This window comes from Hyla sarda, chromosome 1 (genome assembly GCF_029499605.1).
Source record: "Hyla sarda isolate aHylSar1 chromosome 1, aHylSar1.hap1, whole genome shotgun sequence".
NCBI lineage: Eukaryota > Metazoa > Chordata > Amphibia > Anura > Hylidae > Hyla > Hyla sarda.
In genome coordinates, this window is record NC_079189.1 from 197,042,017 (window position 1) to 197,114,105 (window position 72,089).

The following is a 72,089-nucleotide window of genomic DNA, read 5'->3' on the forward strand; positions in this document are numbered from 1 at the left end:
GGGCCTCAGTGTCTCCTCCTGTGCCTGGCCTCCCCAAGGCCTATCTGGACTGTGCCGTGCCTCCTCATAGCCCCCGTCCTGGTGACACTCTGCCCCGTGACATGCTTCACCCTCTGCCCCCCCTCCCCATTCCCACTTCTTCTGAACTACCTTCCGCTGGTAGAGCTACCCAGGACTTCTTTTTTCAGAAGGAGACTCAAGAGGCGTCCTCTATGTTGTCGTCTCTTTTGAAGGGACAAGGAGACAAAAGAGGGGGAGACCTAAGGGGGGGGTACTATTACGCAGAGCGCTCCGGGTCCCTGCTCCTCCCCGGCGCGCTCACGGCATCTCTCTCTCTGCAGTGCCCCGGTCAAACCCGCTGACCGGGAGCGCTGCACTGACATTGCCGGCGGGGATGCGATTCGCATAGCGGGACGCGCCCGCTCGCGAATCGCATCCCAAGTCACTTACCCGTCCCGGTCCCCGGCTGTCATGTGCTGGCGCGCGCGGCTCCACTCTCTAGGGCGCGCGCGCGCCAGCTCTCTGAGATTTAAAGGGCCAGTGCACCAATGATTGGTGCCTGGCCCAATCAGCCTAATTAGCTTCCACCTGCTCCCTGGCTATATTACCTCACTTCCCCTACACTTCCTTGCCGGATCTTGTTGCCTTGTGCCAGTGAAAGCGTTTAGTGTTGTTCAAAGCCTGTGTTTCCAGATCTTCTGCTATCCACATTGACTACGAACCTTGCCGCCCGCCCCGACCTTCTGCTACGTCTGACCTTGCCTCTGCCTCGTCCTTCTGTCCCACGCCTTCTCAGCAGTCAGCGAGGTTGAGCCATTGCCGGTGGATACGACCTAGTTGCTACCGCCGCAGAAAGACCATCCCGCTTTGCGGCGGGCTCTGGTGAATACCAGTAGCATCTTAGAACCGGTCCACCGACACGGTCCACGCCAATCCCTCGCTGACACAGAGGATCCACATCCAGCTAGCCGAATCGTGACACAAACTTTTAGTGTCCAGGACCCCGGTGTGTGGGTACAAAGGACCTAATCTAACAAGGCCCCACAGGGCTCATGTGGCCGTGAGATGTAGGTGCAACGTCTCTATTGCCCTGACCGGCCATTGTTTTTTTTTGTACCTTTGTTTAAGAACAAGCGCATATCCAAGGGTCCAGAAGACTCTATAATGCAGGATGGTGGACCACAAAAAGACATTCTTCTCTAAAGTAATGTTTTCTGAAATAAAGAAGCAGAGTTCATCCCTCTCCGTATTATTTTAGAAAATTTTATTTAAAAAATCACATACAACAAGCGTTCAATGATGTAATGGTTATTAATTATTCTGGAAAATTCAAGTTTATTACTGAGAAAATTATCAGAAAATTGGGAAAAAAACAGTACCCAAGAGGGTTTAATAACCCCATAATGAAGAAAGAAAACAAAATGATCCAGCACTTGACGAAATCCACAGCTTTATTAGATCCTCTATAAAAATAGCATGGCAACAAACTATTCACAAAGTATGTGCAATCTTGACGCGTTTCGAGCACATGCGCTCTTTATCAAAAGATACGTTCTAAGGTAACCAGTATAGCTAAATAGGTGGTACTCCAGGTGTATTGCATCAATTAAAATTATTCCAACATGGGAGTTCCAATAGTTACAACAAAGGGTTGAAACCAAAGATAGAACTTTGGATCCAATTTCATGCAACCTATTCGTGAAGAAAATATTGAGCAACAAAATAACCATGATGGGAAACAATAGGTGATGGAATCAGTGATATGTAAAAAATAATGAGGTGCAGCATGTGTATAAATATTTGTTAACAGAAATAATATGAAGTATGAATGTTGTTGCAAAGAAACACAAGGTGTAACGCACCGTGTGAACTGCAACAAATGCATGTGAGGATGAATATTGAAAATGATGTGTAATGAGTTAGTGGATGTCGGGAACAATACAATTACAAAGTATAGTATATGTCTATAGGGAAAATATATATAAAAGCTTTTAAACATGGATAACTATTGAAATGATATTGAATATATGTGATAAATATTCACTATTTATTTTGTCCATGTGTAAGAGTTAGTGTATGTCAGGGAATATTAATTCCAACATATGATTTACCGTATGTATATGGAAAAAAGAGATGTGAAAATGTATGCATATGGACAAATATTATAACAATATTAAACATATGTAGTAAGTATTTACTATTATTATGTCCATATCTGAAATTATTACTAACTTGTCCTATTCAAACAGATGAAGTTAATAATGAAAAAGAAATTCCTTTCTTAGGTTCAAACCATGGGGCATTCTAGAGTTTAATGTAAACTGCCAGAATGCCTCCTGATCCATGAGTTTGTGCTGTGTGTCTCCACCTCTCCTCTCATGTTCATGCCCACCTTCTCTATGGCAAATACTCGGATTGACTGTATGTTCCTATTGTGTTCCTGTATGAAGTGTAATGAAGCACTAGATCGAGTTCTGATGCTGGTGTTAGTAATGTCATTGACATGTTCCAAGAACCGAATTTTCAATTTACGTGTGGTGCAACCAACATATTGCTTGGAACTTGTTTGACATTCGATGACATAAATGCAGTTGGTTGTATTGCAGTTAAGATATGATTTGATGGTATAGGATTTTGTCTCATCAGCATTATGAAAATTCTTGCACACTTTGACAAATTTACATGTACGACACACATTACATGTAAATGTGTAAAAGCCTGTGGTGCATAACCAATTCGAAGTTCCCTGTGATTGGGAAGTGATCATACAAGGAGATAATAAATCGCCCAAAGTGGGGGCTCTTTTTGATACTATGCGACATCCTTTCTTAAGTATATCTGATAAACAGTGGTCATCTTTCAAGAGATGTAAATTGTTGTGAATGATACGTTTGACATCTTTGAATTGTGGTGTTTTAGTAACACTTAAGACCGGGATCGACATGTGACCAGGAGTACAAGTATTGGTATGATTGGAATTGTAATGTCTACATAATAGATTTTGTCTATCTTTTTTGATGACCCGTTGGTATGCAGTATGTAAATGTTTATTTGTATAGCCACGCAATCGTAGTCTGCATGCCAGTTGTGTGGACTCTTGTTTAAATTCATTAATATCAGAACAATTACATCTAAGTCTGGTTAATTCCCCTGCGGGGATGGCTTTTACTGTATGTGGAGGATGATTAGAATCTGCACTTAGTATGGTGTTACCTGAAAGAGGTTTGCGAAAGGTGAAAGAGACAATGGGGAAACCAACATTGCCCGTCAAACACAAGTCCAAGAATGCCGCACTGTCAGAATGGAGCTCAAAAGTAAATTTGAGATTGAAAGAATTGGAGTTGAGCTAGTCCACAAAAAGTGGTACAGGAGAGATGTCCCCCCTCCAAATAAGGAGGAGGTCATCTATGTATCTCCCGTACCACTTTAAGTGGCTGGAAAATGGATTGGACACCGTGTAAATACACAACTCCCCCTAGTGCGACATTGTTAGATTCGTGAGTGAAGGGGAATGCCGGGCCCCCATTGAAACTCCACTGCACTGTAAAAAAAAAATTGAATCAAACGTGAAAAAATGATGTGTGATCAAAAACCAGGTTACTTTCAGGATAAAACCAATCAAGTCTGGGGTATAGTGGCTATATTTTGATGGAATTTAAGGGCATCCATGGCAATTCCCCATGGGATACTCGTGTATAACAAAGTGACGTCACAAGTTAGCCAATGACAATCATCTTGCCACACGAGTATGTGGAGATTGCCTAGGATGTCCTTAGAGTCCTGGAGATATCCTGGTACTCTTTTGACCAAAGGTTGAAGTAAGAGATCAAGCCATGAGGATATACATTCAGACATCGATCCAATGCTGGAGACGATTGGTCTCATACTCAGAGGATCCAGGCCCTTGTGAGTTTTCGGTAATGCATGCATAAAAGGAGTTTTGGCGTATTCAACAGATAAGTATTCAACCTCCTTTTCTTTGAGAATTCCATATACCACTACCTCTGTAAGTAGGGCCTTTAGTTCATGTTGGAAAGATTTGGTGGGGTCACACTTTAGCTTACAATAAACAGTGGTGTCTGACAATGGTTTTTGAATGGCAAGTATGTCATCATCTTTATTCATGACAGTTACCAGACCCCCCTTGTCAGACATTTTAATAATTATATTGTTTTAGGATTGCAATTCCTTTAGAGCAATGCGCTCCTGAACATTTAAATTATGTCTGTGCAAGGGTTGTGAATTTAATGTATTTTTTAGATCCACCAAATCTTTCTCAACCTGTTTTTGAAATGTATCCATACCCTCAGTTCTGGATTGTAAAGGATATGGGTTTTTGGTGATGAACTTGTTGTTATGGGATACTGAAGGAGGTGTGTGATCCAACTCTGTCAGATCGCGCAATGCCACCAGAGCTTGCTGCTCGTGAAAATCCTTACCCCTATGTTCATTGGATTCCTCCTGAAGGAATTCCACAACAGCAGATTCTGAATAAAATTTTTTTTATTTAACAGTAAGTATGCACACAAATCTATTTATGTCACACAAGGTAGAATAAACATCAAGAGTGTTGGTAGGAGAAAAATTTAAACCACGTTCTAATAAAGAAATCTGATGTTCAGTAAGATTCTTAGAGGACAAATTTAAAACACCCCTTGTTTTCAAGACTGGAGGATTGTCCTGTGAGTCAATATTAGACTGTCCTATATAACGAATAGATTTGCGATGTTTGCGACCACCTCTTCTTATTTTCTATTTGGTTTGGATTTGACATAGGGTTTCATGGCCTTCCGAAAATAAGCCATCCTACTGTCCTGATGTGGGGTGGGTTTTTCAGATACCGAACTTGCTCCTGCATCAGATTCATGTTCAGATGAACTGAATGTCACATGCGGTTTTTCAGTAAGTGGTGTTTTTGTTTGTTGATTTCTCTTTTTGGTTTTAAGGGTGGATCTCGGAGTTGTGTCCGGTTTTTCCCAGCGTCCCCATTCGTACACTTGATTCAATGCATAGTCGTTTAAGTCACGTTTGTATTTAATCTTTTTAGTTTGCATGATGTATTCTTCTAGTTTATCAATGTTGTCATTTGTTTTTTGCATCAGGTCCTCATATTAATTTAGATCCTTGAATAATGAAGCTTCCTCTTGTAGTTTTGCAATTGCTATTTCTATTTTTTGTAATTTATTCATTTTGTATTTCTGTATGATGTTCATTAATTTAAAAGAACATGTAGTGAGTGCTTCGTTCCATTCATCAATCATCTCTTGGCAAAAAACAGTGGTGGGTATTTTTTTGATTCTTAGCCCTCGTGGGATCATACGTTTTTCAAGATAATTTTTAATTGTTTCCTGGTCCCTCCAAATACCAGTCTCCTGGTTGAGCAATTTTTCTAGGTCATGCAGCAATACTTTAAAGTCCACTATAGTGTTAGCTCCATTTCCAGAGCCAGAAAATAGCTGAGCTGCTTTATGAGACCTGTTCCGCCCAGATTGAGACATGTTGGTGGGAGGTATGGCTGCTTGAATTAAACCAAACCGAGTGATGTGAGTGCCAGCTGAAATAAGGTGCGTGAGAGGAGATGCTGTGTTATAGGGGAGCTCAGTAGAGCCTATATCATGCTAAAATTCAAGAAAGTAAAGGAAAATCCAGCTCACCCTCTTGATGTCGTGCGCGGATCCTCATCCAGGCTCCGTGTGTCCAACAATGAAGAAAGAAAACAAAATGATCCAGCACTTGACGAAATCCACAGCTTTATTAGATCCTCTATAAAGATAGCATGGCAAAACACAATTCACAAGGTATGTGCAATCTTGACGCGTTTCGAGGGCATGCGCTCTTTGTCAAAAGATACGTTCTATGGTAACCAGTATAGCTAAAAAGATGACACTCCAGGTGTGTTGCATTAATAAAAATGACTCCAACATGGGAGTTCCAATAGTTACAACAAAGGGTTAAAACCAAAGATAGAACTTTGCATCCGATTTCAAGCAACCTGGTTTTGTTGATCAAATATGCAACATATTTGTGAAGAAAATATTGAGCGACAAAATAACCATGATGGGAAACAATAGGTGATGGAATCAGAGATCTGTAAAAAAAATCCTCATTGATAACATTTGTTTGAATGGACTAAGCTCCTAGCTGCTAAGTCAGTGTAGCTATGTGATAGAGCCACAGGTAACGTGGTAGCCTGAGATGATGATATTTAGTGTGTGGCAGACTTCAAATTGAGTCCTGTAGTTATGATAAAACATATAGGCATGCGTTTAATATTAAGAACAGTTGAAGGTCTGTGCTTCCAGATTCCAATGGATATGGTATTGCTGAATACTAGTGTTCCTGTATGTAAGGGTTAGAAAGAAAGAAAAATGTACAGTGCTCAGCTGAATATGATGGATGATGATCATACACCACTGATTTCCAGAAGGCCTAAGAAACACACTCATGGTTGTTAACCCACATTGAATAATGAAGAGTCCTAGCATTAGCCAGAGAAATATACAAAAGCGGACCTAAGTACAGAGGAGTGGACTAAAAGGAAACTGTGGACTTGTAATTAAAGGGGTACTCCTGTTTTGAAAAACTTATCCCCTATCCAAAGTGTAATTGCAGGAAGTCCCCCTGCAATCTCTTGGATGGAGCTCGACTTTTGCAGCTCAACTTACCAGTCAACTTCTTCTCCCCTGAGAGCTGTAGCCTCCACCTTCCGAGACGCACTGGTGCTGGACAGCACTAACTGCCAGATGAGCAAATCACTGGGACAGAAATGTCCAAGCTGCTTATTGGCTGAATCATGGCTGAATCTGAATCACCTGAATCTTTGCTATTGTAGCAGGGTGCCACTCCCTCGCTACACCCAGAAGAGCGGCACCTGCGCTCTGCTATAATAGCAGAGAGCTTACTTGAGGGCAGTGAAGAAAATTGAATATTCGTATCAGGGGTGGGCATTACGTGGAATAGAAAGGAGGCAGGAAAGCTCATCAAGCCGTCTGCCCACCTCCATTGCACAGAAAAGAGCTGTAGCAATACAGAAACAGGGGCCATATCTTGTAAATGCCATCACCAATTTCTGTAAGACATCATTTTACTAAGGTTCACCCGCACTATAAGCCAACGTATTCGGTCAGTTTCTCTTTAAAAATATCCTTGACATATCCTTGAAATAATGGAAGCTGGAACTTTGACTGAGACGTTTGGGAGAAATCATTTGCTTTCTTTAGATTATTGGACAAAATATAGGTTTTTATGAAGAAAATTACTGGTGGCTTTTGTTTCACGCCACTGTGGTGAAAAATTTGTTTTAGTAGAGTTTACAAAATGGCAGGATTTTGTAAAATGGAAAAGGGAAGGTAAAAAATAGAGTTAAACAAACAGTCCACAATAGAGTAGTATTAAGTTGGTCTGAAATGAAGGCACAGTTTGGAGTAGGAGAGGAATTAAGGTTTGCATATATACAAATTAAAGATGCTTTTCTGAAAGAAAAGGACAATGACAGATGGGAGGTAGTATTTCCCCCTATATTTAGGGGGAATACAGAAGACAAAGGGGTGAGAAAATGTATATTTGATTAAAAGCACTAGTGTATACAATCTACCTAGGAGTAGGGAAAAATGGATAGAGGCGATGGGAGATGTTAATAAGGCTTCAGTGAATTTAAACCACAGAATTTTTTTTATTGAAAATTGCACATAGATTACACTTTACACCAGTAGCACTGTTTAAGATGGGTTATAGGTTAGAGTTTAAATGTCCAAAATGTGCTGAGGAAGGGGCAGAGATACAGCATATGTTATAGGAATGCCGAGTAGTACAAACATTTTGGCAGAATGTGTTTGAAAAAAGTAGGGAAGATTTTGGAGTGTTGCTCCCTGTCTAGGGTAAAGTGGGAATTATAAGTATTGGGATTGTATGTAGAGAATATAGAGATGTTATCTTAAAATGATCTATGGCAAGAATTATTGTATTGAATGTATGGATTTCAAAAGTGCCTCCGAGTAACAAAGTATGGCGGAAATTGGTTAAAATTGGTTAAAAACTATGGGTTAATCTAGTATAAAAGGAAAAAAAACTATCGAAAAAGTAGAGAATGAATGTGGAAAATGGAGTTAGAACAAAATTTATGAACCCCCCCCTGCTGAGAGGTTGGGGAGGGGTGATATTTATAATATGTAATGTCCATTATTAATGGTTGTAATATGGAATGTTCTGTTGTAATATGGAAAATTATTTCAATAAACAAAAAAAAACTAAAGAAAAAAAAGGATAATCGTCAAAAACCAACATCATCATTGGGTCGTCATAACCTGGGATTATCTGACCTTTATAGATAAATATGTGTAATGAGAAATGATGAGTAGTGATGTGCAATTAAAATGATATGGTTTAATAAAAGGGGTATTCCAAAAAACAAAAAAAACATTTATCCGCTATGAACAGGATATAGGATACATGACAGATCACTGTGGTCTGACTGCTGGGACCCACTTTCCTTTTGAGATTGGGGGACACCAACCTTACCTTTTTAATGGAGTTGTGAGTCACATGGCTAAGGCTCCTTTCACATTATCCATTTTCTTCCAGTAGGTGACGTCCGTTAGGAAGATAGCGTAAGAAAATGTTGTGCATGTCACGTCTTTTTCTCCCGCTATCTTCGGCGCAATAACAGAAGTTCTAACAGATGTTAGAGGAATCCCATTCAAGTGAATGGGATCCTCTTTGCCCGTTATAACTCCCGTTATGCTCCGTTACAATAACGGACATTAATGGCAGCCAAAGGTGAAAAAAAAAAAATTGAAAGGAAAAATAAATAAAAAAAGCCATTAACGTCCGTTTGTAATGGAGCACAGTCATAGTGTGAAAGGAGCCTTACTCTATCAGCTCCATTAATAATGAATAAAGCAGCAACATGCATGCGCAACTCACTGCTCCATTCTGAGGTGTTGAGTCCCCATTCTAGGTCTCGCGAGGGGTCCTGTGCATAGCAATCAAGTGTTTAAGTAACTAACTACCCCCCCCCCGCAGCGAGATCACGGGGGGGGGGGTGGGGATTGATGATCTACTGCTGAGGTAGCTGGAGGGCTTACCTCTCCTTCTGTGCTGGTCCCGACATTCGGATTGATAAAGCCTGGCTGAACCAGGTTTTAGCAATCAAGTGCAGAGTTTTATGGAACTATATTGATCTGTATGAGGAATATAATGATTCCTCCTAAAAGTTCCCGAAGGGGACTAATAAAGTGTAAAAAAAAAACGTTTATTATGGCTTATTTTTTGCGCCACCAATTCTACTTTGCAGTGACATTAGTCATTTTTCCAAAAAAAATCCACAGCACAACGGAAAAAAAAATTCATTGTGCGACAAAATTTAAGAAAAAATTTCTTTTTTGAACTTTTGGGGGCTCCCGTTTCTACGCAGTGCATTTTTCGGTAGAAATGACACCTTATATTTATTCTGTAGATCCATATAGTTAAAATGATACCCTACTTATATAGGTTTGATTTTGCCGTACTTCTGTAAAAAAATCCTAACTACATGCCGGAAAATGTATACGTTAAAAATTCTCATTTTCTGACCCCTATAACATTTTTACTTTTCCGCGTACAGGCCGGTATGATAGCTCATTTTTTGCGCTGTGTTCTGAAGTTTTAATCGGTACCATTTTTGTATTGATCTGACTTTTTGATCGCTTTTATTATTTTTTCATGATATAAAAAGTGACCAAAAATACGCTATTTTGGACTTTTGAATTTTTTTGCGTGTACGCCATTTACCGTGCGGTTTAATTAATTATATATTTTTATAGTTCGGACATTTACGCACGCAGCAATACCACATATGTTTATTTATTTTTATTTACACAGTTTTTTTTTATGGGAACTTTTATTAGGGACCTTTTAAATGACCTTTATTAACTTTTTTTTTTCACTTCTTTTGCAGTGTTATAGCTCCCATAGGTGGCTATAACACTACACACACTGAACTTTTACACTAACCCCTGCAAAGCAATAGCTTTGCATGGATCAGCGTTATAGGGGGTTGATTGCTCAAGCCTGTAGCTGAGGCTTGGAGCAATCAAACGCCGATTCGACGTGGCAAGGTAAGGGGACCTCCGCTCACGTCCTAGCTGATCGGGACATCGCAATTTTATCGCGATAGTCCCGATCAGCCCGACTGAGCTGCAGTTAGTTAACCGACCAATCGCAGGGGGGGGGGGTGGGTGGTTACTTCCTCCCACCCTGCCCGGCCCCTGCCCGGCGGGGGACGGGGGAGTGCTGGGGACAGGCCCCGGTACTTACCTCGTCCCTGAAGACCCGAATCCCGGCGAGGAAGATGGCAGCGGCGGCGACAGGTGAGTTGATCTTCAGCCGCGGTCGGGCCCTTTACAGCAATGCACGTCGCTGTAGAGCGACATGCATTGCTGTAATGGGACCCTGTAAACTACAACTCCCAGCATGCCCAGACAGCCCTTGGCGTCTGGGCATGCTGGGAGTTGCAGTTTTGCAACATCTGGAGGTCCACAGTTTGGTGACCACTGTGCCCTTCCACAGTGGCGTTGCTAGGGTTGGTGTCACCCGGTGCGGTAGAAAATGGTGTCACCCCCATACCTCCCCCCCCCCAGTAAGTTTTTAGCCTGTTGTGACAGACACCACTGTTGTAGCGCATTGTGAGAAATCCCAGTATAATAATCAGATATACCAGTTGCCACAGAATGGGAAAGTGTTAAAGAAGTTTTCACCATTGAAATATACAGCTCCCAGAATTACTTAAAGGGGTACTCCACTGGAAAACATTTACTTTTATATCAACTGGTGCCAGAAAGTTAAACAGATTTTTAAATTACTTCTATTTAAAATCTTAATACTTACAGTACTTATAAGCTGGTGTATGCTCCACAGGAAGTTGTGTAGTTCTTTCCAGTCTGACCACAGTGCTATTTGCTGACACTTCTGTCCATGTCAGGAACTGTCCAGAGCAGGATAGGTTTGCTATGGGGATTTGCTCCTACTATGGACAGTTCTTGACATGGACAGAGGTTTCAGCACAGAGCACTGTGGTCAGACAGAAAATAAATTAAAAAGGAAAATAACTTCCTGTGAATCGCTTATACAGCAGCTAATAAGTACTGGAAGGATTAAGATTTTTAAATAGAAGTAATTTACAAATCTGTTTAACTTTGTAGCACCAGCTGATTAAAAAAAATGTTTTCCAATAGAGTACCCCTTTGAGCAGTGGTGAGGTTATGCTGGGAGTTGTAGTTTCACTGACCTAACTGTAGAACTGACAAGTGACTACAGCTCTGATGTAGAGAGGAGAATGTACAATGGTATCAGTGACTACAGGTGACGTCTTCTCTATAGTGAGGAGAATACACAATGATATCTGTGATTACAGGTGACGTCTTCTCTATAGTGAGGAGAATACACAATGATATCAGTAACTACAGGTGACGTCTTCTCTATAGTGAAGAGAATACACAATAATATCAGTGACTACAGGTGACGTCTTCTCTATAGTGAGGGGAATACACAATGATATCAGTGACTACAGGTGACGTCTTCCCTATAGTGAGGAGAATACACAATGATATCAGTGATTACAGGTGACATCTTCTCTATAGTGAGGAGAATACACAATGATATCTGACTACAGGGGACGTCTTCTCTATAGTGAGGAGAATACACAATGACATCAGTGACTACAGGTGACGTCTTCTCTATCGTGAGGAGAATGTACAATGATATCAGTGACTACAAGTGACGTCTTCTCTATAGTCTTCCCTTATCTAATTCAGATGGTACATACCGCCAGGACTTGATCCAGCTAAAACTTCTCTCTGCAGAATGTGACGCCCAGACGTCTCCTCACTATGTCAGCGCATTCTCATCCTCTATATGAAAACAATTATTATTATAAACCTGCCAGACACTGTATCCTCTAAATATAATACTACTATACACTATACTCTTTGATTATAAACCTTCCATACACCATACCCACTGAATATAATACTACCACACACTGTACATTCTGAATATAATACCAACACATACTGTACCTTCTGAATATAAATCTGCCACATACTGTACCCCTGAATATAATACCGCCACACACTGTACCCACTGAATATAATACTACCACATACTGTACCCTCTGAATATAATACTACCACAAACTGCGCCCTCTGAATATAAATCTGCCACATACTGTACCCTCTGAATATAAATCTGCCACATACTGTACCCTCTGAATATAAATCTGCCACATAATGTACCCCTGAATATAAATCTGCCACATACTGTACCCGTGAATATAAATCTGCCACATACTGTACCCCTGAATATAAATCTGCCACATACTGTACCCCTGAATATAATACCGCCACATACTGTACCCTCTGAATATAATACTACCACCCACTGCGCCCTCTGAATATAATACTTAGAGATGAGCAAACTACAGTAAATTCAACTCGTCACAAACTTCTCTGCTCGGCAGTTGATAATTTTCCTGCATAAATTAGTTCAGCTTTCAGGTGCTCCCGTGGGCTGGAAAAGGTGGATACAGTCCTAGGAGACTCTTTCCTAGGATTGTATCCACCTTTTCCAGCCCACCGGAGCACCTGAAGGCTGAACTAATTTACGCAGAATAAGTCATCAACTGCCGAGCCGAGAAGTTTGTGACGAATCGAATTTACTGTAAGTTCGCTCATCTCTAATAATACTACCACAAACTGCGCCCTCTGAATATAATATTACAACAAACTGTGCCCTCTGAATATAACGTTGCCATATAGTGCACCCTCTGAATATAATACCACAACCGCAGTAACACCCCTCAACATCCGTTAGCTGATGCTATTACGACGGGAGGGGGGTATTGGTGGTGTTGCTAGTGGATGATGGGGGTGCTACTACTCGGGGGGTGTTGCTGGAGGATGATGAGTGTGCTACTGGCCATCCCCCCTGGCAGTATCATCCCCATCATCCATCCGCAGGATCATCCTCCTGGCAGGAGCACCGCCATCATCCACCATCAGGATCTGCTGATGGAGGTGCTGCTGGGGGGGGGTGTTGCTGGTGGATGATGAGGGTGCTACTGCCAGGGGGGAGCATTAGGTAGGCAGCAGTTACCCCGCATTAGGTAGGTCGCAGTTTCCCCACATTAGGTAGCATCTATTCCCCACATTAGGCAGCATAGATTCCCCACATTTGGTACCAGTTCCCCCACATTAGGTAGGTACCAGTTACCCCACATTAGGTAGCAATTTCCCCAAATTAGGTAGCACAGATTCCCCACATTAGGTATCAATTTCCCCACATTAGGTAGCACAGATTCCCCACATAAGGTAGCATAGACTCCCCACATAAGGTAGCATAGACTCCCCACATAAGGTAGCATAGACTCCCCACACTTGTTAGTAGTTTCCCCACATTAGGCCGCAGGTTCCCTTGCAGGTTCCCCACAATGGGTCAAAGTCTCCCCACAATAGATTGCTGGTTATACCACCACCCCCCCCCCCCCCACACACACACACACACAAAAAAGACATACAACACAGAGAGAGAGACACACACAAACACACACAGTCAGAGAGACACACACACTCACAGACACACACACACAGTCACACACACACACACAGAGTCACACAGTCACACACACACAGAGTCTCATACACACACACAGTCACATACACAAACATAGATAGAGACAAACACACACACTCACCCATCCAGCGCAGCGCTCCTTCTCACCGGGCGCCGTGCGAGTGACGTAACTGACGTCCTCCTGCGCGGCCATGCGGTGTGACGTCAGGCCGGCGCAGACGTGGGAGCGGAGGCCGGGCACAATGCTGGTGAAGGTGAGGGGGGGTGTGATGATGGACGGGCGCACAGTGCAGGAGAAAGAGGGGGGTTGCTGACGGACGGGCGCACCGCACACACAGCGCGGGGTGGGGGTGTGTGCTGACGGATGGGAGGCCGGTTGGGCACAGATGGGGGGGGTCTGTGTAGCTGGGGGGGGGTGGGGCTACGGAGCGTCTTGGTGTCACCCCATTAGGTTGGTGTCACCCGGTGCGGGCCGCACCCCCCGCACCCGGGTCGCAACGCCACTGCCCTTCCAGATGTTGCAAAACTACACATCCTCAGCATGCCCTTACTGTCCAGGCATGCTGGGAGTTGTAGTTCTGTAACATCTGGAAGGGCACAGATTGAGAACCACTGTATTAGTGGTCTGCAAACTGTAGTCCTCCAGATGTTGCAAAACTACAACTCTAAGCATGCTGGGAGTTGTAGTTTGGCAACATCTGGCTCTAAAGATGTTGACGAACTACTACTCCCAGCATGCCTGAGAATGTTTGGGAGTTGTGGTTTTGCAACAGCTGGAGGCACACAGGTTGGGAAACATTGTCTGTTTCCTAACTCAGTGTTTCCCAACCCGTGTGCCTCCAGCTGTTGCAAAACTATAACTACCAGCATGCACTGATAGACTGTGCATGCTGGGAGTTGTAGTTTTGCAACAGCTGGAGGTCCCCCCCTGTGAATGTACAGGATACATTCACATGGGCAGGGGGCTTACAGTGAGTATCAGGCTGCAAGTGTGCGATGCAGCAAATTTTGCGCGGCAGCTCAAACTCGCAGCGGGAAACTCGCTTTAACCCCCCGCCCATGTGACTGTACCCTAAAAACACTACACTACACTAACACAAAAGAAAATAAAAAGTAAAAAACACTACATATACACATACCCCTACACAGCCCCCCTCCCCTCCCCAATAAAAATGAAAAACGTCTGGTACGCCATTGTTTCCAAAATGGAGCCTCCAGCTGTTGCAAAACAACAACTCCCAGTATTGCTGGACAGCCGTTAACTGTCCAAGAATGCTGGGAGTTTTGCAACAGCTGGAGGCACCCTGTTTGGGAATCACTGGCGTAGAATACCCCTATGTCCACCCCTATGCAAATCCCTAATTTAGGCCTCAAATGCGCATGGCGCTCTCACTTTGGAGCCCTGTCGTATTTCAAGGCAACAGTTTAGGGTCACATATGGGGTATCGCCGTACTCGGGAGAAATTGCCTAATAATTTTTGGGGGGCTTTTTCTCCTTTCACCCCTTATAAAAAAAAGTGAAGTTGTGGTCTACACCAGCATGTTAGTGTAAAAAAATAAATTTTTTACACTAACATGCTGGTGTTGCCCTATATTTTTCATTTTGACAAGAGGTAAAAGGGAAAAAAGCCCCCCAAAATTTGTAATGCAATTTCTCCCGACTATGGAGATGCCCCATATGTGGGCACAATGTGCTCTGGGGGCGCACAACAAGGCCCAGAAGAGAGAGTGCACCATGTACATTTGAGGTGATTTGCACAGGGGTGGCTGATTGTTACAGCGGTTTTGACAAACGCAAAAAAAAACTACACCCCACATGTGACCCCATTTCGGAAACTACACCCCTCACGGAATGTAATGAGGGGTGCAGTGAGAATTTACACCCCACAGGTGTCTGACAGATCTTTGGAACAGTGGGCTGTGCAAATTAAAAATGTTGTACAGACCACTGTTCCAAAGGTCTGACAGACACCAGTGGGGGTAAATGCTCACTGTACCCCTTGTAACATTCCTCAAGGGGTCTAGTTTCCAAAATGGTATGCCATGTGGGGGTTATTTTGCTGTCCTGGCACCATAGGGGCTTCCTAAATGTGACATGGCCCCCGAGCAAAATTTGCTCTCAAAAAGCCAAATATGACTCCTTCTCTTCTGAGCATTGTAGTTCGCCCGTAGTGCACTTCAGGTCAACTTATGGGGTACCTCCATACTCAGAAGAGATGGGGTTTCAAATTTTGGGGGGTATTTTTTGCTATTAACCCTTGCAAAAATGTGAAATTTGGGGGGAAACACCCATTTTAGTGCCATTTTTTTTTTTTTTTTACGTATGCAAAAGTCGTGAAACCCCTGTGGGGTATTAAGGCTCACATTCCTTGTTACGTTCCTCAAGGGGTCTAGTTTCCAAAAATGGTATGCCATGTGGGGTTTTTTGCTGTCCTGGCACCATAGGGGCTTCCAAAATGTGACATGCCCCCCGAGCAAAATTTGCTCTCAAAAAGCCAAATATGACTCCTTCTCTTCTGAGCATTGTAGTTCGCCCGTAGTGCACTTCAGGTCAACTTATGGGGTACCTCCATACTCAGAAGAGATGGGGTTTCAAATTTTGGGGGGTATTTTTTGCTATTAACCCTTGCAAAAATGTGAAATTTGGGGGGAAACACCCATTTTAGTGAAATTATTTTTTTTTTTTTACGTATGCAAAAGTCGTGAAACCCCTGTGGGGTATTAAGGCTCACATTCCTTGTTACGTTCCTCAAGGGGTCTAGTTTCCAAAATGGTATGCCATGTGGGGTTTTTTGCTCTCCTGGCACCATAGGGGCTTCCTAAATGGGACATGCCCCCGAGCAAAATTTGCTCTCAAAAAGCCAAATATGACTCCTTCTCTTCTGAGCATTGTAGTTCGCCCGTAGTGCACTTCAGGACAACTTATGGGGTACCTCCATACTCTGAAGAGATGGGGTTACAAATTTTGGGGGGTATTTTCTGCTATTAACCCTTGCAAACATGTGAAATTTGGGGGGAAACACACATTTTAGTGAAATTTTATTTTATTTTTTTACAAATGCAAAAGTCGTGAAACACATGTGGGGTATTAAGGCTCACTTAATTCCTTGTTACGTTCCTCAAGGGGTCTTGTTTCCAAAATGGTATGGCATGTGTTTTTGTTTTGCTGTTCTGGCACCATAGGGGCTTCCTAAATGCAACATGCCCCCCAAAAACCATTTCAGAAAAATGTACTCTCCAAAATCCCCTTGTCCCTCCTTCGGTTCTGAGCCCTCTACTGCGCCCGCTGAACAATTTACATAGACATATGAGGTATGTGCTTACTCGAGAGAAATTGGGCTACAAATATAAGTATACATTTTCTCCTTTTACCCCTTGCAAAAATTCAAAAATTGGGTCTACAAGAACATGCGAGTGTAAAAAATGAAGATTGTGAATTTTCTCCTTCACTTTCCTGCTATTCCTGTGAAACACCTAAAGGGTTAAAAGGCTGACAGAATATCATTTTGTATACTTTGGGGGGTGCAGTTTTTATAATGGGGTCATTTGTGGGGTATTTCTAAGATGAAGACCCTTCAAATCCACTTCAAACCTGAACTGGTCCCTGAAAAATAGTGAGTTTTGAAATTTTGTGAAAAATTGGAAAATTGCTGCTGAACGTTGAGGCCCTCTGGTGTCTTCCAAAAGTAAAAACTTGTCAATTTTATGATGCAAACATAAAGTAGACATATTGTATATGTGAAAAAAAATTAAAATATTTTGAATATCCATTTTCCTTACAAGCAGAGAGCTTCAAAGTTAGAAAAATGCTAAATTTTCAAATTTTTCATAAAATTTTCACATTTTTCACCAAGAAGGGATGCAAGTTACAAATTTTTTTTACCACTATGTTAAAGTAGAATATGTCACGAAAAAACAATCTCGGAATCAGAATGATAACTAAAAGCATTCCAGAGTTATTAATGTTTAAAGTGACAGTGGTCAGATGTTCAAAAAATGGCTCAGGTCCTAAGGTGTAAAATGGCTGGGTCCTTAAGAGGTTAACTATGTCATAGGTCCTGAAATATGTCCCCCAGAAGATCCTCTGCTGAATTCAGTGAATCGTGCACAGGGGGCGCACCTATGGCGATTCACTGAATTCAGCAGAGGATCTACTGGGGACATATCTCAGGACCTACTGGACATATTTAAGTAAGTGACCCCTCGTTGGACTCCTGTTCACTCCCACTATAACCCAGTGTGGGTGAACTGGCTGATAGTTTTTCTTTAATACCTTTCTATTAGGAATGTGACACATTACCTCAACAGTATGATATCATACTAAAAAGCAAATATATATAATGGTATTTGATGAAGCACTGATACACTCAATAATTTATTTTACCACAGTGAGTTTATAACGTTTATTATATTAATTGGATAAAAACAACATTACTAATTTATGGAATGAATTAAACAGAAATATTCCAGTTTTCTTCTAATGTGCAGAAAGGATAATTCCAGACATATGCAAGACCTTCAGTTCAAAACATCAAGATTGTACGAATGCTAAAAAAAGAAATAAAGAAAATTAAAATAGATCATAATAATTAAAATGTGAAAATCTATTTATCTATCTGTCTGTCTCTATGTGAGTTTCTATATGTCTGTGTGTGTAACATTTATCTTTTTTTTCAATAGTTCCGTGTCTAAATATGCTATATACTAGGGCTGGGGGGGACGCCACTATACATTGAATGACAGACTGACCATATTCGGTACAGTCAGTCAGTCAATCACAATGTCACGCCGTGCTGTTGTACATACCTCTGGTGCAGTGGCCGCCGAGAAGCACGAGTGTAACGAACGTGCTGTGCGCAGGCACGTCGGCTGCGCTATCATCCAGCGTGCCAGCCCTGACGTCATCTCAACAGCGCTGTGGCTATGCTGAGAAGAGGAGAGTGGAACAGTCTTCCGACTAGTTACTGTCGCTGACAAGGTTTCTGTCTGTCTATTTAAAACAAATATATATATGACTGGGGGCCTATGGGGGAACTGTGTGGGCATTAGTGTATGGGTATATGGCAGTGGAAGACAGTTGGGGTCTGCTGCTTGGGGCAATTTTTCTTGAGGCTGAGACCTTCAACAATATGGGGTAACTATTAGCACCACAGAGTGGCCTACAACAACTGTATGGGGGCAAGTTGCCCCTATCTTGTTGTTGTAGGCTCCTCTTTGCTAACAGTTGCCCTCATATAGTTTTATGGCACCCCCCCCCCCCACATATAATTTTGGTTGGCCCCTCTGTTTATATTTGCCGCCATATAGTTTGAATAGGCCCTCTATTAATAGTTGCCCCCATTATGGAGCAACTGTTAAGAGAGGGCCCTACCCAAACTATATGAAACCACACATATTCCCGACCCTTCTACTGACTAAAATATTACTTTTTTTGCATAACCCCTTGAATAAGCACCTTCTCTAATAAAACTTGATATCACCCCCTTATCGCCTTTTTTAAATAAAATAATATAAACAAAAATAAACAGACATGTGGTGTCACCGCTTGTGTAAATGCCTAAACTATTAAAAGATAATGTTTATTAAACCGTATAGTTAATGGTGCAAATGTAAAAGTCCAGAATTACGTATTTTTGGTAACTTCACACATCATAAAAAATTTATAAAAAGCGATCAAAAAGTCCCATCAAAGCAAAAATGGTATCGATAAAAAATACAGATTATGGCGCAAAAAAAGTTAACCTCATACAGCCTTGTTTTTGGAAAATTCAATAATATATTTTGAACATACTTATTTTCGTACAAAAAAAAAAAAAAGTAGAACAAATTAAACCTATATAAGTTGGGTATCATTTTATTCATATGTACCTAGAGAAGGTGTAATTTTGAAAAATGCACTGCTTAGAAACGAAATTTTTTATTTTTTTTTTCAGTTTTGCAGCAAACATTTTTTTTGGGGGGTGGGGTCTAAGGGTCGGGGTGGGGGGGTGTCTAAGGGGTCACAATATACCATTTTTCTTTCATTGTGCAGCCCTACTGTATATAGCATATGACTACTGCCAACTTCGTATGTGAAACTCGATTTGTCCTTATAATGTCAGCTAATCACAAAATAGGTATTTCATTTTGAATTTTTGGATTCTCATTATTTGCCATTGGTATGCAGAATAACACTGATAAAAAGGGCAAAAGACAAATACCATGGCAGTTTAACCCCTTAAGGACTTAGGGTTTTTCAGTTTTTGCACTTTCGTTTTTTCCTCCTTACCTTTTAAAAATCATAACCCTTTCAATTTTCCACCTAAAAATCCATATTATGGCTTATTTTTTGCGTCACCAATTCTACTTTGCAGTGACATTAGTCATTTTACCAAAAAATGCACGGCGAAACGGAAAAAAAAAATCATTTTGCGACAAAATCGAAAAAAAAACAACGCCATTTTGTAAATTTCGGGGGCTTCCGTTTCTACGCAGTGCATATTTCGGTAAAAGTTACACCTTATCATTATTATGTAGGTCCATACGGTTAAAATGATACCCTACTTATATAGGTTTGATTTTGTCGCACTTCTGGAAAAAATCATAACTACATGCAGGAAAATTTATATGTTTAAAAATGTCAACTTCTGACCCCTATAACTTTTTTATTTTTCCACGTACAGGGCGGTATGAGGACTCATTTTTTGCGCCGTGATCTGAAGTTTTTATCGGTATGATTTTTGTTTTGATCGGACTTTTTGATCACTTTTTATTCATTTTTTAATGGTATAAAAAGTGACCAAAAATTTGCTTTTTTTGACTTTGGAATTTTTTTTGCGCGTACGCCATTGACCGTGCGGTTTAATTAATTATATATTTTTATAGTTCGGACATTTACACACGCGGCGATACCACATATGTTTATTTTTATTTTTTTTACACTGTTTTATTTTTTTTATGGGAAAAGGGGGGTGATTCAAACTTTTATTAGGGAAGGGGTTAAATAACCTTTATTAACACTTTTTTTTTTGCAGTGTTATAGGTCCCATAGGGACCTATAACACTGCACACACTGATCTTTTACACAGATCACAGGCGTGTATTAACACGCCTGTGATCAGTGTTATCGGCGCTTGACTGCTCCTGCCTGGATCTCAGACACGGAGCAGTCATTCGCCAATCGGACACCGAGGAGGCAGGTAAGGGCCTTCCCGGTGTCCTGCAAGCTGTTCGGGATGCCGCGATTTCACTGAGCAGCCGGGTCACTTTCACTTTCACTTTAGAAGCGGCGGTCAGCTTTGACCGCCGCTTCTAAAGGGTTAATACCACACATCGCCGATGCGATCGGCGATGTGTGGTATTAGCCGCGGGTCCCGGCCGTTGATGAACGCCAGGACCGACACGATATGATGTGGGATCGCGGCGCGATCCCGCTTCATATCGCGGGCGCAGGACGTAAATATACGTCCTGCGTCGTTAAGGGGTTAATAAACTTCACATAGGGCAAGCAAGGTGAAAACATTGGAAGTTTGGTATATGCCTGAGAAAATAAAAACATCTGGTAGAGAATATGTAAATAGAAATGTGATAAATTGATAAAAAATGTATACAATTTAAATGATTGTTTATACCTCTGCCCAGATTGCAAAAGGTGAAACCCCTCATTGATGCGGTGAAATGGCAAGGTGTGGCTCACCAATCCATCCAGATTAAATTTATGTGACAGGTAATCAGAAACCAATCTGGGAATATGGTCTTTGCTTTTCCAACCTGGAAATTGAACATAATGTCATCATAACTTATGTATTTATTCATTCATTCAATGATCATTAAACTTAAAAATTTTAGATAAAGGTTGGTTTCACATGACTTAACAAGACAAGATCTGATACTGTCCAGTCAGCTTGTCAAAGCTATTTTTAAAGTCCGCCTTCAGAACTGCTTTTCTAGAACTTTCTTTCTATTGTATCAAACTTTCTTTCATTTCATGTTGGACAAGACAAAAAATTAGAAGATCCACATCTACAGCTGTTATGGGAAGACCATAAGACATAGCTTGAGTGGGATCTTATCACATAAGTAACACACAATAATGTGGTAATTATGACAATAACATCTAAACAAATCCTATAATTTATTTTTGTCCTTACCTAGAAAACCCCATGTATCAGTGTGATCCTATGTAATACAGCTTCAGTCTGTCTCCTTGTGGTAGGTTTCTCCTTGTCAGCTCTTATTTGTTTGGTGTTGTTTGGAAGCTGTAGTGCAGGCTAGATGACAGTGGTAGTCCAGTAGGGAACAGATGTTAGTGTCACATGACAGGGTAGTGTAAGGTGGTCCCCTGTGACCCCAACAAAGCTTCTATGAAATAAGTTATGCTTGTAGTGCAAAGTATAGGAATGAGACTTCTAGACAATAGGATAATGTGAAAACAACGTGAACACTTTACTGAATCTTCTGTGCAAATCCAGATATCACACTGTCTCTTGAGCACAGTCAGGAATGTTACACCTTTAGTTGGTCACTGTCTCCTTAAGAATCTCTAACATCACTAACAGTAGAGATCACTTTTTGGATTGTAGTCAGGTTAGAAAATGCTAGCCCAGAATAATCTAACCATAGCCCGTATTGATCTAAACAAAGCCAATATTTTTCAATTTTTTTTTGAGCTCCGTACGACAGGTAAATGTTTTTCTCCATCACTATAATCCAACTTACCCATTCAACAAGATTTTACATGGAAGGAGGCGATTAGTCAAGGCAATAATGTGCTATGAGCTTTCTGGCAATATAAAGCATTCTCGCAACAGCTAACTTAGATTCATCTGTTGTGGCAAGGTTATCCTCATAACTAAGAATACATATGGAGCTGTAGCTAGCAACACTGCAGCCAGAAAGCACAGAGCCTGAGGTCCTGCTCCTTAGGAACTTTTGACTCCTACATGTATAAGAATGTTGGATCCCTAATACTTTATAATCACCATTCCTCATTTCTGTTACTATAGTGACACCTAGTGACTGAATGTAACATAACTATACTTTTCCTTATTTCACTGTGTTGAAAAATATTGTAAAGGGACACGGCAGGTGGTGGATCCTCTGGGCCTGTGTGGATAATGATGTGAGCTTTGCCAGGGAGCGGAGTCTAAGGTGCTGCTAGTTTTCATCAGAGCCCGACGCAAAGCCAGATGTTTTTTTTTTTGCGGCAGGCGGCAACCAGGTCGCTACCCCTGGCACAACTTGTCCACACAGGTAGCTGGGAGGTGGCATGGCAGAGAAAGAGACTGGCAGGATGTGGCAAGATGGCAGTAGGTCAGGGCAGGTAACACAGGTGGAGGAGGTAAGGTAGAAAGGAACAGACACACAGTAACAGGGACACAGACTTTCACTATGGCACAAGGTAACCAAAGATCTGGCAGGGAACCAAGGGAGGAGCTGATATTTAAATGGGCACTGTCATGAAGTAAAAAAATTGATATGTTGTAGTACTTAAGTACTACAACATATCTCTAATATACTTTAATTAAAAAAAGTGATTTTAAACAAGTTTAAAATCACTTTTAAATTCGGCCACTAGGGGTCGCCCTCCTAGTGGCCGAATGCATTCAGCAGTGACGTCACTACTGGATTTCGACTCATTTCAGCCTGGCAATGAGTCGAAATCCAGGCACTGCTGTGCTCGCTCCCGCCTATCAATCAAACAGGCGAGAGCAAGCACACTGATAACTGGGGCTACGCGCATTGGCCAGCTCCACTGGCCTCGCGCGCGGCCCCGCCCGCCACGTTACCCTGTCCGGAGGCAGCGCTCGCACTCATTGCTGCGCTGATCCTCCGGATGGGTAAGTTATTTAGAATAGCTACCATTATTGTAATCGGTCCCGGGTCTCGGCAGTATTATCGTGCACGGCAGGCCGGCGATGCTCCTCTACTCCTCCTCCCTGGATAGCACATGCACAGGTAAACAGGGAGGAGGAGACCCCGGAGCTGCCTGCCGTGCTACTGGCAGATCATCTATGCGCGCTCCCGACAGAAGCGCTGCATAGACGATCTGAGGGCGGAAGCAAGCGCCCAGCAAGGCATCAGTGACGTTGCGCTTGCTGGGACGCGCTGCTTCCTGCCCTGCTTTATAGAGCAGATTTAGAAGCACTAAATCTGCTCTATTAAAGCGATTTAATTTTTTTTAAAGCCAGGTAGGGGGTTAGGGCTAGATTACTAATAGGTAGGGACAGATTATATTATATATTACTTGGTGGGAGCTACACTTTAAGGACAGGGTGCAGGTGTAGACACTTGGTTAAAGGAGAACTCCAGACCATAAAAATTGTCCCCCATAGTGCCGGCCGTAAAAAATAAAGATGTACATACCTTCCTCCGCTCCCCCGGGGCCTCAGGTAACCGGCTCTGGACTCCGCCGCAATCCACTTCCTGATTGCCGGTGGTCGGATGAATCAGCCAATCACCAGCCGCAGCGCAGTCCGACTCGGCCGGCGATAGGCTGAGTGGCAGTGTGACGTTTTCAGCCCCGGCCGCAGGTGCCGGTGTAGTGAAGAATTTTGTGTCCTGAAGTGTTTTCACACTCAGCCTATCGCCGGCCCAGTTGGACGGCGCTGCGGGTGGTGATTGGCTGATTCATCCGACCACCAGCAACCAGGAAGTGGATTGCGGCGGAGACCATAGCTGGTCACCGGAGGCCCCGGGGGAGCGGAGGAAGGTATGTACATCTTTATTTTTTTACTGCCGGCACTATGGGGGACAATTTTTATGGTCTGGAGTTCTCCTTTAAATGAGCACTGGCCCTTTAAGTGTAAGAGCTCCGGCCCACGCTTGCCCCCGCCTAGGCTGCGAGGAAACAGAGAGGCAGAAGGTTAGGGAGGTGAGTGACGGGCTGGGACTCACATACGGGCGCATTCGAATCCCAGCCCCACCAGCAGCGGGGACATAAGCAGAGAGCGCTCACGGTCGGTGTGTCCGGTCGGAGCACAGGTGTTGCACATATACAGAGCTTAACATAATGCTGGCAACCGCAAAAATGTTCTATTTTTACCCCTTGTGATAAGGTGGCAAGGAAAGGGTGTATTTCCTTGGCTCACCCTGAAGTATCTCTCACCTGCTTCTTAAGTAATGAGGCAGCAGGGAAGGGAGGTGTATATAAGATGGAGACGCAGTCTAATCTGTGCTCTCCCTTGGAAACAGTATGCTGGCTGTTAGAGGGGGGGACACACGGGCCCTGTTTAGGTAACACGCAGAAGGCGCTGCGAGTGGTCCAAGTTCAGGTGTGAACTGGTAGCAAAACAGGTTGCAGGTGGCACAGGTTTTTAACTGGATGAGGGAAGCTCACCAGTTGATAGACAGGGCATGCTTACATGTATAGTCAGTGACCAGACAGTCTAGGGCTTTATTTTTGTTCCTGTTTATGTTTTGTTTTACCTGAAACCTGTGGAAATAAAGCTGGCGAGGAGCCAGACTTGTATGCGAAACTGTGGTCTGTGGTGTTATTGTGAGGAACGTGTCCCGTGGCTAGTGACCAGGACGATCCGAGAGCTAATCCCCAAGACAGTTCGTCACATTTTGGTGGAGGATGCGGGCACGCTGTTGCTAAGGGCAACCCACTGCCAAGGCAACCCACAGGCAAGTTGGAGAGGAGCCGTTGCTAGGAGCAACCCCCTGCAAGACTGCAAGTCTGAGGAGCCCAGCAGAGGAGTTCAAGCACAGGATGGTGTCTGTGGAGGAGCGTTGCTAGGGGCAACGGATCAAGATATTTTTTTCTGAAAAAAGACATTGGCAGGCCATTGCTGGGGGCAACCAACTTGGGCCACAACCGGTGGTCGCCAGGATGAAGCCAAGGTCCCGTGAGTTGTTGATGGGCGGAATCCCACTGTGGGTGGACTTGGATTGTTGCCAGACTGTATCTCGGATTATGCCAGAAATAATTCCCTTTGTGAAGTCCCACCCGGAGCCCGGTAAGACTGTTCAAATTACCTTTGATACATGTTTTTGGGGCAGTAAGCCATATGATGGAGGTATGTGCGGAACTTACAGTGGAAATTGTACTGGGCAGAGACTTTCCGTATTTCTGGCAGCTGTGGGATGCCGAGAGTGCACCTGAGAGTTCGCAACCAAAGGTTCCGGAAGTAGTGAGGACTGGGGTGTCTCTACTGGATTGTGTCAATGGTGCTGTATATTATGAACCCATGCAGGCTGATAATGTTTTTCTTGAAACACTTATGTTAATGTGTTCTGATGTAAAGAGTACTGTTGCCACCTCTCGCAGGACAAAAGAAAACCTGTGTAAGCTGGAAATAGAAGGTAAAAAGATGATGGTTTTGTTAGATCCAAAATGTGTAATAAGTCTGGTAAAAACCAGCTGCAGAAAGCCGGACCCTGCTGTAATGTCTATACAAGCTGGCATTTGGGGTTACAAAACAGTTAATGTGTGTATTTTTACTCCCTATGGTACCATAAGTCACAAGGTAGCAATAGAGCCTACCTTAGAGTATGAAGTAGTGCTGGGGAAGGATTTTCCGTTTTTTCAGCAGTTGTGGGAAGATAGTCAGGTGACTAGAGCAGGAACACCTGATAAGCTCACAACACTTGGTTTTCACCACATGGCAGGGGACAGTAACTCAGCAGAGGCTGAGGATGGGGAGTGTCAGCAGACCCTAGGTATATGGCAGGTGGGAGTGTGCCAGACCACTAGGGGAGCTGAAGAACAGTCCACGAGTCAAGTTAAAGAGGTGACTGGAAAAGAAGCTACGGAGATGGCTGCGGAAAAACCAAAGAAAGTACCAGTGGAGCTGGGGGCTGCGCTTACAGTCACAGACAGAGTCCTAAGTGAAGGAGATGTGGAGTCTGGACCAGAGAGGGGTTGTAACCAGGAAGGTCGAACCACTGGACCAGATATTGTTGCAGACCCAGGAGCCCTAGTCGTTTTTGCCAGGCCGTGGAGAGACTGTGATAAGACAAAAGAAAAGTCTGCCAAGGAGCCGAGAGACAGTTCAGAGGAACTGTTCGGGAATCGCCCTGACTCGCTGGTGCCAAGAGCCATTGAAGTTGTTGCTAGGGGCAACGTACTTACCGCCAAGGGATTGCCGGTCCGACGGGAGTGTTCAGCAAGAGTCTCCAGAGTTGCCAACATGGTGCGAGAGGAAGAGTGCCAGGTGTCGTTGGCACCTGTTGTTGATGATAATAACGAGGCACAAGTGGCCGCAACCCCGAAAAAGGGGGAGACTTCATCTAGAGATGGAGAATTGCTGGGTCGAGTGTCTGACAGAGGACCAGAGGATGTCTCAAGGTCTAACAGCGATAGCGAAGAGACCGTTGTCAGTAAAAGGTCTCGGAAAAGACGAGCTGGCCTTGGGAAAAACTGGAGCAGATCCAGAATCTGGAAGAATCCCAGCAGATGGTTTCTGTGAAGTTGACGGAGAAAGAAAAAGATGTACATCGCTTGACAGAGGAGAGGGACAAATCGCTTGCTGATTTTAAGAAAGAGCAAGAAGCGAGGCTTCAGCTGGAAAAAGTCATGGAGCACCACAGAAGTGAGTTTGTGGCTCTGCAGGATGAACTGTCCCGCTCCCAGGGTCTTGTGACCAGCAAGGAGAGTGAAGTGGAGAGTCTGGCCAAGCGGATGTCAATCCAGGAAGAAGTGAGTCTTCTACATGGTGCATATCAGGCTCTGCGGAGTGATCACAAGGCTAGGCTGGTAGCCATGGAAAAAATTGAAAAAGAGAAGAATGAAATGAAGATGGAAGTTGATGCTCTTGCCAGCAATCTGGAGAGTGTCTCTAAAGCTAAGAGACAACTTGAGGAGGAAGTCAAGGTGAATAGTGTTGAGCGGCATAGGCCATATTCGAATTCGCGAATATTCGCGAATATATGGACGAATATTCGTCATATATTCGCGAATATTCGCATATTCGAACTATTCTCATTTTATTTTCGCATATGCGAAGATTCGCGTGTGTGAAAATTAATATGTACGAAAATTCGCATATACCAGTAGTATTAGAGCCTTCTTTACACCACACAAGCTGGAAGCAGAGAGGGATGATCACTGTGATGTGTACTGTAAAAAATAAAAAAAAATAAAAAAAACGAATATTCGTAATTACGAATATATAGTGCTATATTCGCGAATATTCACGAATTCGCGAATATGCGATATTCGCGAATAAAATTCGCATTGCAACACTAAAGGTGAAGAATGCCCTTGCACATGCTCTTCAATCTGCTCGTCATGACAATGACTTGCTCCGTGAGCAGTATGAGGAGGCCCTGGAACAAGTTGAGACTCTGCAACATGAAAACAAGAATTTGCAACAGGAGATCTCAGATCTATCTTAACAGATTGGTGAGAGTGGAAAATCTATCAATGAGTTAGAGAAGACCAAGAAACAGTTGCTGGACAGTGAGAAGATGATCTCTGCAAAGCTCAAGAGTGAGCAGCTGAAATATATAAAGCTGGAAGATGACATGAAGATCTTAAAAGAGAGCTTGGAAGCGCAGAATGAAACGTGCAGAAGGTCCCACGTAGCTGCCTTGGTTTTGCTGGGAGCACCACTCTACGAGCAGGTGGCTGTGCTTGCGGACAATGAACAGTTGAGGAAACAATTGCTGTCTTCGGAAGATACTGTCAGGGACTTGACAGAGTTACTTCACAGTGAGAGGATGAAGTCCGCTAAGCTCCAGTGTAAGCAGCGAAAATGTGAGAAAAAGGAAGAGGACTGGAAAGTTCTAAAAGAGAGCAGAGACCAAGCTATGATGGAATTGGCTAAAGAAAGGCTTCTGGGGCAGAAGTTACGGGATACAGGGATGCTTTCTCTGAAGCCCTGTAAAAAGTCCTCTAATGCTAAGATTGAGGTGAAGCCCTGTAAGAAGTCCTCTGAAGCTAGGACTGAGCTGAAACCTGGTGTGAAATCCTCTGAAGTGGAGACTAAGGAGAAGTCAGGCGGGAAATCCTCTGAACCTGAGCAGACCAAAAATTCTGAAGGTAATGATGAGGCAGAGAAATCCTCTGAAGCAGAAGCTAAACCAGAGTCAACCTCAAAAGCTATGGGTAAAGAGAATGGCACAACTGAAGCTACAGGTGAAGAGAAGAGTAAGCCTGAAGAAGCTGCAGAGAAGAGCCAAACAGTAGTAGAAGCTGATTCTACACAAGAATCTGAAGGAGCCAAAGACTCTGAAGCCAAAACTGAGGAAGCTGGTGCCCCTGAAGAGAAAGCTGTAAGGGATGAGGTGAAACCATGTGAGAAATCCCCTGAAGTGAAAACTGTGGTGAAACCAGGTGGGAAGTCCTCTAAAGTTGAAACTGAGATGGACCCGTGTCGGAGGTCCTCTGAAGCTACAGAGAACAAGACAGTGGTTGGTGAAGCCACTGAGGCCGAAAGATTCTCTGAAGCAGAGGCAGAGGTCCGGCAAGCCAGAAGAAGACAAAGGTTAGAAGCATTGGTCCTCTCTGTCCTTAATTTCAACAACCCTGCCCACACCAGGGTGAAGAACCTGGTAATGGAGAGGTGTGACCGAGAGACTTGCAATTGGTGGCTGGTAAAAGTCCGGAAGAAAAAAGTCAAGGACTTCAGAGACTGTGGGACAAAAGTTGTCCAAGAGAAAGGAAAGGCAGATGGTTTCTGTCTTTCATATACATGTGCTCTTTCTCGGTGGTCTGAGCAAAGGGGGGGGGGGGTATGTGATAAGGTGGCAAGGAAAGGGTGTATTTCCTTTGCTCACCCTGAAGTATCTCTCACCTGCTTCTTAAGTAATGAGGCAGCAGGGAAGGGACGTGTATATAAGATGGAGACGCAATCTAATCTGTGCTCTCCCTGGGAAACAGTATGCTGGCTGGTAGAGGGGGAGACACATGGGCCCTGTTTAGGTAACACGGAGAAGGCGCTGTGAGTGGTCTAAGTTCAGGTGTGAACTGGTAGCAAAACAGGTTGCAGGTGGCACAGGTTTTTAACTGGATGGGGGAAGCTCACCAGTTGATAAACAGGGCATGCTTACATGTATAGTCAGTGACCAGACGGTCTAGGGCTTTATTTTTGTTCCTGTTTATGTTTTGTTTTACCTGCAACCTGTGGAAATAAAGCTGGCAAGGAGCCAGACTTGTATGCAGAACTGTGGTCTGTAGTGTTTTTGTGAGGAACGTGTCCCGTAGCAAGTGACCAGAATGATCCAAGAGCTAATCCCCAAGACGGTTCGTCACATCCTAGAAGTTTAAAGTGGCTCAAATGGTAACATTAGATCTGTGAGCATATGGGGCTTCAACCCTTTTCCAGGTGAATAGTGGTGCTTAGTGATCAAGGATATGTTTAACTATTTAGAATTGTCACACTCTAGTCACTCAACAGGAAGGTATATCATCTCTGTGTGTTATTGACAATGACCCTTATACTACTGTCAATAGAATTTTACTCTGATCCTATAGCTACAGTAAACTCTTCTGGATTTTTGTCTTCCTATTTCAAAATATAAAATGGTACCCATCAAGGCCGCCCATTACCCCCTGTTATTTTTGCCCTTTAGAAGCTCTTGTGGAATCGTTTAGATAAAATACACGTTTTCTTATATTCTGTTTTCACTTTAACATTATGGGATATTAAGTGCAGAATGATAGGGGAATGCATGATAATTTTTTTACTTTGGAACAATGCCGAAACCTAACAAACTGTGGAAAAAGTTGAAGGGCCTGACAACTTTCCAAATGCACTGTAAAAGGAATAAAAACACAATTCTAGTGTAAACTCAGCCTTAATGAAAAAAGTAGGGCTCCACAATAATACAGTACCAGCAACCAAAGGAGATTTTGTGCAAGTGTGCATAGTCTGCAAGAATGCCTCCATCCAAAAATTCTCATTTACCAACTTGAATACCATGAACTGTGTCAGTGATCATGTCATTTAAATCTCCTAATACATAGATTGCAAATTAATGTAGGAAGCTTAAAGCCTAAATAGCGGAACATGTTGCTGACAGTTTAAAATATTCATGTTTAAACCCTTTAAGCGCAGCCAAACATTTGTCTTAGCAAACACTTTTGAATTCTTTATAGAAAAGGCTAAATGGGCACTGTCAAAATCAAAAAATAAATTATGTGTTGTACATCTTGGCAAAACCTTTCTAATATATTCATAAACTTATTGTATCTCCTTTTTATAGAAATCATGGCTAATAAAAAAAGACCAATAGGGGTCGCTGTACCATCCAGAACATAATCCTGTCTGACTGAAGCATTATCTTTGTCCCAGCTGAAGCACAAGCTTGGACAAAGTCCAGTAAGTGAGGGCGGCACAAGCACTCCTCTGTGCTCACTCCAGTCCTGTCTATTAGACTCCTGTCTGAAAACAAGGAGGATGGGGTTTCAGAGCATTCTGCAGTGATTGGATAGATGAACCTAGTACAGCACAGCAGACTCGGAGGAAGTGAATGCATGGTGAGTGAGGGTGGTCTCAGTGCTTGCCTGGTACATGCCCATTCCTGAGCAGTGGATGTAAGAATGAGTGAGCAGCAGAACAGAGGGAACTGTGAGCCAGAAGCCAAACATATAAAAAGACCTGTAAAGAATCTGCATGAACTAGTGAGTACCTCCAAATATGCTTCCTTTCCATGTACGACCTGTGAACAGTAGATATGGATCAAAAGTTATGTGTGCATCTGGGGGTGCATCGCCTATGATCACGCTGGTTCCATATCCCATGTGAGTACACTCCAATGCAGCTCTCTAAAAATAAAACAAATCAGAAAAGAATCATGCTTATTTAGATGAGAGCAGTTTATCTCGTCACTTTATTAACTTAATAGGTTATAAATCCTTTATTCTAACGGAGCTATAGTGGCCAATAAATATCTAAGAGCAATTCTATTAATAGTTAAAGTTCCGGACAGCAGTAGTATAAGTTTCTAGAAAAGAAGCCCAGTCACATATTGCAGTATATATATGTATCATGAGATACTAGAATGCCCACTACAAAGACATATAAAACAGCATTGAAGGTGTCAGAAACTTTTTAAGAGGACCTGTTAAAAAATTGAAGTTGCCTGGAACCATGTGTATCAGTCGTTTCGCTGATTCAACTCCTTAACAATCGCTGCTTTTAGTTTGAGCACCAAATATTCTAAAGACGGCCTAAACTATCAACAATGCAGTCACCAAAGCTCATTTCTCAATGGGGAGAAATTTCATGTCTCTATGAAAACTAAGTAGTGGCAACCACCCCTATGACAGTCCGTAGGCTTACTGTACAATCTGTAAATACCACTCACTGGGAAATCTGAGGGTTCTTCTAGAAAGAGGGAGGTTACTCGGAAAAATGGCAGCATTGTTTTAAGACAACAGTTCTGCTCCTCATGGTTTGGATTGACGGATTAAGGAGTATCCTATTGTACAGTAGACAAGAAGCAATTGCATAAGCTGTGTTGTGTGCAATACTTTCTGTTTTGACCAGTCATTAAAGTGTATCTGTCATTAACAAAAACATTTTTTATAATGTAGATAATAACACTATATTTTTATTTATAATATACATTGGTTAACACATTTGTATATTTTTGTTCCTGCAGCTATTGAATGTGTGTCTCTGTGAGAAGACCAAATACAGGAAGTGAGGGTGGACAAGCAGGGTTCTGTGCAGTGAGGACAAGCAGGGCTCTGTACACTGAGGACAAGCAGGGCTCTGTGCAGTGAGGACAAGCAGGGCTCTGTACATTGAGGACAAGCAGGGCTCTGTTCACCGAGGACAAGCAGGGCTCTGTACACAGAGGAGAAGCAGGGCTCTGTACACTGTGGACAAGCAGGGCTCTGCGCACTGAGGACAGGCAGGGCTCTGTACACTGAGGACAGGCAGAGCTCTGTACACTGAGGACAAGTAGGGCTCTGTACACAGAGGACAAGCAGGGCTCTGTACACTGAGGACAAGCAGGGCTCTGCGCACTGAGGACAGGCCGGGCTCTGTACACTTAGAAGACAAGCAGGGCTCTGTGCACTGAGGACAGGCAGGACTCTGTACACTGAGGACAAGGAGGGCTCTGTGCAGTGAGGACAAGCAGGGCTCTGTACACTGAGGACAAGCAGGGCTCTGTACACTGAGGACAAGCAGGGCTCTGTACACAGAGGAGAAGCAGGGCTCTGTACACTGAGGACAAGCAGGGCTCTGTGCAGTGAGGACAAGCAGGGCTCTGTGCAGTGAGGACAAGCAGGGCTCTGTACACTGAGGACAAGCAGGGTTCTGTTCACTGAGGACAAGCAGGGCTCTGTACACAGAGGAGAAGCAGGGCTCTGTACACTGTGGACAAGCAGGGCTCTGCGCACTGAGGACAGGCAGGGCTCTGTACACTGAGGACAGGCAGAGCTCTGTACACTGAGGACAAGTAGGGCTCTGTACACAGAGGACAAGCAGGGCTCTGTACACTGAGGACAAGCAGGGCTCTGCGCACTGAGGACAGGCCGGGCTCTGTACACTGAGAAGACAAGCAGGGCTCTGTGCACTGAGGACAGGCAGGACTCTGTACACTGAGGACAAGGAGGGCTCTGTGCAGTGAGGACAAGCAGGGCTCTGTACACTGAGGACAAGCAGGGCTCTGTACACTGAAGACAAGCAGGGCTCTGTACACAGAGGAGAAGCAGGGCTCTGTACACTGTGGACAAGCAGGGCTCTGCGCACTGAGGACAGGCAGGGCTCTGTACACTGAGGACAGGCAGAGCTCTGTACACTGAGGACAAGTAGGGCTCTGTACACAGAGGACAAGCAGGGCTCTGTACACTGAGGACAAGCAGGGCTCTGCGCACTGAGGACAGGCCGGGCTCTGTACACTGAGAAGACAAGCAGGGCTCTGTGCACTGAGGACAGGCAGGACTCTGTACACTGAGGACAAGGAGGGCTCTGTACACTGAGGACAAGCAGGACTCTGTACACTGAGGACAAGCAGGGCTCTGTACACTGAGGACAAACAGGACTCTGTACACTGAGGACAGGCAGGGCTCTGTACACTGAGGACAAGTAGGGCTTTGTACACTGAGGACAAGCAGGGCTCTATGCAGTGAAGACAAGCAGGGCTCTGTGCACTGAGGACAGGCAGGGCTCTGTACACTGAGGACAAGCCGGGCTCTGTACACTGAGGACAAGCAGGGCTCAGTACACTGAGGACAAGTAGGGCTCTGCACACAGGACAAAGAGGGCTCTGTACTCTGAGGACAAGGAGGGAGCAGAGCTCTGTACACTGAAGACAAGCAGGGCTCTGTACACTGAGGACATGCAGAGCTCTGTGCAATGATGCTCTGTGACACACTTCTGGCTCACACATCAGGATAATTGACTTGCCAGGAGCCTGCACAGAGCTCTGTGCAATGATGCCCTCACTTACTGTATTTGGACTCCTCATAGAGATACACATACAGTAGCTGCAGGGACAGCTTTTATTAACCAATGTATATGACAAATATTTAAATAATGGTATTATCTACATTATATCAAAAGTTTTTGTTGACCCCTAGGTTATCAAATTGCAGAGCAGACACCATGTTTATTAGACCTCTAAGTTATCAGGCCCCAGAGCAGGCCCTAAAGTTATCAGAACCCAGAGCAGGTCCAAAGGTTACCAGAACCCCGACCATATTACTAAATTATCAGACATAAGATCTATAATTTTTTTTCTAGGGAAATATAGATGTGTAGTAAATACCTCCCCTTGAACAGTAGCAATGTCATCTCAGTGTCCCCCCTGACAATACTGATGCCCCTATAGTGACCATTAAAATATTGAAAGGATTACTTAGGAATATTTAATCTGGATCCCAAAATAAACAAAACAGGTAAGTCTGCAGGCCTCTTCTGGTTGTCAGTGGCCCAGTACAGGCAGGTGAAATTATGTCTCTGCATTGCGATAACTTCTGCTAACATCCTGTCTTGGTAAAGTGTTTTTAGGCCTGCTGCTAATAAAACTCTAGAGCGAAAAGTAGAGCAGAATGCTGATGGCTCCATGTTCCACCATTGTATTAAACTATGTTTGTGTCCTGAGCATTCAGATTCAGTTGACAATAATTCTGAAAGACCTGGGCCCTGCAGCCGCTGCTATGGTAGAAGTTAGACCACTCATTATAAGTACACTTTAATTCCCTAAACCACAAATAACTCTTCACCCCAAAAATATAATAACCATATTATGTACTTATGTTATATTACATGGAGTTATCGAGTAAGCCACCCAAGATTCCCAGAGATAATAGATATTATAGGAGCACTCTGGGATATAGCCCAGAAAACCGGCATTTAAAAATAAATAAATAAATTGACTTACTTCCCTCCAATCCCCAATGCCTCTGGTATCTCGCTTCTGACCACAGCTATCCTCTTTCTTCTTCATGTGGTTGACGCATCAACAACGGTTGCAGTACATTGATGTCCTGCCTCAGCCAGTGAGTTGCTGAGTGACAGTGTGATTGTATTAAGTACTAGCCCTGGTCTCCTTCCTGGTGCCGAGGACCAATATGTCCCACTGCCACTCAGCCACTGAGCGGCTGAGGCAAGATATTGCTGTGGCTGGTGATTAGATGAGCCGCAGTGTGATGCATCCACTACAAAAAGAAGGAAGAGGATCGCTGTGAAGGCTGGGAGTAGGATACCTGAGGCACCGGAGGAGTGGCTGGAGATAAGTTGAGTACCTTAAATATCCGAACCTTAAATATTTCTAAGACCACATGAATAAACAAAGCACTTAAGTGTTAGTATACATACCATGACGTCTGTTTTTCCTATACACTCGAAAGAATAATGGACTCCAAGCCCTGTCATTTCCATTATCACCTCCTCTATCGGTTTGCTGTAATCCTTAGGGTTTATGCATTCAGTGGCGCCAAAGGCCATTGCCTTTTCAAACTTGCTACTGTTGATATCTATGGCTATTATTCTTAAAGCTCCAGATAATTTGCAGCCTATAATGGCTGACAGCCCAATGGCTCCTAAACCAAATATGGCACAAGTAGAACTAGGTGTTACCTGCAGAACCAAAACAACATTTATAGAATTTTACTATCATTTACTACTTACTTCTTTAAATCAACTCATGGCATTTATATACAAAAAATATATTAAAAGGGTATTCCGGTGAAAAATTTTTTTTTTTTTAAATCAACTGGTGCCAGAACGTTAACCCCTTAAGGACTCAGGGTTTTTCCGTTTTTGCACTTTCGTTTTTTCCTCCTTACCTTTTAAAAATCATAACCCTCTAAATTTTCAACCTAAAAATCCATATTATGGCTTATTTTTTGCATCACCAATTCTACTTTTCAGTGACATTAGTCATTTTACCTAAATATTCACGGCGAAACGGGACAAAAAATGATTGTCCGACAAAATCAAAGAAAAAACGCCATTTTGTAACTTTTGGGGGCTTCCTTTTCTACGCAGTGCATATTTCAGTAAAAATGACGCCTTATCATTATTCTGTAGGTCCATACGGTTAAAATGATACCTTACTTATATAGGTTGGATATTGTCGTACTTCTGGAAAAAATCATAACTACATGCAGGAAAATTTATACGTTTAAAAATGTCATCTTCTGACCCCTATAACATTTTTATTTTTCAATATACAGGGCGATATGAGGGCTTATTCTTTGCGCTGTGATCTGAAGTTTTTAACGATATGATTTTTGTTTTGATCAGACTTTTTGATCACTTTTTATTCATTTTTTAATGGTATAAAAAGTGACCAAAATAAGCTTTTTTGGACTTTGGAATTTTTTTGCGCGTACGCCATTGACCGTGCGGTTTAATTAATTATATATTTTTATAGTTCAGACATTTATGCACGCGGCAATACTACATACGTTTATTTTTTTTTATTTACACTGTTTTCTTTTTTTTATGGGAAAAGGGGGGTAATTCAAACTTTTATTACGGAAGGGGTTAAATGACCTTTATTAACACTTTTTTTTAAACTTTTTTTTTGCAGTGTTATAGGTCCCATAGGGACCTATAACACTGCACACACTGATCTCCTATGCTAATCACTGGCGTGTATTAACACGCCTGTGATCAGTGTTATCGGCGCTTGACTGCTCCTGCCTGGATCTCAGTAAATATACGTCCTGCGTCGTTAAGGGGTTAAACAGATTTGTAAATTACTTCTATTGAGTATTGTAGTTTGCCCGCAGAGCACTTTACATCCACATATGGGGTATGTTCTTACTTAGAAGAAATGGGGTTACAAATTTTGGGGGGCTTTTTTCCTATTTTCCCTTGTGAAAATGAAAAATTTAGGGTAACACCAGCATTTTAGGAACTGTCAAGAGCAGGAAAGGTTTGCTATGTGGATTTGCTCATGCTCTTAGCAGTTCCTGGTCAGACAAAAAAGAAATGTAAAAAGAAAAGAGCATTTTATTGTCACGATTCGGCTGGCTGGAGGTGGATCCTCTGTGCCAGAGAGGGATTGGCGTGGACCGTGTTGGTGGACCGGTTCTAAGTTGCTACTGGTATTCACCAGAGCCCGCCGCAAGGCGGGATGGTCTTGCAGTGGCGGTAGCAACCAGGTCGTATCCACCAGCAACGGCTCAACCTCTCTGACTGCTGAAGATAGGCGCGGTACAAGGGAGTAGACAGGAGCAAGGTCGGACGTAGCAAAAGGTCAGGGCAGGCAGCAAGGATCGTAGTCAGGGGCAACGGCAGGAGGTCTGGAACACAGGCTAGGAACACACAAGGGAACGCTTTCACTGGCACAATGGCAACAAGATCCGGCGAGGGAGTGCAGGGGAAGTGAGGTATAAGTAGGGAGTGCACAGGTGATAACACTGATTAGACCAGCTGCGCCAATCAGTGGCGCAGTGGCCCTTTAAATTGCAGAGACCCGGCGCGCGCCCTAAGGAGCGGGGCCGCGCGCGCCGGGACAAGACAGAGGGGGAACGTGTCAGGTACGGGAGCCGGGACGCGCATCGCGAGCAGGCGCCTCCCGCGTCGCGAATCGCATCCCGGCTGGGAGAGATATTGCAGCGCACCCGGTGCTGCGAGCGCTCCGGGGAGGAGCGGGGATCCGGAGCGCTCGGCGTAACATTTATCCAAAAATCCACGGCAAAACAGAAAAAAATAATAATTGTAAGACAAAATGTAAGAAAAAATTTCATTTTGTAAATTTTGGGGGGCTCCCGTTTCTACACAGTGCATTTTTTTGGTAGAAATAACACCTTATCTTTATAGGTTTGATTTTGTCGTACTTCTGAAAAAAATCATAACCACATGCAGGAAAATGTATACGTTTAAAACTGTCATCTTCTGACCCCTATAACTTTTTTATTTTTCTTCGTACGGGCTGGTATGAGGGCTAATTTTTTGCGCCGTGTTCTGAAGTTTTTATTGGTTCCATTTTTACATTGATCTGACTTTTTGACCGCTTTTTATAAATTTTATGATATAAAAAGTGACCAAAAATACGCTATTTTGTATTTGGATTTTTTTTGCGCATACGCCATTGACCGTGCGGTTTAATTAATGATATATTTTTATAGTTTTGACATTTACGCATGTGACGATACTTTATTTTTATTTCTATTTACACAGTTTTTTTTTATGGGAAAAGGGGGGTGATTCAAACTTATTAGGGCAGGGGTTAAATGACCTTTGTTAACATTGTTTTTTCCACTTTTTTTTTGCAGTGTTATAGCTCCCATAGGGGGCTATAACACTGCGCACACTGATCTTTTACCCTGATCCCTGCAAAGCCATAGCTTTGCATGGATCGGCGAGTTAGGGGCTCAATTGCTCAAGCCTGTAGCTCAGGCTTGGAGCAATGAAACGCTGATCCGACGCAACAGAGCAAGGTAAGGGGACCTCCGCTCCTGTCCTAGCTGATTTGGACATTGAGATTTTATCGCGATAGTCCCGATCAGCCCGACTGAGCTGCCGGGAAACGTTTACTTTCATTTTCAGCACGTGGCGATCAACTTTGATCGCCACTTCTGAAGGGTTAATAGCACACGGCACAACGATCGGTGCCGCGCACTGTTAGCCGGGACCGACCCAGTGTGATGCGGGGAGACAGCGTGACCCCGTTTTAAGCACAAGGAACCGGGCGCAGGGCGTACAGGTACGCCCTGCGTCCTTAAGAGGTTAATTACATAGAATTCCATAGGTACAATAGAAAAGATTTATCAAAGAATGTCTACGGTAGAGCTATTTTCCCACGTTTATTTGGGAGGTGGATTTGACTAGCGTGCATCTTATTTATCAAGAAGGTGCAGCAGGATGATGAATCTTGCGCAGCACTGCTGTGGTGGGAAAAGCTCTACCACATACACTTTTTCTAGACGCTTGTGAGGGAGGGAAGTAGACACTTTCCCAGGTCCTGAATTTGGCAGGTTAGGTGTTTTTAATTTCACAGAGCTGCCGGGACATTTTTACTTGCATTTTAGACGCTACTATCAAATTTGATTGCGGTGTCTAAGGGGTTAAAGCCGGGGATCACCATGATCGGGAATATCTAGCATTAGAGATGGGTCCTGGTGGCAGATAGCCGCCAGGTCCACCCAGCTATGACCTGCGCTCAGCTCCTGAGCGTCTCATAGAAAGGGAGTGGGACACTGTCGTCTACAAGAGGTTAAAGGTTGAATTGTGGAAGGTAGAAGTGATTCTCATGCCTACTGGTAGGTGGTGTAGCTTTGCACCTAAAAAAGTACTTTGCGCACAAAATAGCGACTTTTGACAAAAGTTGCAAATGCTAAATACATGACCACTGCATTGTCAAAAAGAAAAAGTTCTACGGGTAGGCAAAAAGAGTAAAACTTTCTACATCAAAAGACGCATAAAAGTCGCTAAATATGCTGCTTGCGCCTGAACTGCGCCAAAGCATAGACAAAAAAATGCTCTAAAAGCAATGATAAATCTCCCCCAATATATATATATATATATATATATATATATATATATCTATATATATATATATATATATATAGATATATATATATATATATATATATATATATATATAAGTACACTAATAATGCCTCACCTTGGCTGTATTTACAGCTGCTCCATATCCAGTTGGAAATCCACAACCAAACAGACATGCCTTGTCTAGTGGTGCTCTGTCGTCAATCTTTGCAACAGCGTCAATGGGTACTACAGTATATTCTGAAAAAGTACTTGTCCATAAAAAATGATACACAACCTTCCCCTTGCATGAGAACCTTGTTGTTTTATCAGGCATAACATTTTGGGCTACACTAATGCTGCATTGGGGGGAAAAAAGGAAAAAAAATCAAATGCTTATGATTCTGCAAGTTATTGTCCTACTCTATTAACATGAAGCAATTTAAGTTAGAGAATATTTTGCATAATTAAAAAGAAACCACTATACTATACCTTTTTTTATGTTGTTTCAATGGTGAAAGCATATACCGTATATACTCGAGTATAAGCCGAGTTTTTCAGCACGATTTTTCGTGCTGAAAACACCCCCCTCGGCTTATACTCGAGTGAACTCTCCACCCGCAGTGGTCTTCAACCTGCGGACCTCCAGAGGTTTCAAAACTACAACTCCCAGCAAGCCCGGGCAGCCATCGGCTGTCCGGGCTTGCTGGGAGTTGTAGTTTTGAAACCTCCGGAGGTCCGCAGGTTGAAGACCACTGCGGCCGTCGACATCATCCAGCCCCCTCTCACCCCCCTTTAGTTCTGTACAGTACTCGCCTCCGCTCGGCGCTGGTCCGGTGCTGCAGGACTGTCCGGAGAGGAGGTCGTCCGGTGGGATAGTGGTTCCGGGCTGCTATCTTCACCGGGGAGGCCTCTTCTAAGCGCTTCGGGCCCGGCCCCAGAATAGTCATGTTGCCTTGACAACTACGCAGAGGTACGTTCATTGCCAACGTACTTCTGCGTCATCGTCAAGGCAATGCCTCTATTCTGGGCCCGAAGCGCGGAGAAGAGGCGCCCCCAGTGAAGATAGCAGCCCGGAACCACTATCCCACCGGACGACCTACTCACCACTATCCCACCGGACGGACCAGCGCCGAGCGGAGGCGAGTACTGTACAGAACTAAAGGGGGTGAGAGGGGGCTGGATGATGTCGACGGCCGCAGTGGTCTTCAACCTGCGGACCTCCGGAGGTTTCAAAACTACAACTCCCAGCAAGCCCGGACAGCCGATGGCTGCCCCGGCTTGCTGGGAGTTGTAGTTTTGAAACCTCTGGAGGTCCGCAGGTTGAAGACCACTGAGGGCGGATGATGACAAGAGGATGATGAAGGGGGGGGTGTGGGATGATGACAAGAGGATGATGAAGGGGGGGTGTGGGATGATGAAGGGGGGTGGGGATGATGACAAAGGGATGATGAAGGGGAGGGGTGTGGGATGATTACAAGGGGATGATGAAGGGGGGTGGGGATGATGACAAGGGGATGATGAAGGGGGGTGGGGATGATGACAAGGGGATGATGAAGGGGGTGGGGATGATGACAAGGGGATGATGAAGGGGGTGGGGATGATGACAAGGGGATGATGAAGGGGGGATGTGTGGGATGATGACACGGGGATGATGACAGGTGATGATGATGAGGGTCTGGATGATGACAGGCGGTGATGATGATGAGGATGTTAATGACGGGTCTGGATGATGACAAGGGGGGGATGATGTATTTCCCACCCTAGGCTTATACTCGAGTCAGTAACTTTTCCTGGGATTTTGGGTTGAAAGTAGGGGTCTCGGCTTATACTCGGGTCGGCTTATACTCGAGTATATACGGTACTAAAAAAGGATCCTTTTTTTTTTTTTTTGCTGTATACATATAACACTGCCACAATGCTCTAACCCTCTCCTCACTCACTAATTAGTCTTTGTACATCTAACTTAAAAGTTCCTGCCAATGGTAAGCTCATAGAACTATTATTGAGATGGTCCACTGTGAGAAGTCATGCTTAGAAACCAATCGTGCCACTGGATGCTCACGTCTTGGATCAATCTCATGTGGTCTGCCACTGTCTTATCTTCTGTACCATGTCTATCCATGGTTCATCCAACCTTGATGCAATTTGGATACCTTGGTCGGGAAAAGTGAAGAAGTGTGGCTGTATCAGAAATACTGTCAGCCCACCTCAAGGAACCAACAACCAGGCCGCAGTCGAAGACAATCAAGTCAACATGTTTACCCATGACTGGCAAATGTTACCTTTTCCTGTGTAGGGGAGAGGTCAACATGGCCCAGATTAAAGGGGTACTCCGCTGCTAAGTGTTTGGAACAAACTGTTCCGAACGCTGGAGCTGGTGCCGTGAGCTCGTGATGTCACTGCCCTGCCCCCTCATGACGTCACGGCCCGCCCCATCACTGCAAGTCTATGGGAGGGGCGTGAAAACTGCCACGCCCCCTTCCATAGATTTACATTGAGGGGGTGAGACATGATGTCATGAGGGGACAGGGCTATGACGTCACGAGCTTACAGAGCCAGCTCCAGCGTTTGGAACAGTTTGTTCCAAACGCTGAGCAGCGGAATACCCCTTTAAAAAGAATTCAGATTTGTCCACAGCAACCAATCAATGTCTCACTTTTATATCTTAATAGGCTTAGTTAAAATGAAAGCCGAGCTGTGATTGGTTGCTGTGGGCAAATTATATCAATTATTCTCTCACACAGTTTGATAAATATGGGCCATCATCTGAGAGACCATGATGATGCAGCCACCACATGGTATCACATTATTAACACAATGTCAGGCGGTAGATCTTCCTAAGGCAGTGATCATTCAGTGTATTGAACATTGTATTGTAGTAAAATGAACCCATGAGTACCCTAACCCTAGTTTATATCCTGACTGACAGCTTCCCATTCATACACATTCATCAGCTTGTGTTGGACAATGAGGGTTTGGACTCTTGATCAGAATTTTCATTTTTTTACACTATGATATCAATATAGCCTACTGTATACTGTAAAAACTATGTTCCAACCCCATGCAGTTATCTCATCATAAGTAATGCATAACATGTTCCAAATATTCTGCAATCAACTAAACAAATGAACTGGCTGCAGAGGTGCCAACTGTGTAAGGATGGGCAGAATTAATATGAACACTATAAAATCCAAGTCTATTTGCAAAGAATACTCACTGTGTTTTTAGACAGCAGTTGGTGTTTGGGTTAATGCAAGAACTGCATTTTCCACACTGAGGCATACATAGTGGGATTACCTTGTCCCCTTGGAGAGAAAAAAATATATTTAAAAAATTACCTTTCAAAAGCAGTTTTTTTAAAATGCATCATGTTGCTCGGTGATGAACTGTATATGGTCAGTCCCATAGAGCATGCTTGACTGCCATTCAATTCAATTCCTTGCATCAAGATGGTAATGGTGGGGGTAAAATATACATCTATAGGACATTTCTGGAAAATCCTGTGGATATGTCCTAAATATCCAGATGGGATTACCCCTTTAACCCCTTAAGGACACAGCCCATTTTGACCTTAAGGACCAGGCCAATTTTATTTTTGCATTTCCGTTATTTCCTCCTTGTCTTCTAAAAATCGTAACTCTTTTATATTTTCATCCACAGACTAGTATGAGGGCTTGTTTTTTGCGTGACCAGTTTTCCTGCATAATGAAATCACTCATTTTACCATTAAATGTATGGTGCAATCAAAAAAATACAATTTGTGTGGGGAAATTAAAAAGAAAACCGCAATTTTGCAAATTTTGGAAGGTTTCGTTTCCGCGCCGTACAATTTACGGTAAAAATTACATGTTCTTTATTCTGTGGGTCAATACGATTAAAATGATGCCCATAATTATTTACTTTTCTATTACTGTTGCGCTTAAAAAAAATCCCAAACTTTTTAACCAAATTAGTATGTTTAAAATCCTTCTATTTTGACGACCTATAACTTTTTCATTTTTCCGTATAAGCGGCGATATGGGGCTAATTTTTTGTGTACTCATGATGTGTACTTTTTTATTGATACCCCATTTGTGGTTATGAAACTGTTATAAAAATGTTTATTATTATATTTTTTTATAAAATGTAACAAAAAAGTAGCAATTTGCGCTTTTTTTATTTTTACATTCACGCCATTCATCATATGGGATCAATAACAATACCAAATACCAAATATGTGTATTCATGTTTTGTTTTTTTTACACTTTATGGGGGTAAAATGGGAAAAAAGGACATTTTTATCGGGGAGGGGATTTTTCACAATTTTTTTTTACTGTTTTTACTTTCATTTTTACACTTTAAGGGACAAAAAAAATAGGGGACTATCTATAGCAATCGTTTGATTGCTAATACTGTTCAGTGCTATGTATAGGGCACAGCACTGATCAGTATTATCGGTCATCTTGCTTGATCTGAGACCAGAGCAGAAGACCCCAGGAGACGGCCAGAACAAGGTGAAGGGACCACCAGCCGCCATGCTGGATGATCATATCGCCGCGGCAGTGCTGTGGGTGATCCGATCATCCATTGAAAGTACCGAACTGCCGCAGATGCCGTGATCTGTATTGATCACGGCATCTGAGGGGTTAATGGCGGACATCCGCACGATTTCAGATGTCCGCCATATCCAGCGGGTCCCTGGCTGATGATTGCTGTGGCGACCTGCTGCGTATGACGCATGCACCGGTCCATTGTTGTTAAGGGGTTAAAGGGGTACTCCGGTGGAAAACTTTTTTTTTTTATCAACTGGTGCCAGAAAGTTTAACAGATTTGTAAATGACTTCTATTAAAAATTATTAATCCTTCCAGTACTTATAAGCTGCTGAATACTACAGAGGAAATTATTTTCTTTTTGGAACACAGAGCTCTCTGCTGACATCATGACCACAGTGTTCACTGCTGACATCTCTGTCCATTTTGAGAACTGTCCAGAGTAGGAGAAAATCCCCATAGAAAACATATGCTGCTCTGGACAGTGCCTAAAATGGACAGAGATGTCAGCAGAGAGCACTGTCGTCATGATGTCAGCAGAGAGCACTGTGTTCCAAAAAGAAAATAATTTCCTCTGTAGTATTCAGCAGCTAATAAGTACTGGAAGGATTAAGATTTTTTTAATATAAGTCATTTACAAATCTGTTTAACTTTCTGGCACCAGTTGATATTAAGAAAAAAAAAAAAGTTTTCCACCGGAATACCCTTTTAAAGTGCAAAAATTAAAATTGGCTGGGTCTGTAGTTTTTTCCTCCTCTCCTTCTAAAAATCATAACGCACTCAATTTTGCACCTACAGACTCATATAAGGGCTTGTTTATTGTGTCATCAATTGTTATTTGTAATGACATCATTTATTTTGTTTATTTTCGCAATTTTGTTAATTTTGGGGGCTTTGGTATCTCGGTACGCCCTTGGTCCTTAACGTGTTAAAGCATACCTGTCGTTTCAGGTGATTTCTCAAGATAAGCTACCATTAGAGGCATCAGCAATAGGGAAAGCATGGCAAAGCAGTGGTGAGCAGTCAGTGAATACAGCATTGTGTGAGAACTGATAGAATGCATTCACACCACGTTTTGCAGTTATGGTCACCAGATCTGGCTGGGAAATGTGAAAGCCGGGTGCTCCTGTATCCCAGCAGGACCGGCCCATAGATCATTCATTTGAATGAGTCTACTGGAGTCAGAAAACCGGATACGGGGCAAAAATGAGCCAATCGGAGTCACTATTTGACTCTGGTCATTTGAATGAGATATGGGCCGGGTCTGGTCGGGATATGGGAGCGCTCGGTTTTCACATTTCCCAGGCGGATCCGGTGACCATAACTGCAAAACGTGATAAGAATGCAGCCTTACACAGTAGTCTGCTGTCTCTCTATACTGTCTGCAGTGTCCCCCTCCCATGTCCCCCTCACCTCCTCCATAGACTTGTATTTACAGCTTATAATTTGATCTCAGACTGACCTGCAGGACTATTTTTTCTGTTTTTATGTTTGAGAACAGAAGATTGAAGCATTTTTGTCTGATAAGATCCATGACAAAGTTTCTTTTATATTTACTTTTGATTGATCTTTGTACTATTGATCTGTGCAAAGTTTTTTTTTAAATGGCAGTGCCTATTTATTCACTTAAAATAAAATAAAAAAAAACCTTGTGGTTATGGGTGATAGTGTGCATGCAGTTTATATTTAATTGCAATAGAAACCATTGGGGAGATTTATTAACCCCTTAAGGACTCAGCGTTTTTCCGTTTTTGCATTTTAATTTTTCCTCATCACGTTCTAAATATCATAACGTTTTCAATTTTGCACCTTAAAATCCATATGATGGCTTATTTTTTGCACCACCAATTCTACTTTTCAGTGACATTACCAAAAAATCCACAGCGAAACGGAAAAATAAATCATTGTGCGACAAAATTGAAGAAAAAGTTTCATTTTGTAACTTTTGGGGGCTTCCGTTTCTTTGCAGTGCATTTTTTTGGTCAAAATTACACCTTATCATTATTCTGTAGGTCCATACGGTTAAAATGATACCCTACTTATATAGGTTTGATTTTGTCGCACTTCTGAAAAAAATCATGAATACATGAAGGAAAATTCATACGTTTAAAATTGTCATTTTCTGGCCCCTATAACTTATTTATTTTTCAGCATACGGGCCGGTATGAGGGCTCATATTTTGCGTTGTGTTCTGAAGTTTTTATCGGTACGATTTTTGTGTTGATCGGACTTTTTGATCGCTTTTTATTCATTTTTTTATGATATAAAAAGTGACCAAAAATACGCTATTTTCGACTTGGGAATTTTTTTGTGCGTACGCCATTGAACGTGCGGTTTAAAAAATGGTATATTTTTATAATTCGGACATTTCCGCACGCGGCGATACCACATATGTTTATTTTTATTTATACTGTTTTTTTTTATTCTTGGAAATGTCGGTTGATTCAAACTTTTATTGGGGAAGGGATCATTCAAAGGGTTAATGATTTTTTTACACTTTCCTTATGCAATATTATAGCTCCTATAGGGGGCTATAACATTGCATTAACTGATCTTTAACACTGATTGATGCATCTCCATAGGAATGGATCAATCAGTGTTTTCGGCGATTGATTGCTCAAGCCTGGATCTCAGGCTTGAAGCATTCATTCGCCGATCGGACAGCGCAGGAGAAGGTAAGAAGACCTCCTCCTGTGCTACAGCTGTTGGGGATGCCATGATTATGCCGCGGCGATCCCGAACAGCTCCCTGAGCTAGCCGGGCACTTTCGTTTTTAGCCATGCGGCTCAGCTTTGAGCGTGCGACTAAAGGGTTAATAGCGCGCTTGGTGCCGCGCGCTATTAGCGGCGGGTCCCGGCTTCACTATGATGCGGGGTCGCCGTGTGACCCCGCGTTATATCGCAGGACCAGGACTCATGACGTACGCGTACGTCATGGGTCCTTAAGGGGTTAAACATTGTACAGAGAAACGGTGGTGCAGTTGCCCATAACAACCAATCAGACTTCAGCTTTCATTTTTTAAAAAGCCTCTGAAGAATGAACAAAGCGTTCTGATTGGTTGCTGACTGTACCAGTTTTCCTCTTAGCAAGGTTTGATACATTCCCCCATGTGCTTTACAGGTACTTGAGAAGAAAACAAGTACTTGTTACAATAAGCTGTAAACTATTAGTTTTGCAGCACAGTTTTGGCCCCATTAAGACAGACACTAACAACCAGCAGCCACATCCATTAAAACCTGTTTTAGTGCCCATTCTTCTATTTTGAGGTTCAGGTTGAGCATTTCGATTGTTAAGTGATGCCTAAATTAGTCTTCTTTTATAAACCTTATTTTGGTTCTGTTTACAAGGCTTATATTTAGAGACAAGGACACAGGGGTGGACATATCGCCTGTGCAGCCGGTTCAGTTACACAGGGGCCCAGCATGTGAGGGAGCCATTCAAAGGGCGGTGGTCCCCCTCACACGCTGGGCCAGCCCTACCATGGGACCCGTTGAGCCATGTGGAATTTGTATTGCCCGACGCCCAGGACATGCAGTTCCAGTCGCTTGGCAGGTGAATTCTTCAGGCATTTAGCCCTGCTTTGGGCAAGCAGCGCTAAATGCTGGAAGAAATTCACATATGATGGGGCAATGAGTCTTGCCCCGTCACTAAACTGATAGTAAGAAACTGCTACTTACATCTGCCTGCGGGGACTTCCTGGCGGAGGTGCACGTGGGGAGTGACGTCATCGCAAGCGCCGCGATGCTGATGTTCTGCACGGCGCATGTGATGACGTCACTTACAGCGTGCACCTCCGCCAGGAAGTCCTCGCAGGCAGATGTAAGTAGCGCAGGGGGGGGGGGGGGGGCTATGCAACCTAATGTTGGGAATCTATACTACCTAATGTAGGGAAACTGCTACCTAATGTGGGGAATCTAAATCTATGCTTACTAATGTGGGGAAACTATGCTACCAAATGTGGATAAACTGCTACCTAATGTGGGGAAACTATGTTACCTAATGTGGAGAAACTATGCTACCTAATGTGAGGAATCTATGCTACCTAATGTGGAGAAACTATGCTACCTAATGTGAGGAATCTATGCTACCTAATGTGGGGTAACTGCCACTTAATGTGGGGAAACTATGCTACCTAATGTGGGGGAACTGCTGCCTACCTAATGCAGATTAATGTGAGTTGCAGTACAATTTTAAGGCATAGTACTTTTTTCTTCTTTTTTCTTTCTGCAAAACTAGAAACAACTCTGAGATAGATTGAAAATTAGTAAACCCATATGCATGCAAGATGCTATACAAAACTATCTTATACAAAACCACAGTGAAAGTCTATAACTTATATACCACCATTTCTAATGTCTATAAAACAATTCATATAACTACAACCATGTCCATATATTTAAATTCTTCATCATACCTGGTTTAAGGTCTGTCACATGTTCACCAACACTTTCAACTATTCCAGCTCCTTCATGGCCGAGAATAACTGGAAAATCTATATTTTTCATGTTCCCCTGAATAACATGGTCATCTGTCCGACATATTCCCGAGCTAACTATCTATAAAAAGTTAAAAGAATACCCTATAAGTAGTATTAATGTTCAATGTTGGAATTGCTGTAGATTTTTAGGGCAGATTTTTGGTCCAGATTCCATACTGAAAATCTGTTACAATGTATTTCTCCAGGTAAACTCCTATTTTTAAAGTGTGCTTTAGGGGACAGGGATAAATGTAAATAATGACAAACTCTGTACAGCGGTCAGGGGCGGACTGACAATATTCAGGGCCCCCGGACCAAAAAAGGGAATGAAGGCTCCACCCCTGGCCCCACCTATGTCCCGCCCCTATTCCACCCAAATCCCTCCACCACCCCTACACACAAAATAAACTAACATTTATATATATATATATATATATATATATATATATACATACCGTATATATAAAAAGATAAAAAATGGAGCAGCACAACCAAAACTAAGGAGTGGATGTGGGTGCCAGCGGTCCGTTGTCCCAGGTAACGGGTCAAAATAGACAGCAAGTAAGAAAATATTCTGCAGCACTCCAAAATAAGGTGCAAAAAAGTGGTGGATTTATTAGCCTGATGGCATAGCGACGTTTCGGCTGCCCACTTGCAGCCTTTCTCAAGCTTAACAAAAGTGGTACTGACAAAGTATTTCTACATTGGTTGTACAACAGTGCATAGAATCAATTACATAAAATCAATTTACAATATTAACAAAATTCATTACATTACAAAGTGCATAAGTGTCAAACATATATATATATATATATATATATATATATATATATATAACATATATCTTTATATATGTTTATGACATATGTGCGACTTTTGCTTTAGAGGATTATTAGTACATGATGCATGCTAGTCTATTTTAGATGGAAAAATGCATTGGTGCTGAATTTATCAATAGCGACTTTTCATTGAAAAGTCACATCGGCCAAAAGTATGCTGAAATGTCAGACCATGCTGGAGCAGGTTTAAATACAGTCTAAACCGAAGATCCCGAAGTCCGTACACAGAATTTATCAAGAGCCGTGCGACTTTTGATAAATTAAATGCACAATAGACCAGCCTGTAGTTTGGTCCATATTGATGCGGGAAATAGACAGCTTTGATAAATCCCCCCCCCCCCCCCAATGTGTGTATGTGTGTGTATGTTGCAGCATTAAGTCCAAACGGCTAAAGATATTAACATGAAACGCTGGGGCAGTGGAGTACCCCTTTAAGGTTTAAAAAATGTGTGTGAAATCTGCTGAGGACCTACAACATAAATTTTTATGATGCAGATTTCAAATCTGCACTGTAGGTCAACTACCACACAATTCTGTGCAGAATTTTCAGTAACATGTAGATGAGGGGCCTTAATATCTTATCCACTCTGCTAGTTCTATAATATGCTGAAAATTTGCTGCAGAAACTCAACAATATATCTACCCCATTGAAAAGTACCCTAAAGTATATGAACCTTCTTTAGTCTAACTCACATATAAGGATATATGCGCATACAATATTTTTAGCCTTATTTTGATCAGTTTTTACGAAAACCAGGAGTGGGTCCAAAACACAGAAAAAATTGCAAATCTTTCCACATTTTAAATAAAGCTTTAAACTTGTTTCCTGTGGAATGCTACTTACTGTATACCACTATGTTATATCAAGTCAGATAATACCGATTGGCAAATTAATTTTATGTATTAAATAAAAAAAAACATCTTTGATATACTAGAACATTAATTCACAAAGCATGCTCAAACACACTACCTTTATTCTGACTTCATGAGCTTTCGGTGGTTGAACCTCCACTTCTTCAATTGTAAGAGGCTGATTTGGACTCCAAGCAACTGCTGCTCTGCATTGTATAATCTGCAATAAAGTTATGCATTGGATGAGCACATATATGACAAGAATTTTATGAAAAGTTATTACATTCAAAATGTATTTCTCCCGTACAGTGTTCAAATGTATGAAACTGAATTTTTTGGACAACTGTCACTGCAGTTTTTGATTCACTTTTTTGATGCAGTTTTTTGTTCCGAGCTGACATTTTGCAGGCAGCAGGTGCCGGTTTGTTCTGCTGCCTGCAGAATGTTCACCCAGAACCATAGAGGGTGGTGCATTTCCGAACAGAAAGAATTGACATTCTCTCTGCAGAAGCCGGAATTTGAATTTCCGCAACAAATGTTTCCGCCACGGAATTTCTGCCGTGCGCACGTTGCAGCAGAATCCTATTAAAAACAATGGGAGGCAGCTGCAGCAGAATTTCTTAGCAGACATTTTCCACCGGACTCTGCTCGGAAGTCCAGCCATGTGAATGGGGCCTAAGGAGTGCAATCAGATTTCATACTAAGAGTCTATTTACACGGCAGAATTTCCGCTTGCGGATTTCCACCTCAAAATTAAAGCCCATAGACTTCTATGGGATCTTGCAAGCAGAAATATGAAGATAACAAGAAATTCCATGAATAGGGAGGTAGATCGTGCTGCCACCAGATGTAGGCTTGAAGGGTATAAAGTAGGCTTTATTGCAAAGGAAGGATCCACGCAACGCGTTTTGAAGCCACTCCGACTTTTTCAGCAGGCGCGGTTACACACTGATATGGAGCCATTTAAAAATAGAAGGGGGGCATAAACCCTCCTCCTGGAAGTGACATAGTGCATATGTGCATCATTACAATTACATTTGTATATAAAAAAAGACAATATACAAATATATACAAATGGAATTGTAATGATGTGCATATGCACTATTTCACTTCTGGTAGGAGATTTCATGCTCTCCTTTGTATTTTCAAATGGCTCCATATCAGTGTTTAACTGCGCTGACAAAAAAGCCGGAGTGGCTTTGAAACGCGTTGTGTGGATCCTTCTTGTGCAATAAAGCCTACTTTATACCATTCAAGCCTACGTCTGGTGGCAGTGTGATCTACTTCCCTATTCTTGGAATTTCTTGTTATCTTAATGGTGCGTTGGACACTGGTAGCCGCAGCAGCCGCCGCCACGGGATCTCTGATCAAGTGTTCTGAGTGTTATGTCTCTATTCGCACAACACATTCAGGGGAGTCCACTTTGATTGAGGTTCTGCACTGCCCAATACTACACCAGATTCCACCCAGGGGAGCGCACCCTGTGTTCCTTTTGCAAGCGGAAATATAGAAGTGTGAATGGGAGTGCGGAATCCCATAGAAGTCTATGGACTTTAATTTGAGGTGGAATTCTGCAAGCAGAAATTATACAGTGTAAATAGACCCTAAGGCTACCTGGATAGGTTCAATATTTTAGCTGTTTAGACTAATATCTAGTCTGTTATAAACACATACAGATGACTATGTACAAGCACAGATTTTGGTTCAAATTTTGAGCTTCAAAACATTTTTTTTCAACACTTCAAACTTGGTAATGCTGTTATTTGCATTTTTTTTCAGCAAATGCTATTATGCAATTTGTAAACCTACTGGTTTTTTAGGCATAAATAGAACAAAATTGTGTTGCAAAACATTTCAAACAACAAGTATTATTATTATTTTCTTCTTTTTTTTTACACCTGAATTACCCAAAGGTCCCTGGCACCAAATTTTACCTCTGTATTAACCCTGTGACGAAAGGCACCATTAGTGTACAGCATGGCCACCTGGGTCTTAACGCATGGCTCATTTCAGTGTAACAGTGAGTTTATGAAGCAAGCACATAAGCTTAGCGTGCTTCATAGACTGTGAATATTGGCTGTTGTCAGCAAATGATGTTCACAGTCTATGCCAGACATCAGAGATTATTCAGATCTCACAGCTTTCACCCAATTAATGTTATAAACAGGTAAACAATATAAAGTGTTTTTCAGCTTCCTTTCCTTGAGCTTTCATTTGCATCAACATTTAACAGAATATTAATGTAATTAAATCTAATAATACTGAATGTAAATATCCCTTACTTTTCCTGCAGTAGCCATTGTGATGATATGCCTTCTGTGCTAGTTGTAGAAAGGATTAAGCAGCGTCTCTTGTACACAATTCCTTTTCCTAAACCAACCCACAGTCACATGATGCTAAACCCAGCAGTGTCTGCCAGTTTATTGTGCTGAGCTCAGGGTATTTTTTACAAAACGTCTATTCATAATATACTTTGACACCAGATATATTGTTTATAGACATATAGAAGTCATCACCATGCACTACTTTGATCCTTCTCTGATTGAAATTGCTCATTCAAGTCTGTGGATAGGGATTCAAATACTGATACATCTAGTGTCAAGATTTAAACAAAATTTTGATAAATTCAAAACGTTGAGTGTAACACATTCCAAAATCCTACTCAGCTCCCAAAGGACACTGCTTAATTTTTTTTGGGCCACCATGAGATACAGTATATCATATTTAGGATTGCATGTTCCAGCTGATTAAGTCAAAATCTTGGAACTTATCTATACCCTATTACTACAAAAACTTTCTTAGGCTGGGTTCACACCTCGTTTTGTACTTACGGCTCCCGTATACGGCTGGGAGGAGGGGTGGGCGGGGCTTAATCGTGGCGCCCGCACTCAGCCGTATAGGGGAACCGTATTTAATGCATGTCTATGAGCCGACCGGAGTGAACCGCAGCCTCCGGTCGGCTGCATTTTTGGCCGTATGCGGTTTCCCGACAGCAGGCAAAAACGTGGTCAACCACTTTTTGCCTACGGTCGGGAAACCGCATACGGTCAAAAACGCAGCCGACCGGAGGCTGCGGTTCACTCCGGTCGGCTCATAGACATGCATTAAATACGGTTCCCCTATATGGCTGAGTGCGGGCGCCACGATTAAGCCCCGCCCACCCCTCCTCCCAGCCGTATACGGGAGCCGTAAGTACAAAACGAGGTGTGAACCCAGCCTTAACAACTAGCTCAATCAAACCTGATGTGTCGGTAGGAAGAACATATCATACATATTACTTCAACTATTATATGTTCTTATAGCCCTTCCCAGTGGTTTTGAAATGCTAGACACTGTTCCTTACCTTTGTTTGGAACAATGCCTCTCTGTGTTTTTCCTATGCTATGATCTCTTGGCCTAAAAGATGAGGTGGATGTGCGCTTCCAGATGTGGCCTTTCTAGGTGGTTACCCCACTCGTGTACATTTGAAGAGGCAACTTCTGGGAAGGGAGCTATCTCTGGTCCTTGGCCCACTTGACATATGATACTTGGTAAGAAGATAGAACTAGATGGAGCACTCACCGAGACAAATGGTTTTGTAGAAAAACTTTTTCATTGCATGTCAAAATCCAGACATAAAGTACAGCAGTGCATCGGGGAGACACGAGACAGAAGGGGAGCGTGGATTGGCAACGACTGGTTCTCAGCGAACAGGTGCTTCTTCCAGCCTCCAAGGCCGGAAAGAAGCACCTGTTTGGTGAGAAGCAGTTGCTGCCAATCCATGCTCCCCATATTTCCCCTCCACCCCCCCCACCCCAAATCGTTTGTGGTGTCCCAGCACCAAAGGCTGGCCTGTGGATCTCCTCGGACATGTCTGCTGCTCCTGTGATGGGCCCACTGCTCTATTGGTTTCTGTGTTTATGCACTTTACTCTATTTTCTGTATTCCTGTATTGAATGTGTACTGTACCCTTAAGAAGGAGATGCAAAGTAACCAGGTGACCCTGTCCAACCAATGGGAACCCTCAAATTGTTCTGTATATAGTGTAGGGGGGGGGGGAGTTACCCCACTTTGTGCTGAGTCAGTGTTCAGTTCAATTATGAGCTACAGCATGGAAAGGAGTTGGAAGAAGTGTGAGGTGATTCCAAGAGAAGCCTGGACAAAAGCTCTGTGTTTATTGCCCCATGCCTGACCCAGGAGAAGTTGTCTCCACCTCAGACTGTGTATAGGCTAATGGTGCCCTGGCAACACGATTTGACAAGTATACCTTGCCCCCCCCCCCCCTTGTCACCTCTTGTTGTTCCTACTTCAGAACAAATTCACCTTCACCCTGGGACACTGCTTGGCCACCTGCTGTGGTTTCTCATATTTGGTTTGCTTCTAAAGGATTTTCCTGTTGTCTCAGAATTAAGGAATAATATTTTATAATTATTACATGCTGGTATAAAAAACCTGATCTAATAAAGAGAATGAGACTGAAAAGATTTTTTTGTGTCGCTATAATGCCCTCCAGCAACAGTAGATCTGAGGTGCTTAGCATGACTAGGCCCATTTGTTGAACACTCCTCCCTGTCATGAAAGGGGCGGCAGGGAATTAATGAGCCCTAACTGTCCTTACAACTGCTGTCCCTTCCGAAACAACGGATCACCAACCACAAGGAAAGACCCTATACTGTGCTAAAGTGCATGGGTATAAGAGTAAAAAAAAAAAAAAAACTGAACATGTCAGAAAATAAATCAGGAACATAACAGAAATACTACGTAAGTAACAAACAGATATACCAGGCAGGATATAGCATACTAACAAAGAGTTCAAGAACCAGGATTAAGATAAACCGCAGATATGATAAGAACAAGAAACACAAGAAACACATAAGACACTCCACTCCAATCATGGAGGGACATCAATACTAAAGCCAAATAGGCTCCTAGCTAGCAGGCACACTCCACAGTGTGAACAGGATACTAGCCTAGGAGGAAACAAAAATCCTAAATACAAGTAAACATGGGTAAAGACACAAGGCTAACAAACTCCTAGATAGACGGATTAGCACAAGGCTCAGAACATAATTCTATCCTAGGAGATCCAGGATCAAACAAGGGTCAAAACAGGACTGACAAAATGCACAGTGTGAATACGGACTCAGGAAATACAAAGCATATGCAGAACAAATAAAACAAGAATCCTAAAACCTGACAAAGGTACTAAATCAAAGCAGGCTAAAATCTAGATATCAGACAGGACAGATAACCATGGTTAAACCCAGGATACATGTGCACAGATAGACATAGTGAACATAATGCAAACATGTCAGAGTAATAGGTGTAATTACCAGCCTAAAACAGCACCTGCAAGAGAGCTTATATACACTACCAGTGCTGATGGGCTGGAAGGTTAACTCTTCCCAAATCAAGGAGAATAAACACAGAAACTGTTCATACATAAACCTAATGTCTGAACAGGACCCAAAGCAGAAAAATGCAAAATACAGGTAAACGGACATTACTCTCCCATCCTGTAGTGCCTGAGCAATAGCATAATCTACTACAAGTGAAGGTGTCTTGTTTTTTCTGTTCTGTGATCCTGTGTCTGACCTGGACTAGCCTGTTATCTTGCTGACCTACTTTGTCTGACCAGGACTGTTGACCATGCATGTGCTCTCATCTAGCCTGCACCACCTGGCTGCATCTAAACTTCTCAGATCTACTGCTTTCTTATCTCAGCTCTGCTATAAGACCAATTTGACTTTGTTACATTGAACTCTACTTTGGTATGACACTACACCTTCAGCATCAGCTCGCCCCTACAGCTTTGGTCAGTGCTTAGCACTGGAGTGTTCCAGAGGGGAATACTTAGATCCACTCCCAAGTTTGGCCCAAAGTCAAACCAGTAGGTGGCACAGTGGGTCCACACTTATTGGGACGTTACATTGTGTAGAATGTCTTATCTCTTGCTTTTAACATATTTAGCAGTGTTTTATTTCTGGGAAAATTTTATTTTATTAATTTTCAAAGTCATATAATAACATATAATAACAAACACAAAAAGAAAAAACAATTGAAATCAATTCTTATGAATGGTTTAACAATATGTTCTCACTCACAAGACAAGCTAACTTATTCATTCATTCCTCCATTCCTCAATCAATCAATCGCTTCCCTCTTCTCTCCACTTCAGATCCTTCCTCTTAGGGTGCCTACCTCTTGGTTGTGGCTCATAATCTGTTGCTCATAACTTCTAGTCATGGCTCACACTACATGTCACCTCCTCCTTCATATTGATTCCCTGTACTTAATTCTTGTCACAATACACATTTATAATTCATTAGCTGCCCCAAAAATGTTATTTCAGAGTTTCCCATTTCATCTTTTCTGCTTTCTCCAGATCCATATAAAATTTTTCACACCACTCCATTTCTCCCTGCTGTCCTTGAGTGCTTATCATTCTACCTCACCATAATTTTTCCATAATGCATGTTTGTTTTAGAGGAGCTATTAATCTTAATATATTTGGCAATTCCAAGTTTTTCCAATTCTTGGCTATTGCGTTCCAAGTAGTCGCTAAAATATGAAAGGTTTTCACTTGATTTTATATGTCATTAGTTCTATTCCTACAAATAATTATGCCATCTTTGGACCCCATAAAAACTCTACCTCCCCTTCCCATACCTCTAATAATAGCCACTTAACTTCCTCCCACAGCCGACGCACTCCTTGACACTCCCACCAGACATGTATAAATGTACCTTCCATCATCCGGCATCACCAGCATGTTGAAGGATTTGCTGGGTTCATTTTTGCTAACTTGTCTGGTGTGAGATACCACCAGTACATCAGCTTGCAGGAGGATTCCAAATGTGACACACAATTAGATGCTTTAGATGGGAATATGAATGTTTTACTCCATGAGTCCTTAGAAATTTCACAGCCTAAATCTTCCTCCCATTTTTTTTTGGGAAGTTCATTCTTACCTGTGGTTCTACTTTTTGTAAGGCCTTATAGGCTTTAGATAAACCCCCTCTTCTTTTAACATTATTCAAATCCAAAATCTCATAATCTTTCCCTGTGCTACTCCTCGCCCAATTGGATGCTGAAATACATTGGCGTAATTGTAAATATTTAAAGAAATCCTTTGCTGCGATATCAAATTTAGCAGAGATTTCCTCAAAGGTCATTAAAACATTCCCTTGACTGATGTCCCCAAGGTATCTTATTCCTTTATTTATCCATTGGGAGAGATCTGTAGCGGGCAATATGCGTTGGACCACTTCCAATGGTATTTTATCATATTCAAAGGGTTAATTATTTTATTTAATAAAGCATATAATCAAACCTTTGCAGTTGCTTTTACTGTTGGACTCTCAATAGCCCTGGTATTTTTTTAATAATGCTATCCCCCATAGTAGCCACTTGGGTGATACTGACCCATTTAAATATGCTTCAAGTGATATCCAGTGAGCCAACGTATCGTTTTGCCATAATCTTTGTGCCTGGGTGAGGATGGCTGCTCGATAATAAGCTAGGAGGTTTGGACATCCCAATCCCCCTTCTTTAAGGGGTAGATACAATACTTTACCCATTACTCTCAGTTTTTTGTTTTGCCATATAAATCGTGATAAAATGTTTTGCAGATCTTTGATTGCTAAGGTAGGAATTCCGACCGGCAAGTTCCGAAAAATGTATAATATTTTCGGTAATAAAAACATCTTGATAACTGCAATGCGCCCTAACCATGATAGTGGCAGTTTCGCATAATCCACTATATCTGTATTTAGTTGTGTCTTCAATGCTTCTATATTATTTTGTATAGTGCTTTTAACGGGACTTGTCAGTCTTATTCCCAAATAGGTCAAAGAATCTGTAGCCCAGAGAAAGGAGTATTTCGACTGCAATTTATCCTTAATGTCATTATCTATGCACAGTGGTAATACAGTAGATTTAGATGCATTTAATTTATAATAACTCACTGAACTGAATTGGGTTATTAGAGTCATTACTGACCTCAAAGATTTACATGGGTTTATACATGAAATTAAAATATCATCCGCGAATAAGTTTATGCGGTGGACGCTGGTACCGACCGGTATACCCCAAATCTCCTCAGTGTCTCAAATTTTTTGAGCAAAAGGCTCAATTGCTAAAACAAAAAGGACTGGAGACATGGGGCACCCTTGTCTGGCACCATTCGAGATGCTGAAGTTCCTGGACATTGATCCTCCCACAGAAATTCTTGCTGAAGGTCCAACATAAAGAGCCAGAATTGCCTTCACCAAAGGGGGGGTGAATCCACATTTCTCTAGCACAGCCCCCAAATACCCCCAATGGACGTGGTCGAATACCTTCTCCGCGTCCATTGACAATAAGAGAGAAGGCACCCGACCGCGTACTGCTACATCCACAAAATTCAATATCCTCCTAGTCCCATCTAGTGACTCCCAACCTGGGACAAATCCCACTTGATCCATATTAATCAAATGTAATACATTTTTACTTATTCTTGTAGTTAATAATTTCGCATAGAGCTTAATATCGCTGTTTAACAGCGAAATTGGTCTATAGTTATTGTAGGATCCTTCCCAGGTTTGGGGATCACTACTACAACCGCTTCTAACATCTCTCCAGGTACTTTACCAGAAATAAAAATGTCATTGAACAAATCAGTTAAATAGGGAACTACCTTCCCCAAATGTATTTTATAAAACTCATTCCTTAACCCATCCAGCCCGGAGATTTTGTATTTTTCAAAGAGAGGATATGTTTAGTAACCTCCTCCCTAGAAAATGGAGCTAATATTTCAGCGGTTTGAGAGTCGTTCAAGCTTGGGAGTGAAATATTTGCCAGAAACTCATTTATTAACATTTCAGTAGGTTGGGGTGTCCCTACATCTTCCTTCAAATTATAAAGTGCCTCATAATAGCTAGCAAATGCATCCACCACCCCCTTTGGGTCATATACTTTTCTTCCTTTACTTAAATTAATATAAGGTATTTTATTATCTTGTGTCCCTTTCTGTTTTACTTGTTTTGCCAAGTGAGTTCCTGGTTTATTTGATAGCCAGTATTTATCCATTTTCTTAGTTCTTAAAGCCAATTCATACTTATAATTCTATGTTATGCAATTTCTCTGTTAATGTATGGATTCTTGCTACTATGCTCGGATTGTACCTCTTTTCATTTTGTCTATGTAAATTGGCTAATTCCATTAAGAGACTCTGTCTCTTTAATCTTGTCTGCTTCCCATGGTGTGCCGCCTGGCTTATTAATCTACCTCTGAGTGTTGCTTTAAAGGCACACCACAGAGCAGACGTAGTTGAGACAGAGCCCTTATTAATTTCAAAAAAGGATTCTACAAAATACGACAGGAGTTGTTTATATTCTTCATTCTGTAGTATATGCAAGCTGCTTCTCCATTGGTGCTGAGTTGGGCCCCCCACTAAACCTCGTAGGGTTAGTGTAATTGGGGCGTGAACCGACCATGTTATAGTTTTTATTTCTGATGATATAACTTACTCCAATAGGGGTTTACTTATGAGAAAATAATCTATCCTTGTATAAATTTGATGAGGGTGGGAAAAGAAGGTAAAATCTGACTCTGTAGAGTGTTGAACTCTCCATATATCAAATAATGTATGCTTCAAAATAATTTTAAATATAGAGGTTGGCTCGTTTTGATGTACTTTTGAAGTGGAATCTACCGATGGCCAGACCGGGCGATTGAAATCGCCCATTATTATAACTTTTTCACCCATGGAGAAGGCCACTTTACGTAAGACTTTACTTAAAAAGCTATATTGTTTAGTATTTGGTGCATAAATTGCTACTATAATTAGGGACACATTATTAACTTTCCCCTTAAATATAACATATCTTCCCCCTACATCTACCTCTACCTTGGGGTTAATAATCGTCAATGATTTTTTAAAGATCAATGCGACTCCCCCTTTCTTATTGGGTGCTGGGGCGCAAAATATACAGGGGTATTCTTTATGGTGCAGTCTATAACCATCTTCTGCTTTCAAATGCGTTTCTTGCAAACTAAGAATATCTGCCTTTAAATCCAAGGGCTCACTCCACATTTTACTTCTTTTAAGTGGGAAGTTCAGCCCTTTACAGTTAATAGATACTAATCTTAATGCCATGTTTTACCTCAGCTGACTTCTTCTCTACTGCGCCTTATATATCTGTCTTAGCCCTAGATGGGAGAAAGGGAAGCGATTGAGTAACATAATAAAAAAAAAAGGGTCAGAAAAAAAACACACACAACAACCTTCATTCTCTCAACTGAAGATAATTTAATCCCCAAATCACCCACACCGTGATCAAGGGGGCTATAATTAGTCCCGTAGGGGTTATGTTGGTTAACTTCCAACATATCAAAGCGAAAGCTAAATCGGCAATTACAAGAGGTTTAACATTACATTATTCATAATTCATAAAGACATCAATATCGTTAAAGAAAAATAACTAGTATAAAGATAATGTTAATAAGGAAGAAGAGCAAAAATAAAAAATAAACACTATTGCGTAAGATATAGGTGTTTCCAAGCACTATTGATTATCTTTTCATATAGTTGTTTCAAACAATATTGATTATCTTTTCAGCCCCTATCCATTCCCTTTTTTTTTAGCATGTTTATAAGTAGCAGTTATCGCCTCTACTGGTTGTTGTAGTTGTTTTTGTTTCCCCAGTGATTCTGAAATTATACCCCATTCTTTACAAAAATTTATCAGGGCCTGTGGTGAATTAGCAGCATATTTTCCTCCCTTATATGTGACCAAAACTTTCACCGGGAATCCCCATTGGTACACAATCCCGTTCTTTCTCAATAAACGGGTCCCTTCTGCAAATTCTCTGCGTCTTTTCAGGGTAGTTGCAGATAGCCAATTTGCAGAATTTTTCAGGTATAGTTGGAGGGTTCCTAACCACTGAGTATTAATTCTTTCACATGGTAGAAGTGAACCCGCAAGATAGTGTCTCTCGGGTAAGTGGATGCTATAGTTCTAGGCCTTGGTAGTCTATGTACACGATCCAGGGTTAAATCCAATGCTGAGAGATTCGGAATTAATGCGCCAAAGTACTCCAGGAGAAATCCCCTTAAATCTTCACCCTTGATATCCTCGGGGATCCCCCTCACCCGGAGGTTATTCCTCCTGGATCGATCCTCCATATCAGCCAGTTACATTTTTAAGGTAGCCACTTCCTCTTCCAAATTTTGTACTACATCTACCAGCTTATTTTGCACTCCACTTATTTCCTCTACCCTGTGCTCCATTTAAGAGGTACGGGTACCCAGTATTTGAATTTCTTCCTGTATAGTACAAACTGCACCTTGGAGGGCTTTTGCAAAGGAAATTTGCAGTCCTGATAACAATGTTCTTATTGATGCTTCAGAAACCGGTGCGTTGGGGTCATAATTCACAGTTATGCTATCAGTATGTGGTTTGGGACTCTCTGTTTCTTTAGTGGCAGTTCCCTTAGGCCCCCATTTGTAAGATGCTGTATCTATTTTGGTGATAGCTCCCATAGAGTTTTGGGGATAGCTCCCATAGAGCAGTGTTTTATTTCATACTCTTGGGATTGACATGTACAGTATTACTGGCTAGTTATTTTTACCATATTGTTGTTAGTGGTTGAGTTCTGTTAATTACCTTCCAACTAGGCTCTGCTCTTTTTAGGTTATCTCATATATTTTATCGTAAGCATTTACACATTTTTTCATATTATACTAACAGTGTTTACTTTAGACCTGTGAGACAGAAATGACTGTTTGTTGAATTTGATGCATATTTATCAGTATTGCATTTACTGCCTATAAAACAGGTACAATACTACACAATGACTTTGGTCATGTGACATCAACTCTCAGACAAACCATGCGACCAAGTCTTTGCACGATTTGTCTGCACCTTGCTGTTGCCCAACTTTTTGGATCTGTTATTTGATTGTGTGGTGTCCCGGTACCATATTTCATACTGTACCTTTGTAGAGGTCCCCATAGTCAGAGTCTGTTTCTGACCTTTTTAAGTGGACACATGCACATTTGTGGCCTGCTGGAGGTAATTTTGCAGGGCTCTGGCAGTGCTCCTCCTGCTCCTCCTTGCACAACGGTCTAAAGGGGAGAAAAGGGAGAGCGCTTCATGATGTGATAAAAGAGAGATAATCAGTATAATAGTGAAATAAGACAGCAGCTTATCAGATATGGTTGCGTAACATCATACACAACAATGGTAAGCGCATCAAGAGGTAGTGTATCCTCAGCCCTCTGGCTTGGCAAGGTATTCAATCGGTCTGGCTTCAAGGAGAACGCCAGCTCCACATGGCACAGGATACAAAAGGAATGGAGATCAGATAAAATCAAGGTAGTTTATTTCCCAGTATGCAATGAGTTTCGCTGCGGAAAAGCAGCTTCAACAGGCATGATGAAGCTGCTTTCCCGCAGAGAAATGCACTGCATCGTCCTGCAAAGAATTAATATTGTAACTTGATGGACCACTGAAGAACAGTTTGTTCCAAACGCTGAGCAGCGGAGTACCCCTTTAAGGGCCTGTTTCTAGAGCAGCAATATTGAGGGGGAGGAGCACTTCAATGAGTGAAAAAAAAAAAACCTTTGTAGTGGAGAAAAACAAATAATTCCCCCCCCCCCCTTTGGGTGAATCCACATGGGTCAGAACTGCTGTGATGTACCTGCAGATTAGCCACCTCAGCATGCTCACTATGTTGCAAATTTGTGCTTATTTACATTCTGTGTATAGGGGTGAGATCTTCAATAAATCTGCAACAAATTCTACATGTAATTCATGAAGTATTGGGGTACGTTCACACAAGTGAACCCACAGCGTATTTTACAATGCAGATCCACCTCTGAAGGACCGCTGCATGGTGGCTTTACGTGTGCCTGCTCGGACTGGCAATGTGTCGCTACGAGCAAACACACTGCGATGTGCAAGTTGCCACGCATGCGCTGTGTACTCGCACACATCGCGGCGCTCCCCCTGCTCCATGAACTAATAATAATAATAATTTATTTATATAGCGCCTACAGATTCTGCAGCGCTTACAATTATGGGGTACAAACAAAGACAAGTATCTACTAAGCCAAGACAAAGCCAAAACAAAGACAAGTATCTACTAAGCCAAGAGCTGCCGCAATGTGCGAGTATACTGCGCATGCGCACTGCGTATTGCCGCTCTGGGCAGGCACAAGTAAAGCCACCATGTAGGGGTCCTTCAGTGGTGGATCTGCAGCATAAAATACGCTGTGGGTCTGCTCGTGTGAACAGACCCTTAGGACGGACCTACAGGAAAAGATTCAAACATTTGTCGAATCCCCTTAACCACTTGGGGACCAGGCCTATTTTGGCCTTAAAGAGGTACTCCGGTGGAAAAACAATTTTTTTAAATCAACTAGTGCCAGAAAGTTAAACAGATTTGTAAATTACAAGATTTGGAAAGAGTCTGTTTCAGCTCACCTGATCCCACTCGTGCATGGCCAGCCTCTGGAACAAAGCAAGTGCAGAAGAAGGGTGGAGCCAGCACTGAGTAAAAAAACTGTATCCTTTACTAGTATCCAAAGGTTAAAATTCCATGGCAGGCAAAAAAATTTAACACAAGGGCAAAAGTACAAAACAGCATAGCTTGGAGTCCTCAAACGCCGACGCGTTTCAGGCCATCTGGCCCTTAGTCATGGCATACATGTGATCACTTCCGTTAGTAAGTCTCTCCATTTCAAAACATCTAACCCGGATTTTTATCCGATCCATGCACGTCCACCCGTACTGGACCGTTTTCAAGATTTGGTTATGAAAGACTTGATAGCCCTAAAAAGTGAAGACGTATCCCACATTAAAGACAATCTAACTAAGGGTGAAAGACGTGCATTGACCAATCTTCAAAATAATATGGACCTTACAATGAGATCGGCCGATAAGGGTGGCTCAGTTGTTTGTACGGACACGGGGCTATACATTAAATTATGCAAGGAATTGTTGTCTGATACTAACACATATCAACCACTTTTAAGTGATCCTACTGTCCTTTTTCAAAAGTCTTTGTCAGAGTTGCTAAGGGGTGCTTCTGGTTAGTTTAGCAGCCCATAATTCCTATATTTCATGCTTTATCCAGCTTCATAAGAACTGATTCCCGCCGCCGATGCGACCCATTGTCGCTGGAATCGGTTCTTTAAACGAGCATGTGTGTCAATGGCTTGATTCAGTTCTACAACCTTTGGTTCTAATATGTCTCAGTTTTATTAAAGACACAAAGCACCTTTTGGCAATTCTGGACTCATTTTCACGGTGTGAACAGTACTCATGGCTGACATGCGATATTGAATCTCTTTATTCTTGCATCCCTCATCATTTAGCTATAACAGCTCTCACATAAATTCTTGATAATTTTCCTAATTATGATTTAGAATTAAAACAATTTATTTTGGATGTTATTGCTTATGTTTTAAAACACAATTATTTTTAGTTTAATGGTGTTTTTTATTTACAAAAAAACAGAGCATCTATGGGTGTAAAATCTTCACCTGCTCTTGCTAATTTATTTGTGTTTTGGTGGGAGAATTTTTATATCTTTTCTGAGCATAACCCTTATCGAGACAATATCGCATGGTTTGCAGGTACATCGATCACGTCATTGTAATATGGAAAAATAATGAAAGTCTTGCAAATTCATTTATGTCTTACCTTAATGATAATCATTGTAACTTGTGATTTACCCACACTTGGTCGAAAACGTGCACACCCTTCTTGGATGTGCTCTTGGTTGCCAGTGGCAATAGCGTAGTGGTGCGTCCATTCCGTAAAGCCATTTCTGGCAATACCTTGCTCAGGGCTGATTCTTGCCATCCAGAGCACACCATCAAGGGTGTTCCTATTGGTGAACTGACCCGTGGAAAACGGAACAGCTCTGAGGAGCCTGTATACCAGGCGGAGGCCAATTCTTTGTGCACACGCTTTAGACAGGGTGGCTATCCAAATTGGATTCTTGATAAAGCCCGCAAGCGGGTGGACGCTGTACAAAGATCGGATCTTCTCATCAATAAAGTTCACAAACAGGTTAGTGATCCTATTACATTTGTTACCACCTATAGTCCTCAATTTAACAAGATTAGGAGCATTATTTTAAAACATCTACCCATACTACATCTAGATTCTAGTTTGAGTACAATACTACATAAAGGTATCAGATTTTCCACTCGCAAAGCACCTACATTAGCTAGCTCTTTGTCACCTAGTACAGTTGCTGATCGTGACACCCATAACACTTGGCTTAAAACTAAGGGCTTTTTTAAATGTTCCGAAACAAGATGTGTGGTCTGTAGATACGCTGTCAGATGTACCACCATTGAGGACACTGTGGATAATAAGAAACATAGTATCCATAGTTTCATTAATTGTAATTCTAAATTAGTTATATATAAAATTGTATGTTCTGCTTGTTGGTAGTACCAAACGTCCATTGAAAAAACGCATTCAGGAACACATCCGTCATGCTAGTGGTCCCCTCAGTGGTGGTATGTCTAATGTGTCAAAAAAAAAAAAATTTCAGTCCATAACGGTGATGTTTCAAGTTTTCAATTTTGTGCCCTTGAAAAAATTACACCAAATAAAAGAGGAGGTGATAACATCAGACACCTTCGTAATAGGGAAGCTATGTGGATTTATTTGTTTAATAGCATTTTTCCCCACGGTTTGAATAATAGGACTGATCTAATCCTTCATTACTGATTTATGTGGACAGTGCAGATGAATTTTTATTTTTTCTGCATTTTCTACATGTAAGAGAAATTAATATAAAAAAACATTTTTTTCTAAAAATTTTATATACTATTTGCATATTGCCTTTTTTTCTGTGGTTCATAGATTTGGCTTATCCCCTGGTGTACACTATGTTATTATACGGATATGCTTATACGTATTAGATTTTTTCTCCCTCCTTTCTCTTTTTTTGCAATTGTTCCTCATTTTTATATGTTTATTTTAATGCACAGTGGACAATGAAGTTTGTTGTTTCAGGTGATTAGTTCCGGTGTTCCCTCCCCTTGTGGGAGGTGAACACATGGGCTATCTCAGTATAAAAGAATGTGCTGAAGTGATCACATGTATGCCATGACTAAGGGCCAGATGGCCTGAAATGTGTTGGCGTTTGAGGACTCCAAGCTATGCTGTTTTGCACTTTTGTCCTTGTGTTACATTTTAAACCTTTGCCATGGAATTTTAACCTTTGGATACTAATAAAGGATACAGTTTTTTTACTCAGTGCTGGCTCCACCCTTCTTCTGCCCTAGATTTGTAAATTACTTCAATTTAAAAATCTTAATACTGCCCCTGCCCTCTGGAGTGACAACTTCATCAGCCCCACTGCCATGACTGGCTGGAGACCGCGGAGAAGCGGATCTTACCGTCTGATGCGCAGGGGCGGACATATCACTTGTTCAGCCGGTTCGGCTGAACAGGGGCCCAGCGTGTTAGGGGGCCCACCTAGTAGCCCAGGTCACAGCCTGGGCCTCACAGTCTGGGCCCCTGCAGGGCCCCCTGCCAGTACTTCATACTAAATGCTGCAGCAACAGGTCCCGGACCTGCCGCTGACAGCAGTAATTTACCTCGGCCGGGCGAGAGGACAGGCCAGGGGCTGATGGGAACAGACGTGCCCCGCGCAGGCACGCACGTCTGTTCCAAGCCCCTGACGTCACGTGTCATGGCCTCTGACCCCGGCAGAAGCGACAGGAGCAGCAAACCCTCCCGCCTCACACGGCCGCATCGCTGAGCAGATGAGGTGAGGAGAGCGACGGTCGGTTGCAGGGCGGTGGGGGGAGGGGATTGAAATGATGAAGAAGAGGACAGGAGGGGTGTTGAAGAGGCTGGTGGTGTAATGATAAGGAGGATTGGGGGTCTGGGAGAGTGCAGTGTTGATAAGGAGGACCAGAGGGGGGGTCAGGGGGGTAATGATTAGGGGGTTTAATGTTGATGAGAAGGATCGGGGGGGGGGTGTCAGCTGTGTAATACTGATGAGGTGCTTAAGGTATATGGGATGATGAGGAGACTGAGGATGGGGTGATGAGGAGACTGAGGATGGAGTGCATGGGGTGATGAGGAGACTGAGGATGGAGTGCATGGGGTGATGAGGAGACTGAGGATGGGGTGTATGGGGTGATGAGGAGACTGAGGATGGGGTGTATGGGGTGATGAGGAGACTGAGGATGGGGTGTATGGGGTGATGAGACTGAGGATGGGGTGTATGGGGTGATGAGACTGAGGATGGGGTGCGTGGGGTGATGATTAGACTGAGAATGGGTTGTGTGGGGTGTATGGGGTGATGAGACTGAGGATGGGGTGCGTGGGGTGTATGGGGTGATGAGGAGACTGAGGATGGAGTGTATGGGGTGATTCAGTGGTGTATCGTGGTTGGCAGTATTATATTGATAGAGTACAGTGGTTGGCAGTATTATATTCAGGGGTACAGTGGTTGGCAGTATTATATTCAGGGGTACAGTATTTGGCAGTATTATATTCAGGGGTACAGTGGTTGGCAGTATTTAGGGAGTACAGTGGTTGGCAGTATTATATTCAGGGGGTACAGTGGTTGGCAGTATTATATTCAGGGGTATAGTGGTTGGCAGTATTCAGGGGGTACAGTGGTTGGCAGTATTATATTCAGGGGTACAGTGGTTGGCAGTATTATATTCAGGGGTACAGTGGTTGGCAGTATTATATTCAGGGGTACAGTGGTTGGCAGTATTATATTCAGGGGTACAGTGGTTGGCAGTATTCAGGGGGTACAGTGGTTGGCAGTATTATATTCAGGGGTACAGTGGTTGGCAGTATTCAGGGTGTACAGTGGTTGGCAGTATTATATTCAGGGGTACAGTATTTGGCAAGGTTATAATGATTATTGTCATCATACAGAGGATGAGGATCTACTGACAAATTAAGGAACCAATGATGTCCAGGTGTCAGACTCTGCAGAGAAGATGGAAGAAATCCTGGTGTCTGGACCAGAGGAAGAAGAAAAGTAAAGACAACAGAGAAGACGTCACTCAGGTCGGTGATATCATTGTGTATTTTCCTAACTGTCCCATCAGAGCTTTAGTCACTGATATCATTGTGTAGTCTCCTGACTGTCCCATCAGCTGTAGTCACTTCAGACATGATGGGAGTTGCAGCTTTCCAACATCTCGGGAGCCACTTGAACCAAGGTGATTGGTGGGGGTCCCATGAGTCAGACCCCCACCATAAAAATGGGCTGTTTATTTTAAAATGCCTGGGCCTATTTTTGGTCCCAGTCTGGCCCTGCCTGTAAGTCACTTCTATCATTAAGGATAAGAAGCCAAGGAACCAGGGGGTGCCAAGGGGTGTCGTGCTAAGTCCAGGGGTGCGAATGTAAAGGGGAGCACTGCCCTCTGCCTCCCAGCTAGATACGGGTCAGGCTGACCTGGGGGAGTACTCACTGGGCCGCACACTGAGAGGGACAGGGGCCACCCGGAGCCCACCTCAGGAGCCGTTCCATCCACCTGTGGTGGACAAGGCAAGTGGCGACACCACACGCGCAGGGTAAGTGGAGGCCCTCCGGTGGGGTCTAGGTACATGAGGGGGCACAGTGCTGGGGGGGGGGCCCAGGCACATTCTTTGCACAGGGGCCCTCTGCTGTCTGTGTCCGCCCCTGCTGATGCGGTATGTATGCGGATTCACTGCTATTCCACCTGCTTCTTCCCTTCTTACCTTACCTTCTTTCCTCTCTTCTCACCTGTTTCTCCCATTCTCTCTCCTTCCTAAGCCCTTCCTGAGACCACGCTACTTTGCCTGACCTACTCCTGAATTGACTCCCTCAGGTACACTGAATGTCTTTTCTATGTCATTCTGGAAGCGTAGTTTAATTATATTTACCATACACTGTTACTTATTTGCATATTTGTCCAATAGGTGTATGACTGTCATTATACACTGACGTTCCGTACCTTATTGAAATATCACTTTGTTCCTACAGTTTTCCTTAACATGCTCCCTGCACGGAGTCTCTTTTTGTGGTCTCTCCGGATTGTGCGGATTTTGCACTTGCTGTTGTGCGCTAAATGTTTTTCTGTGTTTTACATAATTCAATAAAACTTTACTTTGGAGAGAATTTTTTTTTTTTAATCCTTCCAGTACATCTCAGCTGCTCTATGCTCCACAGGAAGTTGAATTTGTTTCTGTAGTTCTTTTCTGTCTAAATACAGTGCTCTCTGCTGACACCTCTGTCCATATCAGGAACTGTCCAGAGTAGGAGAGGTTTGATATGGAGATTCTCTTTTACTCTGGACAATTCCTGACATGGACAGAGGTGTCAGCAGAGAGCACTATGGTCAGACTGAAAAGAATTCCAGAAAGAAATAAAACTTCCTGTGGAGCTTACACCATGTGATAAGTACTGGAAGGATTAAGATTTTTAAATAGAAGTCATTTACAAATCTGTTTAACTTTCTAGCACCAGTTGAAAAATGTTTTCCTCCTCCCCTTCTAAAAATCATAACGTATTCAATTTTGCACCTACAGACACTTATAAGGCTTATAAGGGTTTGTTTTTTGCATCATCAATTGTACTTTGTAATTACATCATTTATTTTATAACATAATCTGTGGTGAAACAAAACAAAACTTATTTGTGGGGTAAAAAAAAAAAGCCATTTTGTAACTTTTGGTGGCTTTCGTTTCTACACAGTACACTTTTCTGTAAAAATGACACCTTATCTTTATTCTGTAGGTCCATACGGTTACAAGGATACCAGATTTATGTAGGTTTTATTTATTTTACTACTAAAATTATAACTACATGCACCAAAATTAATATGTTTAAAATTGCCCTATTCTGACCCCTATAACTGTATTATTTCTCCGCATATGGGGGTAAATGAGGGCTCATTTTTTGCACTCATTTTTTTTTTTTTTTATGGTGTATGAAGTGACCAAACATGCACAGTTTTGGACTTTGGTATTTTTTTTTTCACGTGTATGCCATCGACCATACGGTTTTGCTTACCTTATATTTTAATAGATTGGACATTTATGCACGCGGCGGTACCACATATGATTTTTTTTATTATTATTTTATTCAAGCGGTGCCAGCAAAGGGCATTGTGGACAGACTGGAAAGAACTACACAACTTACCCTACGAGTACAAAAATACCAACTGCTTGTCTAAGCTCTGACATACATTTCCCTGACTATACAGGAGGATAAATAGCAGTTATTTTAACAAAAAGCAAATCGTTTACTTAACAAAATTGGCAAATGTCCCAAAAGCCCGCAAGAGGTCAGCAAACCTCAGTATTACAGACTGCACACATAGCTCTGTTTCTTCATTTGGCCTCTACATAAAGTGCACATGATGCACATTTTTATCAGCGCAGTCAGATAGGACTAATTAAAACAAAGTTCAGACCTCTGGTTAGAGTAATAGAGCATATCCAGCCAAGTGGGAGCAGCTGTTGATACTTGCCACATCTCATGTAATCACTTGTGGATTCAAGCCTACAGTGGGGATCAAAAGTTTTGGCAACCCAGGTAAAAATTTGCATTAACCCCTTAAGGACCAGGCCATTTTACACCTTAGGACCAGAGCGTTTTTTGAACATCTGACCACTGTCACTTTAAGCATTCATAACTCTGGGATGCTTTTACCTATCATTCTGATTCCGAGATTGCTTTTTGTGACATATTCTACTTTATGTTATTGGTTAAATGTTGTCGATACTTGCATCGTTTCTTAGTGAAAAATTCCCAAATTTGATGAAAAAATTGAAAATTTAGCATTTTTCTAACTTTGAAGCTCTCTGCTTGTAAGGAAAATGGATATTCCAAATATTTTTTTTTTATTCACATATACAATATGTCTACTTTATGTTTGAATCATAAAGTTGACATGTTTTTACTTTTGGAAGACACCAGAGGGCTTCAAAGTTCAGCAGCAATTTTCCAATTTTTCACAAAATTTCCAAAATCACAATTTTTCAGGGACCAGTTCAGGTTTGAAGTGGATTTGAAGGGTCTTCATCTTAGAAATACCCCACAAATGACCCCATTATAAAAACTGCACCCCCCAAAGTATTCAAAATGACATTCAGCCAGCATTTTAACCCTTTAGGTGTTTCACAGGAATAGCAGCAAAGTGAAGAAGAAAATTCACAATCTTCATTTTTCACACTCGCATGTTCTTGTAGACCCAATTTTTGAATTTTTGCAAGGGGTAAGAGGAGAAAATGTATACTTATATTTGTAGCCCAATTTCTCTCGAGTAAGCACAAACCTCGTATGTCTATGTAAATTGTTCGGCGGGCGCAGTAGAGGGCTCAGAAGGGAAGGAGCGATAAGGGGATTTTGGAGAGTACGTTTTTCTGAAATGGTTTTTGGGGGGCATGTTGCATTTAGGAAGCCCCTATGGTGCCAGAACAGCAAAAAAAAACCTCAAATGGCATACCATTTTGGAAACTATACCCCTTGAGGAACATAACAAGGAATAAAGTGAGCCTTAATACCCCACAGGTGTTTCACGACTTTTGCATATGTAAAAAAAAAAAAAAATGTTTTTCACTAAAATGTGTCTTTGCCCCCAAATTTCACATTTATGCAAGGGTTAATAGCAGAAAATACCCCCCCAAAATTTGTAACCCCATCTCTTCTGAGTATGGAGGTACCCCATAAGTTGACCTGAAGTGCACTACGGGCGAACTACAAGGCTCAGAAGAGAAGGAGTCATATTTGGCTTTTTGAGAGCAAATTTTGCTCGTGGGCATGTCGCATTTAAGAAGCCCCTATGGTGCCAGAACAGCAAAAAATACCCACATGGCATACCATTTTGGAAACTAGACCCCTTTAGGAATGTAACAAGAAATAAAGTGAGCCTTAATACCCCACAGGGGTTTCACGACTTTTGCATACGTAAAAAAAAAAATTTTTTTTTCACTAAAATGTGTGTTTCCCCCCCAAATTTCACATTTT

At 42.4% G+C, this 72,089-nt stretch overlaps 1 protein-coding gene across 4 annotated transcripts; it reads right to left on the reverse strand.

Moving 5' to 3' along the window:
- Nucleotides 1-17,985: 17,985 nt before the first annotated feature.
- On the reverse strand, nt 17,986-56,273 carry LOC130362402 (alcohol dehydrogenase 1-like). 4 transcript variants are annotated; one of them, XM_056566802.1, is made up of 10 exons: nt 52,415-52,485; nt 50,251-50,352; nt 48,379-48,520; nt 42,652-42,739; nt 39,571-39,790; nt 35,307-35,567; nt 31,162-31,297; nt 21,216-21,354; nt 18,412-18,595; nt 17,986-18,153 (listed from the first exon to the last, which is right to left on the reverse strand). In XM_056566802.1, the coding sequence occupies exons 1-10, from the start codon at nt 52,430-52,432 to the stop codon at nt 18,124-18,126; spliced, it is 1,320 nt and encodes a 439-aa protein (XP_056422777.1). In that variant the 5' UTR covers nt 52,433-52,485; the 3' UTR covers nt 17,986-18,123. The 4 variants fall into 4 exon arrangements, with proteins under 4 accessions (XP_056422777.1, XP_056422784.1, XP_056422790.1 ...); XM_056566809.1 differs by lacking the exons at nt 18,412-18,595; nt 52,415-52,485 and adding an exon at nt 56,216-56,273; XM_056566815.1 differs by lacking the exon at nt 18,412-18,595.
- Nucleotides 56,274-72,089: the final 15,816 nt, after the last annotated feature.

Bases quoted from the DNA above. Each gene is read 5' to 3' on its own strand.
- LOC130362402 (XM_056566802.1), bottom strand. The intron at 31,298-35,306 runs GTATGTATACTA...TTTTATTTTTAG, and splicing joins TAGGAAAAACAGACGTCATG to AGAGCTGCATTGGAGTGTAC. The intron at 18,154-18,411 runs GTATGTACAACA...TTCTTTTTTTAG, and splicing joins CGGCGGCCACTGCACCAGAG to CATTCGTACAATCTTGATGT.